Here is a 72089-nt window from a genome sequence, read left to right on the forward strand (position 1 = left end):
TTCAAAAATAAATCATATAAAAAAGATGAAGTCAGTTTAATGTTTATCTTTGATTTTAGTGATTTTTTTTTAGTATAGCATCACCTTTGGCTTGTTCAATAGGGTTTTAATAAGGTTTTTTCTTTGTAAAATTGCTTAAAACAAAATGTATTGTACAAACAAATACGTTGAATTAAGTGTGCAAACATTGAAATGTGCAAACATTTTTATTTGGCTACTGTCATTTCTATTAAATATGTCTAAAATATGAGAAAGGCTGAAAATATTGAACAAGAATGTGGAGTGGAGGAACAAGTTTTCCTTTGGGGACATTTTGCAAAAAGATAATATATTTAAATGCAATACCCATGTATGAAAGTGCAATAATATCGTATTGTGCAATAATATCGTATTGTTGCTTAAGAATCATGATAATATATTATTGTGGAGCTACTGGTGATTCCCAACCCTAATTTTAAATAATACAATTTTAATATAACTAAATTTAAATAATTTTAAGACTTTTTGATGTTTGATATTTATAGTAGGTTGCATTGTGACAACTTACCCCTGCATGCCCTAATGTTGGTCAACGTGTGTCAATAAAACTGCAAATGTCCAGAATATTACCTTACAGTGTGTGTCCCTTCTGTTCATATGTAGGTTTGATAGATTGACAGCTCTGAAGAACTAATAGTCGTCGCCTGTTCCCCAATGGCTGGTAGGACCTTGATCCCAGTCATTAATAACTCAGCGATACGCAAGTGTGTGTTCCATGGATGCTCTGCTTTATGTCTGTCCTGTAGAAAACAACTTCCCTCCTCTGCCTGGCTTCATTCCTCTACGGCCGTGTTTCCATCAGGACTTTGAGGATATCCCGGACCAGCACCGCACCATGTGCAAGAGACTGTACTACCTGTGGATCTGTGAGTCCGGACACACACACACACACACACACACACACACACATAGATGATATACAGTTCACAAACACTCTGTTGAGTTGAGTTAAGTGTTCAGATGAGCATGTCCAAAGTATCTAATCACTCGACAGACTTTAGTTGTTTTAATACTCTTGGTCCCCTAGTGGTGTGTGTGTGTGTGTGTGTGTGTGTGTGTGTGTGTGTGTGTGTGTGTGTGTGTGTGTGTGTGTGTGTGTGTGTGTAACTGCAGGAGGTCTGTAGAATCTTTGTAAAATATATATATATAAAATATAGGGTACACCAGAATTTTTTTTTCTCCTAGTGTATGATTGCAGAATATATATATATATGTGTGTATGTGTGTGTGTGTGTGTGTTTAATGTAACTTTCTCTGACTCTATAATTTTATTTAATTTTTAAATGCTGTTGACTTCAGAAGTGCAATGCACATAAAAAATACAATTAAAACTTAATTGCACAATTTTTGCAATTAGGATATATATATATATATATACACTCACCGGCCACTTTATTAGGTACCCCATGCTAGTAACGGGTTGGACCCCCTTTTGCCTTCAGAACTGCCTCAATTCTTCGTGGCATAGATTCAACAAAGTGCTGGAAGCATTCCTCAGGGACTTTGGTCCATATTGACATGATGGCATCACACAGTTGCCGCAGATTTGTCGGCTGCACATCCATGATGCGAATCTCCCGTTCCACCACATCCCAAAGATGCTCTATTGGGTTGAGATCTAGTGACTGTGGAGGCCATTTTAGTACAGTGAACTCATTGTCATGTTCAAGAAACCAATTTGAAATGATTAGAGCTTTGTGACATGGTGGAAGTAGCCATCAGAGGATGGGTACATGGTGGCCATAAAGGGATGGACATGGTCAGAAACAATGCTCAGGTAGGTCGTGGCATTTAAACGATGCCCAATTGGCACTAAGGGGCCTAAAGTGTGCCAAGAAAACATCCCCCACACCATTACACCACCACCACCAGCCTGCACAGTGGTAACAAGGCATGATGGATCCATGATCTCATTCTGTTTACGCCAAATTCTGACTCTAACATCTGAATGTCTCAACAGAAATCGAGACTCATCAGACCAGGCAACATTTTTCCAGTCTTCAACTGTTCAATTTTGGTGAGCTCTTGCAAATTGTAGCCTCTTTTTCCTATTTGTAGTGGAGATGAGTGGTACCCGGTGGGGTCTTCTGCTGTTGTAGCCCATCCGCCTCAAGGTTGTGCGTGTTGTGGCTTCACAAATGCTTTGCTGCATACCTCGGTTGTAACGAGTGGTTATTTCAGTCACTGTTGCCCTTCTATCAGCTCGAACCAGTCTGGCCATTCTCCTCTGACCTCTGGCATCAACAAGGCATTTCCGCCCACAGAACTGCCGCTCACTGGATGTTTTTTCTTTTTCGGACCATTCTCTGTAAACCCTAGAGATGGTTGTGCGTGAAAATCCCAGTAGATTAGCAGTTTCTGAAATACTCAGACCAGCCCTTCTGGCACCAACAATCATGCCACGTTCAAAGTCACTCAAATCACCTTTCTTCCCCATACTGATGCTCGGTTTGAACTGCAGGAGATTGTCTTGACCATGTCTACATGCCTAAATGCACTGAGTTGCCGCCATGTGATTGGCTGCTTAGAAATTAAGTGTTAACGAGCAGTTGGACAGGTGTACCTAATAAAGTGGCCGGTGAGTGTATATATCATATGACATTGCTCAGTAAAAAAATAAAATAAAATAAAATTATAAAAAATAAAAAAAATTAATTGAGAATTGATGGAGCAACATATTTAGTGTGAAAATAAATCATAAAAGCGTTTTGTTTTGTTTAAAACTCATATAAATGTATGAGGTGGCAATAAAATAATAGATTGTTCAATAAATATACTGTTATTAATATGTGTTCATCTTAAAAATAACATAAAATTATTTTAAAAAGTAAAGATTCTGAAAGCACTGAATGATCATCATCATAATTTAATAAAGCTTTACAGTATACGCATACATGATATGAATAATATCATATTTTTAAATATGCTGGTTTCGTTATAAATATGGTGATTATCTCTAAGATGGACAACAAAATTTGAGTTATGATATTTAATCTAACATGTCATGTCAATAAATGTAAAAGTCAGCTGTTTATTATCATGTTAATTATTATGCATTTCTCCCCGACAGCTGGTGCGCATTAAATACCATATTTTACTTATTCTTCCATTATTAAAAATCTGTTAATTACCTTGAACAAAACTGAAAATCCTTAAAGGGATACTCCACTTTTTTGGGAAATAGGCTCATTTTACAACTCCCCCAGAGTTAAACTGTTGAGTTTTACCGTTTTTGAATCCATTCAGCCGATCTCCGGTTCTGGCGGTACCACTTTTAGCATAGCTTAGCATACATCATTGAAGTGGACAAGACCATTAGCATTTCTCAAAAAAAAATGACCAAAGAGTTTCGATATTTTTCCTATTTAAAACTTGACTCTTCTGTAGTTACATCGTGCACTAAGACCGACGGAAAATGTAAAGTTGCGATTTTCTAGGCTGGTATGGCTAGGAACTATACTCTCATTCCTGCGTAATAATGCAGAAACTTCACTGCCGTACATGAGTGCAGCAGGCGTAATGATATGACGCAGCGCCTGAAAATAGGCTACTCATGTACGGCAGTGACGTTTCTTGATTACTACGCAGGAATGAGAGTATAGTTCCTAGCCATATCAGCCTAGAAAATCGCAACTTTACATTTTCCGTCGGTCTTAGTGCACGATGTAACTACAGAAGAGTCAAGTTTTAAATAGGAAAAATATCGAAACTCTTTGGTCATTTTTTTTTGAGAAATGCTAATGGTCTTGTCCACTTCAATGATGTATGCTAAGCTATGCTAAAAGTGGTCCGCCAGAACCGGAGATCGGCTGAATGGATTCAAAAACGGTAAAACTCAACAGTTTAACTCTGGGGGACTTGTAAAATGAGCCTATTTCCCAAAAAAGTGGAGTATCCCTTTAAGACGACATTTGTCTCAAAATAACGCCAATAAATAAGCTTTATTTTTATTTTAATAACATTATTGGTGATTCACACTTGATTGCATTTCTTCACTGTAAATATATATAGTAATTATGGTCATCTGTTGCTGTAGAGACAGTGCTGTAGCGGATCCCTCCTCAGGTATTCTTAATGTGTGGCTTTTGAGTGGAATTGCATGCTTTCTTTATTTAGAATATTGCATCATCATTCTTTTTTTTTCTTTTTTTTTGTAAGAATTTTTAAATATTAAGAATATATTAATATTAAGAAATATTTTTCATGGCATGGAACAAAGCATTATTTTGTTAGTTGTGTGATGTCATCGAGTCGACTGCATGTCACAGATGTGTGTGTGTGTGTGTGTAGTGTCTGTCAGCCTCATTTAGTGATTAACCTGCTATGGCTTTAGTTTGCTCAGTAAGTGCATCATAACCTTTGTGCATTTTGCAGCATTTACTCTATTTGGTGACAGCTGCATTTTCTTGCTCTCTCTCTCTCTCTCTCTCTCACACACACACACACACTCTCTCTCACACACACTCTCTCTCTCTCTCTCTCTTTCAGACACACACACACACACACTCTCTCTCTCTCCCACACACACTCTCTCTCTCTGAAGTGGTGTGTAACATCATATAGAGCATTATTCTCTTGTACACTCTTGGGCAATGAAGGGTTTCTGCTATCTTTCACTCTCTCTCTCTCTCTCTCTCAGACACACACACACACCTGTGCAAATAACCCGGTCAGTAGAGTGAGCGATCTGCTGTGTTCCTCAGTGTACGGCTCCACGCTGCTGGTGAACTTCTTCGGCTGTATGGCGTGGATGTTCGGGGGAGGAGGAGTGACGAACTTCGGCATGTCCATCATCTGGGTCGTCCTCTTCACGCCCTGCTCATACGTGTGCTGGTTCAGGTCCATTTACAACGCCTTCAAGTAAGCGTCCCCGGCACACTACTTCATTAGCAAATTATTGAATTGTTCAGATTTTATAAAGTGATTATATTTCTATTTATCTTTTTTTTTTTTTTTTATATAATTTGTGTTTTATGACATTGATTAATATTTGATGATAATCATCATCATATGTACAATAAATCCAATTATTATTATACATTTATATTTATTAATGTATTAATATTAATTTGTATTTAAATATTTTAATAATAATGGTTATTATCATCATATTGTAAATGTATAATGAATCCATTATTTATTTATTTAATAAAATATGAATTATATATTAATTTATTTATATTAATTTAATACATAACAATAATAATAATAACATTCATTACACATTTAGCATTAAGGTTTAGATAACTATGTATTTCCTTCAAGAGGACCTAAAGCACAGACTCTCAAAACTCCGTCGAGCAGAAAGCCTACGGATGCGCCGGAACAAGAAGGAAAAAGCCAGAACCGATTTCTACAAAGACCCTTTTAAATTTGTGAAAGGCATATTCATAAAGGAGAAGAGTGGATCCCTGAAAACGTCAAAAGACCAGGTTGAAGAGCATCTGAGAATCATCTATACTGATGAGAAAAAAGATGAACCTATCGTTGTCCCCACTGACATCCCTCCAATATCACCACCACAACATCAGTTTGATATCAGCCCTCCCAAGCTGAGTGAGGTGAAGCAGGCAGTGAAAAAGGCAAGATCGGCATCTGCACCAGGCCCTAACGGCGTACCGTATAGTGTCTACAAGAACGCTCCAGATGTTTTAAAAATCCTGTGGAAAAACATGAAAGTGGCGTGGGAAAAGCAAATCATCCCGAAAGCCTGGCGAAGAGCGGGAGGGGTGTTCATCCCAAAAGAAAAGAACTCAACGACCATTGAACAGTTCCGCCAGATAAACCTTCTGAACATTGAAGGCAAGATCTTTTTCAGTGTGTTGGCACAGCGACTGACACAGTATTTAAAACAAAACCACTTTATTGACACATCAATTCAAAAGGCTGGCATTTCAGGCTTTTCGGGATGCCTGGAACATAACAGCATCATATGGCATCAAATTCAGACTGCAAAGAAAGAAGGGAAAGATCTCCATGTCTTGTTCCTTGATCTGGCCAATGCCTATGGGTCAGTCCCTCATTCAATTCTGTGGGCTGCCTTTGAGTTCTTCCAGGTGCCGACTATAATCACAAATTTAGTGAAACACTACTTCCAGGATCTACAGTTTTGCATTACAACGTCAGGCTTCACCACAAGTTGGCAACCACTGGAAGTAGGCATCATGGCGGGCTGTACCATCTCCCCATTGGCCTTCACGATGGCAATGGAGATCATTATTAGAGCCTCGAAATGGGTCGTGGGAGGAGAACGGCTACAATTTAATCAGAGGTTACCACCAATTCGAGCCTATATGGACGATCTAACAACACTCACAACAACTGTCCCCTGCACCAAGAGGTTGCTGGAAAAACTTCATCAAAATATAACATGGGCGAGGATGAAGTTAAAGCCCAATAAGTGCAGAAGCATCTCCATAGTGAAAGGCCAAGTTACAGACCAGAGATTTCACGTCGGCGGAACACCTGTCCCAACTGTCTCAGAAATGCCAGTAAAGAGCTTGGGGAGATGGTATGATGCGAAGCTCAAAGACACCGAGCAGTTTGAACAACTAAAAAATGATACCAGCATGTATATGGAGCGCATCAACAAGACCTTGTTGCCAGGAAAACTCAAGTTATGGTGCTTTCAGTTTGGCATACTCCCAAGACTCTTGTGGCCGTTAACTGTGTATGAGATCCCCATCTCTAAGGTTGAAAAGTTGGAACGGCTGATAAGCACACAGCTAAAGCAGTGGCTTGGAATTCCACGTTGTTTAAGTTCCGTCGGACTTTATGGACATGGCAAGTTGGAATTACCAATCACAGGGCTCGTGGAAGAGTTCAAATGCACCAAAGCAAGGCTCGTCATGACCCTAACTGAATCTGAGGATGCAGTCATTCGAACAGCGGCCCCCCGGGTGGTAGCTGGAAGGAAGTGGACTCCATTAGAAGCTGTTCAGAGTGCAAAGTCTGCGCTTCAGTTCAGAGATGTGGTTGGACAAGTACAGCATGGTTCTGACTTATCCCAAAAACTGTTCTGTGGCATAAAGCAACATCAGTGCAGAAGAGACAGCTAGTGGTAGAAGAAGTCAGGAGACAAGAGGAGGGAGAGCGACATGCAAAAGCCGTCTCAATGACCAAGCAAGGGAGATGGACCAATTGGGAGGGTCTGGAGAAGAAAAAGCTCAGCTGGCGTGACATCTGGCAGATGGAGGGAGCGCGGCTGAGTTTTGTCATCAGAGCCACATACGACCTGCTACCCTCCCCCCAAAATCTGAAAGAGTGGTATGGAGAAGATCCCGCCTGTTCCCTGTGTCAAGTACCTGCATCCCTAAGGCACATTCTATCAGGGTGCACTACAAGTCTCACCCAAGGGCGCTATACTTGGCGGCATAACCAAGTACTCAGAGAGCTGGCATCAATACTGGAACAAAAGCGAACCACCACAAACAATCTCCCACAAACATCGGCAAGACAGGTCAACTTCACAAATTTCGTACCAGCTGGCCAATATCAAGAGCATAGTATAACACCTAAGGATGCAAGCATCCTGCAGTCAGCGCAGGATTGGAAATTGGAAGTGGACCTTGATAAGAAGCTTGTGTTTCCCCCAGAAATAGTGGCTACAACACTCCGGCCAGACATGGTCCTGTGGTCTCCATCAACAAAGCTGGTATATGTTGTGGAATTAACAGTACCATGGGAAGATGGGGTTGAAGAGGCTTATGAGAGAAAACAAAACAAATATTCCGACCTGGCAGCTGAAGCATCCCAGAACGGCTGGAAGACCAGTATCTTCCCAGTAGAGGTGGGATGCAGGGGATTTGTTGCCACATCTACCACCAGGTTGCTGAGAAAAATAGGGGTGAAGGGTCGCTCTCTCCAACAGGCCATCAAGTCCATGTCAGGTGCTGCCGAAAAAAGCAGTAACTGGCTTTGGATCAAGCGCAAGGACCCCAACTGGGCAGCAAGGTAGAGACAGATGGTATGCGGTCAGGCTTAAGCCCAACTCAGGGAGACGGACGCCCCTGCCATGCAGAGCCCATCAGGAATATGGAGGGTATGGCATGGAGGGGGGTGTACCTGGGACGCTGGGTACACCGTTGAGCCTTCTGGAGACGTTGTGGGCTTCAATCAACGAAACGTCGATGAAGCAGGGTGCCCACCTGATGACCCCAATGACATACCTTACCCTCCTTTTTCACCACTCCACACCGACTGCTACTGTCAAGAGTTTCCTACTTAAGGGATTGAAACATATAGTTCTATTAGCTTTACTAATTATCTGTAATATGGTAAATGTATAATAAATTAATTCTATATTTGATTACATATAAATTATATGTTAATATTATTTAAACAATAATAATAATAATAATAATGGTTATCATCATTATAATATGGTAAATGAATAATGCATGTATTTAATTATTTATTAATTTATATTAATTTAATAACATCAACAACTGATCCATCACACATGTATCATTAAGGTTTAGATAACTATAGTTATGTATTTGTACATCTGTGTTGTTGTCTTGCAGGACTGACAGCTCGTTCTACTTCATGGCTTTCTTCTTTGTCTTCATGGCACAACTTTTTATTTCTATAATTCAGGCCATTGGTATTCCCGGGTGGGGTGTTTGGTAAGACAAATGCATCCACATATTATGCATATTATTCCCAAATATGAGGATTCTGAACGCTAACACAAACCTCACACTGGAATACTGCATCTATTACTGTATGCGATGCACATGTAATAAACGTGACGCGTGATGTGTGTGTGTGTGTGTGTGTGTGGTGCTTCAGTGGCTGGCTGGGCACCATCTCCTTCTTCGGCACGAGTATCTTCGCCTCCATCATCATGCTGATCCCCACGCTCATGTTCACCGCCGTCGCCGCGCTCTGCTTCATCGCGCTCACTAAGGTACGGATGCGCACAGACACATGTATCTCAGCGGGACGGGTGTGTGTACGGCTCATCGCCTGTGCACTCGCCGGTGTGCCAGGATCAGCTCGTTTAGCTGACGTGTGTGTAGAAGTCTTGGGCTGGGTGTCTGTCGTGTGATGTGTGTGTAGAAGTCTTGGGCTGGGTGTCTGTCGTGTGATGTGTGTGTAGAAGTCTTGGGCTGGGTGTCTGTCGTGTGACATGTGTGTAGAAGTCTTGGGCTGGGTGTCTGTCGTGTGATGTGTGTGTAGAAGTCTTGGGCTGGGTGTCTGTCGTGTGATGTGTGTGTAGAAGTCTTGGGCTGGGTGTCTGTCGTGTGATGTGTGTGTAGAAGTCTTGGGCTGAGTGTCTGTCGTGTGATGTGTGTGTAGAAGTCTTGGGCTGGGTGTCTGTCGTGTGATGTGTGTGTAGAAGTCTTGGGCTGGGTGTCTGTCGTGTGATGTGTGTGTAGAAGTCTTGGGCTGTGTGTCTGTCGTGTGATGTGTGTGTAGAAGTCTTGGGCTGGGTGTCTGTCGTGTGATGTGTGTGTAGAAGTCTTGGGCTGTGTGTCTGTCGTGTGATGTGTGTGTAGAAGTCTTGGGCTGGGTGTCTGTCGTGTGATGTGTGTGTAGAAGTCTTGGGCTGGGTGTCTGTCGTGTGATGTGTGTGTAGAAGTCTTGGGCTGGGTGTCTGTCGTGTGATGTGTGTGTAGAAGTCTTGGGCTGGGTGTCTGTCGTGTGATGTGTGTGTAGAAGTCTTGGGCTGGGTGTCTGTCGTGTGATGTGTGTGTAGAAGTCTTGGGCTGGGTGTCTGTCGTGTGATGTGTGTGTAGAAGTCTTGGGCTGGGTGTCTGTCGTGTGATGTGTGTAGAAGTCTTGGGCTGGGTGTCTGTCGTGTGATGTGTGTGTAGAAGTCTTGGGCTGGGTGTCTGTCGTGTGATGTGTGTGTAGAAGTCTTGGGCTGGGTGTCTGTCGTGTGATGTGTGTGTAGAAGTCTTGGGCTGGGTGTCTGTCGTGTGATGTGTGTGTGAAGTCTTGGGCTGGGTGTCTGTCGTGTGATGTGTGTGTAGAAGTCTTGGGCTGGGTGTCTGTCGTGTGATGTGTGTGTAGAAGTCTTGGGCTGGGTGTCTGTCGTGTGATGTGTGTGTAGAAGTCTTGGGCTGGGTGTCTGTCGTGTGATGTGTGTAGAAGTCTTGGGCTGGGTGTCTGTCGTGTGATGTGTGTGTGAAGTCTTGGGCTGGGTGTCTGTCGTGTGATGTGTGTGTAGAAGTCTTGGGCTGGGTGTCTGTCGTGTGATGTGTGTGTAGAAGTCTTGGGCTGGGTGTCTGTCGTGTGATGTGTGTGTAGAAGTCTTGGGCTGGGTGTCTGTCGTGTGATGTGTGTGTAGAAGTCTTGGGCTGAGTGTCTGTCGTGTGATGTGTGTAGAAGTCTTGGGCTGGGTGTCTGTCGTGTGATGTGTGTGTAGAAGTCTTGGGCTGGGTGTCTGTCGTGTGATGTGTGTGTAGAAGTCTTGGGCTGAGTGTCTGTCGTGTGACATGTGTGTAGAAGTCTTGGGCTGGGTGTCTGTCGTGTGATGTGTGTGTAGAAGTCTTGGGCTGGGTGTCTGTCGTGTGATGTGTGTGTAGAAGTCTTGGGCTGGGTGTCTGTCGTGTGACGTGTGTGTAGAAGTCTTGGGCTGGGTGTCTGTCGTGTGATGTGTGTGTGAAGTCTTGGGCTGAGTGTCTGTCGTGTGATGTGTGTGTAGAAGTCTTGGGCTGGGTGTCTGTCGTGTGATGTGTGTGTAGAAGTCTTGGGCTGGGTGTCTGTCGTGTGATGTGTGTGTAGAAGTCTTGGGCTGGGTGTCTGTCGTGTGATGTGTGTGTAGAAGTCTTGGGCTGAGTGTCTGTCGTGTGATGTGTGTGTAGAAGTCTTGGGCTGGGTGTCTGTCGTGTGATGTGTGTGTAGAAGTCTTGGGCTGGGTGTCTGTCGTGTGATGTGTGTGTAGAAGTCTTGGGCTGGGTGTCTGTCGTGTGATGTGTGTGTAGAAGTCTTGGGCTGGGTGTCTGTCGTGTGACGTGTGTGTAGAAGTCTTGGGCTGGGTGTCTGTCGTGTGATGTGTGTGTAGAAGTCTTGGGCTGGGTGTCTGTCGTGTGATGTGTGTGTAGAAGTCTTGGGCTGGGTGTCTGTCGTGTGAAGTGTGTGTAGAAGTCTTGGGCTGGGTGTCTGTCGTGTGACGTGTGTGTAGAAGTCTTGGGCTGGGTGTCTGTCGTGTGATGTGTGTGTAGAAGTCTTGGGCTGGGTGTCTGTCGTGTGATGTGTGTGTAGAAGTCTTGGGCTGGGTGTCTGTTGTGTGATGTGTGTGTAGAAGTCTTGGGCTGGGTGTCTGTCGTGTGATGTGTGTGTAGAAGTCTTGGGCTGGGTGTCTGTCGTGTGATGTGTGTGTAGAAGTCTTGGGCTGGGTGTCTGTCGTGTGATGTGTGTGTAGAAGTCTTGGGCTGGGTGTCTGTCGTGTGATGTGTGTGTAGAAGTCTTGGGCTGGGTGTCTGTCGTGTGACGTGTGTGTAGAAGTCTTGGGCTGGGTGTCTGTCGTGTGACGTGTGTGTAGAAGTCTTGGGCTGGGTGTCTGTCGTGTGATGTGTGTGTTGAAGTCTTGGGCTGGGTGTCTGTCGTGTGATGTGTGTGTGAAGTCTTGGGCTGAGTGTCTGTCGTGTGACGTGTGTGTAGAAGTCTTGGGCTGGGTGTCTGTCGTGTGATGTGTGTGTGAAGTCTTGGGCTGAGTGTCTGTCGTGTGATGTGTGTGTAGAAGTCTTGGGCTGGGTGTCTGTCGTGTGATGTGTGTGTAGAAGTCTTGGGCTGGGTGTCTGTCGTGTGATGTGTGTGTAGAAGTCTTGGGCTGGGTGTCTGTCGTGTGATGTGTGTGTAGAAGTCTTGGGCTGAGTGTCTGTCGTGTGATGTGTGTGTAGAAGTCTTGGGCTGGGTGTCTGTCGTGTGATGTGTGTGTAGAAGTCTTGGGCTGGGTGTCTGTCGTGTGATGTGTGTGTAGAAGTCTTGGGCTGGGTGTCTGTCGTGTGATGTGTGTGTAGAAGTCTTGGGCTGGGTGTCTGTCGTGTGACGTGTGTGTAGAAGTCTTGGGCTGGGTGTCTGTCGTGTGATGTGTGTGTAGAAGTCTTGGGCTGGGTGTCTGTCGTGTGATGTGTGTGTAGAAGTCTTGGGCTGGGTGTCTGTCGTGTGAAGTGTGTGTAGAAGTCTTGGGCTGGGTGTCTGTCGTGTGACGTGTGTGTAGAAGTCTTGGGCTGGGTGTCTGTCGTGTGATGTGTGTGTAGAAGTCTTGGGCTGGGTGTCTGTCGTGTGATGTGTGTGTAGAAGTCTTGGGCTGGGTGTCTGTTGTGTGATGTGTGTGTAGAAGTCTTGGGCTGGGTGTCTGTCGTGTGATGTGTGTGTAGAAGTCTTGGGCTGGGTGTCTGTCGTGTGATGTGTGTGTAGAAGTCTTGGGCTGGGTGTCTGTCGTGTGATGTGTGTGTAGAAGTCTTGGGCTGGGTGTCTGTCGTGTGATGTGTGTGTAGAAGTCTTGGGCTGGGTGTCTGTCGTGTGACGTGTGTGTAGAAGTCTTGGGCTGGGTGTCTGTCGTGTGACGTGTGTGTAGAAGTCTTGGGCTGGGTGTCTGTCGTGTGATGTGTGTGTTGAAGTCTTGGGCTGGGTGTCTGTCGTGTGATGTGTGTGTAGAAGTCTTGGGCTGGGTGTCTGTCGTGTGATGTGTGTGTAGAAGTCTTGGGCTGGGTGTCTGTCGTGTGATGTGTGTGTAGAAGTCTTGGGCTGGGTGTCTGTCGTGTGATGTGTGTGTAGAAGTCTTGGGCTGGGTGTCTGTCGTGTGACGTGTGTGTAGAAGTCTTGGGCTGGGTGTCTGTCGTGTGACGTGTGTGTAGAAGTCTTGGGCTGAGTGTCTGTCGTGTGATGTGTGTGTGAAGTCTTGGGCTGGGTGTCTGTCGTGTGATGTGTGTGTAGAAGTCTTGGGCTGAGTGTCTGTCGTGTAATGTGTGTGTAGAAGTCTTGGGCTGGGTGTCTGTCGTGTGATGTGTGTGTAGAAGTCTTGGGCTGGGTGTCTGTCGTGTGATGTGTGTGTAGAAGTCTTGGGCTGGGTGTCTGTCGTGTGATGTGTGTGTAGAAGTCTTGGGCTGGGTGTCTGTCGTGTGATGTGTGTGTAGAAGTCTTGGGCTGTGTGTCTGTCTTGTGATGTGTGTGTAGAAGTCTTGGGCTGGGTGTCTGTCGTGTGATGTGTGTGTGAAGTCTTGGGCTGGGTGTCTGTCGTGTGATGTGTGTGTAGAAGTCTTGGGCTGGGTGTCTGTCGTGTGATGTGTGTGTAGAAGTCTTGGGCTGTGTGTCTGTCGTGTGATGTGTGTGTAGAAGTCTTGGGCTGTGTGTCTGTCGTGTGATGTGTGTGTAGAATTCTTGGGCTGGGTGTCTGTCGTGTGATGTGTGTGGAGAAGTCTTGGGCTGTGTGTGTTGTGTGATGTGTGTGTAGAAGTCTTGGGCTGGGTGTCTGTCATGTGATGTGTGTGTAGAAGTCTTGGGCAGAGTGTCTGTCGTGTGATGTGTGTGTAGAAGTCTTGGGCTGAGTGTCTGTCGTGTGATGTGTGTGTGAAGTCTTGGGCTGGGTGTCTGTCGTGTGATGTGTGTGTAGAAGTCTTGGGCTGGGTGTCTGTCGTGTGATGTGTGTGTAGAAGTCTTGGGCTGGGTGTCTGTCGTGTGATGTGTGTGTAGAAGTCTTGGGCTGGGTGTCTGTCGTGTGATGTGTGTGTAGAAGTCTTGGGTTGAGTGTCTGTCGTGTGACGTGTGTGTAGAAGTCTTGGGCTGTGTGTCTGTCGTGTGATGTGTGTGTAGAAGTCTTGGGCTGGGTGTCTGTCGTGTGATGTGTGTGTAGAAGTCTTGGGCTGGGTGTCTGTCGTGTGATGTGTGTGTAGAAGTCTTAGGGTGGGTGTCTGTCGTGTGATGTGTGTGTAGAAGTCTTGGGCTGAGTGTCTGTCGTGTGATGTGTGTGTAGAAGTCTTGGGCTGGGTGTCTGTCGTGTGATGTGTGTGTAGAAGTCTTGGGCTGTGTGTCTGTCGTGTGATGTGTGTGTAGAAGTCTTGGGCTGGGTGTCTGTTGTGTGATGTGTGTGTGAAGTCTTGGGCTGGGTGTCTGTCGTGTGATGTGTGTGTAGAAGTCTTGGGCTGAGTGTCTGTCGTGTGATGTGTGTGTAGAAGTCTTGGGCTGGGTGTCTGTCGTGTGATGTGTGTGTAGAAGTCTTGGGCTGGGTGTCTGTCGTGTGATGTGTGTGTAGAAGTCTTGGGCTGGGTGTCTGTCGTGTGATGTGTGTGTAGAAGTCTTGGGCTGGGTGTCTGTCGTGTGATGTGTGTGTAGAAGTCTTGGGCTGAGTGTCTGTCGTGTGATGTGTGTGTAGAAGTCTTGGGCTGGGTGTCTGTCGTGTGATGTGTGTGTAGAAGTCTTGGGCTGAGTGTCTGTCGTGTGACGTGTGTGTAGAAGTCTTGGGCTGGGTGTCTGTCGTGTGATGTGTGTGTAGAAGTCTTGGGCTGGGTGTCTGTCGTGTGATGTGTGTGTAGAAGTCTTGGGCTGAGTGTCTGTCGTGTGATGTGTGTGTAGAAGTCTTGGGCTGGGTGTCTGTCGTGTGATGTGTGTGTAGAAGTCTTGGGCTGGGTGTTTGTCGTGTGATGTGTGTGTAGAAGTCTTGGGCTGGGTGTCTGTCGTGTGATGTGTGTGTAGAAGTCTTGGGCTGGGTGTCTGTCGTGTGATGTGTGTGTGAAGTCTTGGGCTGGGTGTCTGTCGTGTGATGTGTGTGTAGAAGTCTTGGGCTGAGTGTCTGTCGTGTAATGTGTGTGTAGAAGTCTTGGGCTGGGTGTCTGTCGTGTGATGTGTGTGTAGAAGTCTTGGGCTGGGTGTCTGTCGTGTGATGTGTGTGTAGAAGTCTTGGGCTGGGTGTCTGTCGTGTGATGTGTGTGTAGAAGTCTTGGGCTGAGTGTCTGTCGTGTGACGTGTGTGTGAAGTCTTGGGCTGAGTGTCTGTCGTGTGATGTGTGTGTAGAAGTCTTGGGCTGAGTGTCTGTCGTGTGATGTGTGTGTAGAAGTTTTGGGCTGGGTGTCTGTCGTGTGACGTGTGTGTAGAAGTCTTGGGCTGAGTGTCTGTCGTGTGATGTGTGTGTTGAAGTCTTGGGCTGGGTGTCTGTCGTGTGATGTGTGTGTAGAAGTCTTGGGCTGGGTGTCTGTCGTGTGATGTGTGTGTAGAAGTCTTGGGCTGGGTGTCTGTCGTGTGATGTGTGTGTTGAAGTCTTGGGCTGGGTGTCTGTCGTGTGATGTGTGTGTAGAAGTCTTGGGCTGAGTGTCTGTCGTGTGATGTGTGTGTAGAAGTCTTGGGCTGGGTGTCTGTCGTGTGATGTGTGTGTTGAAGTCTTGGGCTGGGTGTCTGTCGTGTGATGTGTGTGTAGAAGTCTTGGGCTGAGTGTCTGTCGTGTGATGTGTGTGTAGAAGTCTTGGGCTGAGTGTCTGTCGTGTGATGTGTGTGTAGAAGTCTTGGGCTGAGTGTCTGTCGTGTGACGTGTGTGTAGAAGTCTTGGGCTGAGTGTCTGTCGTGTGACGTGTGTGTAGAAGTCTTGGGCTGGGTGTCTGTCGTGTGATGTGTGTGTAGAAGTCTTGGGCTGAGTGTCTGTCGTGTGACGTGTGTGTAGAAGTCTTGGGCTGAGTGTCTGTCGTGTGACGTGTGTGTAGAAGTCTTGGGCTGGGTGTCTGTCGTGTGATGTGTGTGTAGAAGTCTTGGGCTGAGTGTCTGTCGTGTGATGTGTGTGTAGAAGTCTTGGGCTGGGTGTCTGTCGTGTGATGTGTGTGTAGAAGTCTTGGGCTGGGTGTCTGTCGTGTGATGTGTGTGTAGAAGTCTTGGGCTGGGTGTCTGTCGTGTGACGTGTGTGTAGAAGTCTTGGGCTGGGTGTCTGTCGTGTGACATGTGTGTGGAAGTCTTGGGCTGGGTGTCTGTCGTGTGATGTGTGTGTAGAAGTCTTGGGCTGGGTGTCTGTCGTGTGATGTGTGTGTAGAAGTCTTGGGCTGGGTGTCTGTCGTGTGATGTGTGTGTAGAAGTCTTGGGCTGGGTGTCTGTCGTGTGATGTGTGTGTAGAAGTCTTGGGCTGGGTGTCTGTCGTGTGATGTGTGTGTAGAAGTCTTGGGCTGAGTGTCTGTCGTGTGATGTGTGTGTAGAAGTCTTGGGCTGGGTGTCTGTCGTGTGATGTGTGTGTAGAAGTCTTGGGCTGGGTGTCTGTCGTGTGATGTGTGTGTAGAAGTCTTGGGCTGGGTGTCTGTCGTGTGATGTGTGTGTAGAAGTCTTGGGCTGGGTGTCTGTTGTGTGATGTGTGTAGAAGTCTTGGGCTGGGTGTCTGTCGTGTGACATGTGTGTAGAAGTCTTGGGCTGGGTGTCTGTCGTGTGATGTGTGTGTAGAAGTCTTGGGCTGGGTGTCTGTCGTGTGATGTGTGTGTAGAAGTCTTGGGCTGGGTGTCTGTCGTGTGATGTGTGTGTAGAAGTCTTGGGCTGGGTGTCTGTCGTGTGACGTGTGTGTGAAGTCTTGGGCTGAGTGTCTGTCGTGTGATGTGTGTGTGAAGTCTTGGGCTGGGTGTCTGTCGTGTGACATGTGTGTAGAAGTCTTGGGCTGGGTGTCTGTCGTGTGATGTGTGTGTAGAAGTCTTGGGCTGGGTGTCTGTCGTGTGATGTGTGTGTAGAAGTCTTGGGCTGGGTGTCTGTCGTGTGATGTGTGTGTAGAAGTCTTGGGCTGAGTGTCTGTCGTGTGATGTGTGTGTAGAAGTCTTGGGCTGGGTGTCTGTCGTGTGATGTGTGTGTAGAAGTCTTGGGCTGTGTGTCTGTCGTGTGATGTGTATGTAGAAGTCTTGGGCTGGGTGTCTGTCGTGTGATGTGTGTGTAGAAGTCTTGGGCTGGGTGTCTGTCGTGTGACGTGTGTGTAGAAGTCTTGGGCTGGGTGTCTGTCGTGTGACGTGTGTGTAGAAGTCTTGGGCTGGGTGTCTGTCGTGTGATGTGTGTGTAGAAGTCTTGGGCTGGGTGTCTGTCGTGTGATGTGTGTGTAGAAGTCTTGGGCTGGGTGTCTGTCGTGTGATGTGTGTGTAGAAGTCTTGGGCTGAGTGTCTGTCGTGTGATGTGTGTGTAGAAGTCTTGGGCTGAGTGTCTGTCGTGTGACGTGTGTGTAGAAGTCTTGGGCTGAGTGTCTGTCGTGTGATGTGTGTGTTGAAGTCTTGGGCTGGGTGTCTGTCGTGTGACGTGTGTGTAGAAGTCTTGGGCTGGGTGTCTGTCGTGTGATGTGTGTGTAGAAGTCTTGGGCTGGGTGTCTGTCGTGTGACGTGTGTGTAGAAGTCTTGGGCTGGGTGTCTGTCGTGTGATGTGTGTGTAGAAGTCTTGGGCTGGGTGTCTGTCGTGTGATGTGTGTGTAGAAGTCTTGGGCTGAGTGTCTGTCGTGTGATGTGTGTGTAGAAGTCTTGGGCTGGGTGTCTGTCGTGTGATGTGTGTGTAGAAGTCTTGGGCTGGGTGTCTGTCGTGTGATGTGTGTGTTGAAGTCTTGGGCTGAGTGTCTGTCGTGTGATGTGTGTGTAGAAGTCTTGGGCTGGGTGTCTGTCGTGTGATGTGTGTGTAGAAGTCTTGGGCTGGGTGTCTGTCGTGTGATGTGTGTGTAGAAGTCTTGGGCTGAGTGTCTGTCGTGTGATGTGTGTGTAGAAGTCTTGGGCTGGGTGTCTGTCGTGTGATGTGTGTGTAGAAGTCTTGGGCTGGGTGTCTGTCGTGTGATGTGTGTGTAGAAGTCTTGGGCTGGGTGTCTGTCGTGTGATGTGTGTGTAGAAGTCTTGGGCTGGGTGTCTGTCGTGTGATGTGTGTGTAGAAGTCTTGGGCTGAGTGTCTGTCGTGTGACGTGTGTGTAGAAGTCTTGGGCTGAGTGTCTGTCGTGTGACGTGTGTGTAGAAGTCTTGGGCTGAGTGTCTGTCGTGTGATGTGTGTTGAAGTCTTGGGCTGGGTGTCTGTCGTGTGATGTGTGTGTAGAAGTCTTGGGCTGAGTGTCTGTCGTGTGACGTGTGTGTAGAAGTCTTGGGCTGGGTGTCTGTAGTGTGACGTGTGTGTAGAAGTCTTGGGCTGGGTGTCTGTCGTGTGATGTGTGTGTAGAAGTCTTGGGCTGGGTGTCTGTCGTGTGATGTGTGTGTAGAAGTCTTGGGCTGGGTGTCTGTCGTGTGATGTGTGTGTAGAAGTCTTGGGCTGTGTGTCTGTCGTGTGATGTGTGTAGAAGTCTTGGGCTGGGTGTCTGTCGTGTGATGTGTGTGTAGAAGTCTTGGGCTGGGTGTCTGTCGTGTGACGTGTGTGTAGAAGTCTTGGGCTGGGTGTCTGTCGTGTGATGTGTGTGTAGAAGTCTTGGGCTGGGTGTCTGTCGTGTGACGTGTGTGTAGAAGTCTTGGGCTGGGTGTCTGTCGTGTGATGTGTGTGTAGAAGTCTTGGGCTGGGTGTCTGTCGTGTGATGTGTGTGTAGAAGTCTTGGGCTGAGTGTCTGTCGTGTGACGTGTGTGTAGAAGTCTTGGGCTGGGTGTCTGTCGTGTGATGTGTGTGTAGAAGTCTTGGGCTGAGTGTCTGTCGTGTGATGTGTGTGTAGAAGTCTTGGGCTGGGTGTCTGTCGTGTGATGTGTGTGTAGAAGTCTTGGGCTGGGTGTCTGTCGTGTGATGTGTGTGTAGAAGTCTTGGGCTGGGTGTCTGTCGTGTGATGTGTGTGTAGAAGTCTTGGGCTGGGTGTCTGTCGTGTGATGTGTGTGTAGAAGTTTTGGGCTGGGTGTCTGTCGTGTGATGTGTGTGTAGAAGTCTTGGGCTGTGTGTCTGTCGTGTGATGTGTGTGTAGAAGTCTTGGGCTGGGTGTCTGTCGTGTGACGTGTGTGTAGAAGTCTTGGGCTGGGTGTCTGTCGTGTGATGTGTGTGTAGAAGTCTTGGGCTGGGTGTCTGTCGTGTGATGTGTGTGTAGAAGTCTTGGGCTGGGTGTCTGTCGTGTGACGTGTGTGTAGAAGTCTTGGGCTGGGTGTCTGTCGTGTGACGTGTGTGTAGAAGTCTTGGGCTGGGTGTCTGTCGTGTGATGTGTGTGTAGAAGTCTTGGGCTGGGTGTCTGTCGTGTGATGTGTGTGTAGAAGTCTTGGGCTGAGTGTCTGTCGTGTGATGTGTGTGTAGAAGTCTTGGGCTGGGTGTCTGTCGTGTGACGTGTGTGTAGAAGTCTTGGGCTGGGTGTCTGTCGTGTAATGTGTGTGTAGAAGTCTTGGGCTGTGTGTCTGTCGTGTGATGTGTGTGTAGAAGTCTTGGGCTGGGTGTCTGTCGTGTGATGTGTGTGTAGAAGTCTTGGGCTGGGTGTCTGTCGTGTGATGTGTGTGTAGAAGTCTTGGGCTGGGTGTCTGTCGTGTGATGTGTGTGTAGAAGTCTTGGGCTGGGTGTCTGTCGTGTGATGTGTGTGTAGAAGTCTTGGGCTGAGTGTCTGTCGTGTGATGTGTGTGTAGAAGTCTTGGGCTGGGTGTCTGTCGTGTGACGTGTGTGTAGAAGTCTTGGGCTGGGTGTCTGTCGTGTAATGTGTGTGTAGAAGTCTTGGGCTGTGTGTCTGTCGTGTGATGTGTGTGTAGAAGTCTTGGGCTGGGTGTCTGTCGTGTGATGTGTGTGTAGAAGTCTTGGGCTGGGTGTCTGTCGTGTGATGTGTGTGTAGAAGTCTTGGGCTGGGTGTCTGTCGTGTGACGTGTGTGTAGAAGTCTTGGGCTGGGTGTCTGTCGTGTAATGTGTGTGTAGAAGTCTTGGGCTGTGTGTCTGTCGTGTGATGTGTGTGTAGAAGTCTTGGGCTGGGTGTCTGTCGTGTGATGTGTGTGTAGAAGTCTTGGGCTGGGTGTCTGTCGTGTGACGTGTGTGTAGAAGTCTTGGGCTGGGTGTCTGTCGTGTAATGTGTGTGTAGAAGTCTTGGGCTGTGTGTCTGTCGTGTGATGTGTGTGTAGAAGTCTTGGGCTGGGTGTCTGTCGTGTGACGTGTGTGTAGAAGTCTTGGGCTGGGTGTCTGTCGTGTGATGTGTGTGTAGAAGTCTTGGGCTGGGTGTCTGTCGTGTGATGTGTGTGTAGAAGTCTTGGGCTGGGTGTCTGTCGTGTGATGTGTGTGTAGAAGTCTTGGGCTGGGTGTCTGTCGTGTGATGTGTGTGTAGAAGTCTTGGGCTGAGTGTCTGTCGTGTGATGTGTGTGTAGAAGTCTTGGGCTGGGTGTCTGTCGTGTGACGTGTGTGTAGAAGTCTTGGGCTGGGTGTCTGTCGTGTAATGTGTGTGTAGAAGTCTTGGGCTGTGTGTCTGTCGTGTGATGTGTGTGTAGAAGTCTTGGGCTGGGTGTCTGTCGTGTGATGTGTGTGTAGAAGTCTTGGGCTGGGTGTCTGTCGTGTGATGTGTGTGTAGAAGTCTTGGGCTGGGTGTCTGTCGTGTGACGTGTGTGTAGAAGTCTTGGGCTGGGTGTCTGTCGTGTAATGTGTGTGTAGAAGTCTTGGGCTGTGTGTCTGTCGTGTGATGTGTGTGTAGAAGTCTTGGGCTGGGTGTCTGTCGTGTGATGTGTGTGTAGAAGTCTTGGGCTGGGTGTCTGTCGTGTGACGTGTGTGTAGAAGTCTTGGGCTGGGTGTCTGTCGTGTAATGTGTGTGTAGAAGTCTTGGGCTGTGTGTCTGTCGTGTGATGTGTGTGTAGAAGTCTTGGGCTGGGTGTCTGTCGTGTGACGTGTGTGTGAAGTCTTGGGCTGGGTGTCTGTCGTGTGATGTGTGTGTAGAAGTCTTGGGTTGAGTGTCTGTCGTGTGATGTGTGTGTAGAAGTCTTGGGCTGGGTGTTTGTCGTGTGACGTGTGTGTGAAGTCTTGGGCTGAGTGTCTGTCGTGTGATGTGTGTGTAGAAGTCTTGGGCTGGGTGTCTGTCGTGTGACGTGTGTGTGAAGTCTTGGGCTGAGTGTCTGTCGTGTGATGTGTGTGTGAAGTCTTGGGCTGGGTGTCTGTCGTGTGATGTGTGTGTAGAAGTCTTGGGCTGGGTGTCTGTCGTGTGATGTGTGTGTAGAAGTCTTGGGCTGGGTGTTTGTCGTGTGATGTGTGTGTAGAAGTCTTGGGCTGAGTGTCTGTCGTGTGATGTGTGTGTAGAAGTCTTGGGCTGAGTGTCTGTCGTGTGATGTGTGTGTAGAAGTCTTGGGCTGAGTGTCTGTCGTGTGATGTGTGTGTAGAAGTCTTGGGCTGAGTGTCTGTCGTGTGATGTGTGTGTAGAAGTCTTGGGCTGTGTGTCTGTCGTGTGATGTGTGTGTAGAAGTCTTGGGCTGGGTGTCTGTCGTGTGATGTGTGTGTAGAAGTCTTGGGCTGTGTGTCTGTCGTGTGATGTGTGTGTAGAAGTCTTGGGCTGAGTGTCTGTCGTGTGATGTGTGTGTAGAAGTCTTGGGCTGGGTGTCTGTCGTGTGATGTGTGTGTAGAAGTCTTGGGCTGAGTGTCTTTCGTGTGATGTGTGTTTTTAATATCTCGCAATCCTTTGTTTTTCTCTACATTTTTTTACACCTCACAATTCTGACTTTTTTTTCTTCTTTCTTGTACATCCCTCAATTCTGACTTTTTTCCTCAAAATATTTTACAATTCTGACTTTTTTCCCTTAATTTTCTTATACCTCACAATTCAGAAATGTTCCACCCTCTAAACTCTGACTTTTTTCTCTGAATTCTGAGTTTACACCTCACAATACTGACTTTTTCTCATATTTTCTTTACATCTCACATTTTTTTTGTGTCCATCACGAAATGAAAAAGTAAAAATGATCATTTCATCTTTTTAATCGCACAATTCAGACTTTTCTTCTCAGAATTACAAGGTTTTTTTTTTATCTCGCAATTGCAAGTTTATATAGCGAAAAAAAAATAAAAGTATGAAATGTGAGATAAAAAAGTCACAGTAACCTTTTTAATTGTTTTTTTTTATAAAACTGACACTGATGAACATGATTGTGCTGCTCATCACTGAGACGTCCTGTGTTCGGCAGGTTCATAACTTCTACCGCGGCAGTGGCGGGAGCATGAGTAAAGCGCAGGAGGAGTGGGTCTCCGGCGCCTGGAAAAACCCTCACGTTCAGCAGGCAGCGACGCAGGCAGCCCTGGGGTCCTTACAGGGCCCTCAGACCCCGCAGACCCCACAGTACTCCACGCCCTCCTACGACAACACCATGTGAAGCACCAACACAACCAGTCATCAGTAGAGCAGGGGTGTGTTTCCCCAAAGCTTCGTTAAAGGTGCTGAATATGTAACGTTTTCACTCTACTAAAGCAATATGTTTCCAGATTTTAGGAAACATGCTGAGTTCACATACTCGTTTCTCTAAAAAACACTTCTACAGCCAGTTATTTTACTCATTATTTTACACGTTTCGTGATGTCAGTCGGTTTTTGTTTTGGTCTGTGTGACTCCGCCCACTGCCAGCTCAGCCAATAGTATTTCGACACCCCGGGTTGCCAGTTGGTGGGAAACACAGCGTATTGCAGCCAGCAAATAAACTGGGTCAGAGATCGCAGATTCTTCACAACCTAAAAGCCTCTGTATCATAAAATCTCTATGAATGAGCGCATATTAAAACACGAATAAATCAACTCATCAATTTACAGTGTGTAAGTCTCCTCGGCTTTCATTGTCAATTGAGCTCGTTCCTGTTCCGTGTTCTCAATCTGGCAACCCACGTGAGCGTCGAGTCTGAGGAGGCGGGGAGACAACGGTCTCCGATATTTTTAATTTGGACTGCAGTACCAATTTCGACCACTAGCTGTCAATCTTACAGACTGCACCTTTAAAACAACTATGGTCGCAAGTTCTGTTGTTATCATCATAGTTCAGCGAGTCGGTGTTTCCCGAAACCATTGTTCCAGCAAACATTCGCAAACAGCATCGCAGAGTTGTGTGTGTGAGCGACAGATCTTGAGCTGTGATTAGAAGCAGAGTCTCTAGTTTGCATGACATGTGGACTCAATAAATCCTGATCTTGAGCAAAATAAGCAAACTGACATTCAGTGCAACCTGTGTCTTTTATTCAGAATACATACAAATGTCATTATTTACGACTTTTAGTTTGTCAAGAGATTTAAAGTGTTGTTTTTGAAGAGTGCGCATGTGTGAACGAGAAAATTTTGAAAAACGTATAGCAAAACATCTAGCATTAATTCGATCTCATACAGATTCATTAAAAGTAGTTATTACTCCACCACGTGCGTGACATCATTAACCAATGTGGTTGAACGACCAATTTGCAACAAAATGGTTTCGGGAAACTAGCCAACGCTATCTCACGACCAATTTATACGAATTCGTACGAGTGATTAAAAGGTGGCTAATTCCCTACGAATTCATACAACGTCATTTGTTCGAATTCGTACGATTTGTCTAAACCCAGGTGATGGGTAAGTTTAGGGGCGGGGTCACGGGTATGTTTAGGGGCGGGGTCACCCGGGTAGGTTTAGGGGCGGGGTCACGGGTAGGTTTAGGGGCGGGGTCACGGGTAGGTCATTCGTACGAATTAGCCACCTCGTAAAATTAATACGAATTGCCGTGAGATCGGGTTGGACTAGTTGATTTCTTCAACGACGCACCGCTCTATGATAGTGAATCGGTGAGTTACGCCGCTGTACGGGAAACACACACCAGGCCTTCGCTGATCGTGACGTGATGTGGCTGAAATACGAGGTGGAACGAATTTTTCGTGTTTTAATTTAAATGTGCGTGTGTCTGAGTTTTGTGTAGCCTATATTTTAGCCTATTTTTGCTGTTATGTGTCTGTATTAAATTAGAAATGAATGTATGTAGATTTGATGAGATTTGCAATCAGGGAAACACTGGAAATATCAGGACATTTTTAAAGTGTGTATAATTGTAATACAATATACAAGGGAATTTTAGTGAAATATATATAACATCCTGGAAATGAAGTATATTATTAATATTTCTAAAATATTAATTCAGATACATTTTTTTTTTTGTGAGCACAGTCTATGAAATTATTTTTAAACATTTAAATTTTTGTAGTGAATATACATTTTTCTAGTTATTCTAAATGAGTTAATCTGCTAGAAACTGCTCAAGTGAGTGTAATATGAAATCATAAATGACTAGTAGAGAGGTTGCTCTATCAATTAATTACATTTTACTTATTTTGTTTTATTTTCAGATATACTGTGTGTATAATGTGTAGGAAATATTGAGTTAAACTGAGGGGTGTGTTTGTTTTGTCACTTTGTGAGTATAAATGTATTATATTTATTGAAGAACGCAGAGCCGCAGATTCCTTTAATATCTTCATGAAAAGGGAATTGTATAAATCTTTAATATTTTCAAAGAAATTTTAGACGGGGTTTCCATGTGATATACAACTAGAGTAACACTTTACATAAGGTTCATTAGTTAACATGAACTATGAACAATACTTCTTCAGCATTTATTAATCTTAGTTAATATTAATTTCAACATTTACTAATACGTTATTCAAATCAAAGGTTGCATTTGTTAACATTATTTAATACACCGTGAACTAACATGAGCAAACATTGAAACAGTATTTTTATTAACTAACATTAAGAAAGATTAATAAATACGGTAACAAATGTATTGCTCATTGTTAGTTCATACATTAATGTTAACTAATGAACCTGATTGTAAAGTGTTACCGAAACCAGTGTTAGCGATTCTTGACTGTAATGAGTTAGCATCTAAATGAACCATTAAACACAAGCACTTCGGGCTTCATGAATGGCGTGTGAAGTGTTTCGTCCAGCAGGGCGCAGTGTTGTTCTGGGATGAGAGATTCCCAGACTGGGATTTTGCACTGACTTGCAGATCACAATCGGACAACAACACCACTTTGTCAGGCTAATAACTTGATTCCCAGTTAGGCGGACGTTTAAGCAGACGCATTTTCCTCGGCCTGATCCCAGATTAGATTCCCGAAGAAGACAATAAACGCTCTCTTTCTTTCTCAGACCATTGGTAGAGTAATGATGGGATCCTTCACATTTGAGAGTCTCCTGTTATAAACATCACTGACGTCCTCTGCTTTAGACACTCAATTTGCACTAACACAGAGGCGACGTATAATAAAACACCTAGTATGAATTATGAAGATGAGCATATTTTCCAGCTTCCAGCTTAAATCAAATTGTTTTATGGAGTATAACCAATAAAGCCAGCACCATCACAGTGAAGCATATGTTCTTTATATCACTGACTGTCTATGATATCGTATCAAACCTCAGGCGGGCTTGTGAAGAAGGTCCAGTGTGTTACTGATGTTTGCCGGTAAAGGACTTTAGCAAGGTCAAGGTCATGGATTGGATTGCTCATGATGATAAAACATATCGCTTGATGGTTACCGCTGTAAATGACAGTATTGTTTTGCGTTTTATAATACAGCTCTTGGTACACTTGCCTGACAGCAGACAGTTACAGTGAAATCAAATATTGTACATATATTTTTTGTTTTAAAGCACATTTCAATACAACCAAGTTTGCCCAAAGTGCTGTACATCGATAATAATAAAACAAACATACAACAAGGAAACGCACACACATAAGAATTAATAACCCGGGTTATTGAAAGCCGTCGTTAATAAATGAGATCTAAGTCAAGTCATCTTCATTTATATAGCGCTTTTAACATTGTAGATTTTTCCAAAGCTGCTTTACAGTGATAATAGGAAATTACAGTAACAGAGATTGTTTTGGCTTTATGACAGCTCTAGAATAAAGTTATTTTCCAGCTAAAGTTAGTTTTAATTGATTCACTTCCGTCCCAACGATCATTAGTTATTAACTTAGGGGCCGCTAACACGACACCGTTTTAACAGAAAACTCTACGCAAACTTTTAAAAACGCGAACCTTTTAGCAAAGATTTAAAACTGTAAATGTCTGAGCAGATCTAATACAAAAAGCCACTGAATTCCAAAGTTTGGGGGCAGAAACTGCAAACGCACGATCCCCTTTGAGTTTTAATCTGTAATCTGGAAACCAGTAAGAGGAACTGGTCAGAGGATCTCAGGGGCCTCACAGAGGAGGGCCAGTTCGCTAATGTCTCCAGGTGTTGTGGTGCCAACCCGTTCAAAGACTTAAAGACAAACAATACATGTTTAAATTCATATGCACTGTATCAGTATTGCGGTGTGTGTCCTGTGCAAACACATCTCTGATCATGAGGTGGACATTCCTGATGTGCAGATGGAAAATTACAGTATGATCTGCCTTCGGGTCTCTCTCTGAATCTCCTTTACTCGGCGATTCTCACTGCGCAACATCTGTTCTTCTGCAGCGCTCGGATTATACGGAAATGAAGTCATTCTGAACAGGGTTCAAGTGAAGTTGCTGTATGCACAGCTAACAGGAACGCTCTTCTGGGAAAACTTATTCCAGCAACGTTAATAGAGCGTTGATTCAAAGTTATCTGGTCCTTAATAAAGTTCTCAAACCATTAGCACAAACACATTATGTATACATCTATCATGGAAGCTTTTCTCTGAAACGTTATAGTTGGACGTTCTTCTACATTTTGTTTAAATGTTCTACTTGTTTCAGAACTTTCAGAGAACATTAAAAAGCAACGTTCTCATTATGTTTCCTTCATGTCTGCATAACCAAAAAAAATAAATGGAGAACATACAAAAATAACCTTTTCATGACTTAAAGGGAATGTTGGCTAAATGGTTTTAGGGCATATTTTTGGTTAGCTGTGTTGATGTCACCGTATAAATGGCTTCCGCTCTTTTACTGTAAATGACAGCGCTGATTTGTGTTTTATAATACAGCACTTTGTGCACTTATAACTGTTTGTGTTTGTCTGGCAGAATTACTACAGTTTCTACAGTATTTACTATTTATTACAAATGATTTATCTGTGCACATCATCTCTTCTCTTCTCTGATGACGAGGGCGGGGCTATAACCTGTCACTCACATGAGATCAGCCAATAGCAAACCACAACCATCCAACCAGCCAATCAATTCCCCACTGACACAATCAAGCCCCACCCACATTTGATCTTGTTCCAGAAGCGTTTCACTCGGATATACGGCACAATAGAGAAGAAAATACTATGGCATACTAAAGTATAGTATATAAGTGTACATAAAGTGTGTTAAGAAACAGTTATAAAAGTCTATTCTCTCTTTAAGTTTAAGCTTTACTTTTTTTTTATATCCTGGTAACACTTTATTTTACAGTGTCCTTGTTATACATTTTGCACATATATGTTATATATATATACACACACGTATACAATATAAATTATGCATAATTACATGCATTTAACCCTAAACCAAAGCCCAATCCTAACCCTGATGCATAATTACACAGTAACAAGGACACCTTAAAAAGTGTAACCAATTTTCCTTTGAATATTGTGTAACCAAGATTTGAAGTACACATTCAACACAGTGCACTTCTTTTTCACAAGGGAAGATTCTGAGTCTCAGTTCATCCCTGGCCAGGTATTCATCTGTGGCCAAACATCCATAATGAATGAGCACAAGGGCGTATGGGTCTCATTCATTGTGGGATGCAGTGCAGCAGTGTATACTACAGTATAAACTTAAAAAAAAGACACAACCAGTTCCTTGGGTTTCTTGGCCCTTGAGAAGGTCTGTAGGCACTCTGTTCAGGATTCTTGGCCTGCATGAAGGCATGAGAAAGTAATGGTGGCTGGGACGTGACTTCATCCGTCTGGTTTGGGATTCGGGTCCCCATGGTAAGTGTGAGAGACTACAGCTGCTTTACCAGCTAACACAAATATGTAATAAAAATGTTTGGCTAATGTAAGTTATGAAAACTGTTTTCCCTTGTCATCTGTAATGCTGTCAGACAACTAAAAGAAGTGCACGGATACACCAAGAGCTGTATTATAAAACACAAAACTAATCATCAATCATCAAGCTATATGTTTTATTATCATGAGGAATCCAATTCATGACCTTGACCTTGCTAAAGTGTATTCACAGACTGATCTATTGGAGTATGTTCTCTGAAAATTCAAAATGTCCATTTTCTTTCTTTTAAAACGTTTTTTTTTTTTTTTTTCTGGTTATACGGACATCAAGGGAACATTCCATTTTATCATCTTCAAACATTATGGGAACGTTACATTTGAATGTTCTCTGAACATTCTAAAACAAGTAGAAACACTTAAAAAAATGTTTCAACAAATACGTTAAAAAAATGTTCAATGAATGATGCATAAATGTTTTTGAGAACATTATTAAAGTCCAGAAATTTTAACGAACGTTCTAGTAACATTACTGGAAGAACGTTAATAACGTCTGAGAACGTTCCCTGTTTGTTGCGTTTCCACCCCAAAATCAACAGCCAGAAGCAGCCCAGCGGCCCTCTAACCTTATCAAGATTGTAATAAACACTATCACAAGAAACATAATGGGGCATTCAAACCTGGTAAATTTGTTTTAGGTGGTGGCCGGAGTGTGAAGGGTCAGTAGTTGTGAAGGGGAACACAGGAGTCACTTCTCCAGTGAACAGAGGAGCTTTATGTTCTCCCAGTCGAGGGTGAAAGAGCTGTATCCTCGTGTTTTACAAACTCTCTCTATCACACCCATACGACTGTGTGCTGACACATTTCTCTAATGCCCTCTGTCTCTTCACTTTATGACCAACACACTCTTGACTGACAGTGCTGGTAGCTGAAAGTCAAAGAGGAACTCTGTGACACAAACATCTTGTGAGGTTATTATTTGTTTTGCGATGGAATAAAGTGAACCTAAGCAATGCTTCACTGCAAATTCTGGGTCATGAACTGCTTTATTTGTGCACATGAATATAAACAGAGGCCCCAAAACACTTAGTGGACACTTATTCCACTCCTAAACTTTCATTACAATATATATATATATATATATAAATAATGCAACCAAAAACTTGGTTTGATTTTTGCATGTGCTCCAACACTACATGGTTCTGCATTGTGTTTTGTTCACAGTCATTGAATAAAGACATCTGGTAGATCCATGTTTGGAGGACAAACAAGCTGTTCGCCCTTTGTAATCTTACATTACATCAACTGTTGTTTGTCTCATGTTGTCTACTTGTGTACAGCATTCATCACGCCCTTGCAAACACATAATGTAATCCAAACTTTATTTAAAATCTTAACCGAAGCCTCTGGCTAACTTTTAGACTTCTTTGTTTTTTCTTTAATGATGGGACTCATTGTTTATGAATTATAATCATGCCTGTAAGATACTGACACACTACAACGCAGGACTACTATTTCACAACACAATGTGCTATTAAGCAACACACTATAGTTCTCTTGACCCTTATGATTGACTTTACTATCTTTACTGTCCCAGAGACCCCAATGTTCGTTCAATCATTCAATCAATTGATCAATCACTCAATCAGTAAATAAGTCAATCAATCCTATCTTTATGTTTGAGTCCTAGATCCCCCAATGTTCGATCAATCAATCAATCAATCAATCAATCAATCAATCAATCAATCAATCAATCAATCAATCAATCAATCAATCCTATCTTTATATTTGAGTCCCAGAGCCCCCAATGTTCTTTCGTTCGATCGATCATCAATCAATCAATCAATCAATCAATCAATCAATCAATCAATCAATCAATCAATCAATCAATCAATCAATCAACCAACCAACCAACCAACCAACCAACCAATGCTATCTTTATGTTTGAGTCCCAGAGACCCCAATGTTCGTTTGTTCAATCAATCAATCCCTCAATCAATCAATCAATCAATCAATCAATCAATCAATCAATCAATCAATCACTCAATCCATCCATCAATCTTTGGGTTCCATTGATTTTATTTATTCATTTTGAGATACTTCTGGCTTTTTTGGACATTCAAGTATTTGTCATTGTCAAGTTAAGTCACATTTATTTATAGAGCGCTTTATACAACATATATTGTGTCAAAGCAGCTTCACAGAAATAAACAGGAAAATAACAGTGTTAATGTTGCAGAATTCATCAATTATGAAACCAATTCCATTTCAGCTGTATAGAGCAGCGCAACAGAAAGCTAATAGTGTAATTCTTCAACCCAGTTCAATAACAGTGTCAATGTTGCAGTCTGAACATTCACATATAAGATCGCCTGCTATGCCAGTTGAATTAAAAAAGCAAATGGCCTTGGTAAAAATCCTACAGACATTTGGACTGGCTCTCTGGAAACCAAAGTCCCAAAGTCATCAATGTTTTAAACCCTTGCGCCACATCAGCATCTGTGTATTGAAAGCCTCATCAGGACTAAGAAGCTACTGATGAAGAACCTGTAAAATAAGCAAATCAGTAAACTCCCGTTCCCAGTCATTTGTTCCAATTGTCCGTGAGTCTATAAACTAGTATCCCTGCAACAATTCTGCCCTGTCTTAGCAGCACTTCTGTAATGAGGATTTATTCCCACACTGTTCCCTCCATACGGCCTCCGACGGGCCATTTGCGAGGAACTGAGAATTGAGGTTGGAAAGCAAAGGAGGACAGAGGACAGGAACGATGTGGCGTTTACTGCCAAGCAGCGCTGCGAGCCAAGACAACTCACCTTCTTTATTCCAAGACCTTCAGATGTAATGGCACACATAAATAGAGATGATGAGGAGTTCATTAGCTCAGCCGAATGGCCTCCGCGTTTGCAACCAGCCCTCATTATTAAAGCAAACAAGCCGGTCGCTGAGGCTGGAGTGAAATATCGTCACGCTTGTGTTTCTCCCCGTAAGTGATAGTTGAATTATTTACCGTGCCGCTCGCTCTCCCTCTGCACAGTTCAAGATAATCTCCCACTGAGTCCGAGTTGTTAATCATTTGATTTAATGGTGGAGAACGGCTCTAGTCTGGAGATAAATCACGGCGACACCGAGACCTCCGCGTCGTGACGTCTTGTTGTCGTGTCTCAGGCAAACTTGTGTTTCCACACTACACAAACATCTCATGCTGACTGAGTCATGCTCGATTAAATATTGAACAGCAGACCAAGCGCTCCATTGGATTTGGCTTCGCATGCACCAAAACAGTGCGTTTATTATCGTGTTGACAGTCTGAAAAGCCTTCATGTAAACAGCTGAATGAAGGAATCTTGATCAGAATGGTCGTGTAAAGATATTCCAATCAACAGGAAAAATATAAGCATGTAAGCATATAAGCAAAATACCTTGAGGACATGTGCAGAGCAATGATGCGTATGTTTACATTTATGTTTTACATTATTAGCCTACAACATGGTCAATGTACTAAATATCTGCTAAAATGTAGAATATCTGCTAAAATGCTTTCTTTTTAGATGTGACATCAAGGCAGAAATGGCAATCATGCTTGCGGAATATAGATATATATATATATAGATATAACATGTCCCTGGATCAACATTCCAATCAACCAATCAGATTTGAGGAACAGGTTTACAGTTTATGTCAAGTTTAGACTTAAAACCAGGGTTATTCACCTCTCATTTCCCTCTGATTATAGGGCTAAGCTATGGGTGAGGTTGGGTTTAGGGGTTGGGATAGGGTTAAGAATAAATATCAGACAGGATTGATCCAGGAACATGTTGCATTTGGCAAAGTCCCAGCGACTGCACATGTGCTGAAGATTTGTTCAGAACGCATGTAATGCACATGAAAACGAATATGTGAATCAGATTGTAAAATGTGTGGTACATATAAACAGAATGGAAACACTATTTTACAATGTCCTTGTTTCTTATGTTAGATGTACTCACTATAGTATTAACAGTAAGCATAATTACAAGCAACTAATCATCATAACCTCTAAAAACATAACACAATGTTAATTAAAAACACTTTCACAAAAATCTGAAACACTTAGAAATTGCTGGTAAATTTCATATAATCTTGTTGGACAAGTAACACATGAAAATAAACTTTTGAAGTAGAATGTCTGAAATATGTAGGCCCATTTTCTGCTCAAATTTACTTCAGTAATCTTTATAACTGAGAAATATATTTTTTTTTACAGTGCAGAACATATTTGTGTAATTTCACTGTAGCAGGGGCACCTTAAAATAAAGTGCAACCAACAGACCTCAGAATCTGATATCAGATTGGGTTCATGCCAATTGACGAAAGTTACTGAGTCATAATGAGCTCCATAATGGGAATAACTAAGTGGAAGACCCGTTACATGCTGTTGCATCAGTGTTTGAATCCATCTGCCCTCCAACACGAAATATGACTGTATTTTCCATTATCTTGAAATGTTCTACGTATTCCTATCGAAAGAGACCACCTTGCTAGTTTAAGCTGGTTTATCTATTCGTTCTTCCAGCCGGTCTGGGATGCGTTTCCCAAAGCCAACTATGGTCGCAAGTTCCGTCGTTACCAATAGAGTTCAATGGAAATTGTGATCATAGTTGGATAACGATGCTTTCGGGAAACGCACTCCTGAGCTAGTTCAGATGGTCAACCAATTGGTCTTCAAGCCTGAGCTGATAAGGTCAAAAACTCTCGAAAAAACACCAAACTAGACCAGCCTGAGTTTCAACCAGTCTGTTGGTCATAATTACAGAAAACAAGGAGTTTGTGCTGGTTTAGAAATGCTAGATTATTATGTGCATCCTGCATTTATATTTCTCTCTCTCTCTCTCTTCTCGCCGAGGTCTTGCAGACCTCGTGATTGTTCTCTGAAAGAAAGCTATGCAGTCATGTCGCGCACGTGTTTACTCTAAAACTGAAGCACACGTATTCCTCGGAGCGCTGCTGGAAATGGCTCCTGGCTCTGTTTTTAATCTGATGTCATGATAATGGAATTCACTAATAGGTCTCTGACTCGGTCTTACCTCTCTTATTTGGCGACACTTGCTCACAGAAAACACACACGCATGTCTACAAACTGCAGAGTTCACACTCCGTGAAACCATTTTAAACATCTCAAAATAAAAACATGATTTATGCTAAGGCAGTAAAGCAGTACAATCACTGTTTAAGAAAAAAAAAAAAAAAAAGAATAAAATATACATTAAAAATTTGCATTTTTAAATATAGAAGTAAATCAATGTACTACTTTTCTGTTTTTTAATTTTATGTATTCATATATGTACAGTAGTGGCCAAACGTGATGTGCCGCATAGGAAAATTGAGATCTTCACTCTTTATTTAAATGTTATTAAAAATGTGTTAAAGATTTTGTATAAGCATTTTGCGTAGTTGAGCTTGGAGTAAAATGTTTTATTTGTGATAATATCGCAATGAAATATGCCAAATTGTGGCAACATCAATTTTAATCAGTCTGTTATACAAAGAAATTATGAACACACAAAATATTAATAACTGATTATGTATTTTTTCCTTTTACCTTTATTTTTCTATGCATTTTTTGCATAGAAACATAAAACCTAGCTGTTGTTTGCTTTTTTTTATTTTTTATAATTTTTTGTATGTTTTGATGGTTCAATTGAACTGAGTACAGCCACAAGACATGAACAATGTATGTTGTATGAATGTTTTAGATATTTGTACTGGAAAAGAAGAAAAAATAAATCAATTACAATTTATTTTGGAGTACTAATATGATTTTTGTGCGAAAAATTCACTTTCTTTTTTTTTGTATGTATAAAGTGATATCCAACTTCCTTGACATGACAACACAATGTGTTAAACCCTAAAATAACTATAAAAACATTTATTTGAAACTTAAAAAGGGTAACACAACTGGTGAACAAATCTAATAAAACAAAGTGAAAAATCTTGTGTTGCTCAGCCAACATCACATACAACTATTCTAGCGCTCTCCAGTTTACCACAAGCTTAACAAAGGCTCATTGTGTTCTGGTCTGTCCCTCTTGTAAACTTTGGTATCACTATCTTTTCTCTCAGACATGACATGTTTATTGGTTTCTATATTATATAACAAAGCAGGCTGATACAAATCAACAATACTTGATCAATTTCTGATGGAAAAATCATGTGCCAAACCCTTTACTACCCCCTGTAGTCGCTTGTTTGCATGTGTGTGTATTTTGAGGTTTGAAGTGTTCTTAATTGTTTCTTCCTTGTTACCTGCACTGAATTTAGATTAATCTTTAATCTTCTAATCTTTAAAGTCCCCCTTAAAACTCCCTTAAAAATGTTTGATCACCAAAATGACATAAGCGTTTTTTTCTTGAAAAAAATATCGTCATTGAAATATCTCGAATGTAACTCGACACCCTTGCCTCATTTAGTGTGCGCGGTTCTATGAATATGCAAATGAGCCCCGCCTCCACTCACTCCCTCAGCTCAGAGATCCACTGGTTGACGATCACACGTTGATCTGATTGGTTACAAGGTCGTTTGTGACGTCAGAAACACCAGCGATTTCAAACCGTGTTTTTGAGACTGTCTTTGGTTCACTGCAGTTTTAAGGAGGAAATACTCAGCAATGCTGTCGACTTATGAACTTACACATGGTGTGTCTTAAAGCATATCAATAACACCACACACACATATAAACAACATTAAAAGCTGGATTTTCACCACAGGGGGACTTTAAAACAAACGCTGAGATGCAGTGGATGTTCTCAAACTCTTATGAATCTTTGTTCCACTTCTGAGGTTACAGAGCTCTTATTTCAGGCCTAATTCTTAATCAAAATGTTGCTTCGGTACACCAAAACCGCTGGCATTCAGTACAGTACATGTTCTGTTCAAACACAGATGGCACATGGGAAACTTTCCCTAAAACTGTGCCACACTTTGATGAGTGTGTGGTGAAATAGTTTTCCCCCCAACCATTTTAATTGACTTTTAATTGTCTGAACTCAAAAAGACTTTCTACTTCTACTAGAAAATCTGGTATACACTTCAGTCTTTATTTAAAGATCCAGTATGAACTAAGACAGATGATTCGGAGCACAAACGATAAAAGTGAGAACCACAACAATGATAACAACAGCTCAAAGAGATGGATGGATGTGTGGTCGGATGTCCTGGATGTCCTGTCCTGGACCACAAAACCAGAACACAGGTTTACGGTCTACACTATAAACAATGTTATAATAATCATTTATACAGGGTATAAAGAGATAGGATAAAACAAAGTCTGTTCTGCATTTGATCTGGATCTTGATAACGGACAGCACTTTTCCCAGACTGTCTTCAGAAAGCCGGCGAGTGAACGAAAGATCTGCTCCCTGCAGAAAGGAATTCATTTAGCTTTGGTTGAAGGGTTTGATGCGCCAAAACACATCGAGCGTATACGATGACCCTCACAGAAAGCTTCTTAGAAGTTTCGTATGCATTTAACTGGATCTATTAGCTGATGATAGCATATACTGCAGAATACACGCAGATGGATGTTTGTCATTTAAAGGGATAGTTCACCCAAAAATTGGGTCAGTAATTACTCTCCCTCATGTTGTTCAACCCCGTAAGACTGTCGTTCATCTTCGGGACACAAATGAAGATATTTGTGATTAAATCTGAGAGCTGGATCACTCCTCCATAGGCTTCTACGGGATTGAAACTGGCCGGCCCAGAAAAGTTAAAGACATCTTTAAAAAAGTCCGAGTGACTACAGTGGCTCAACTTTAAGTTTATCAAGCGACGAGAAAACTTTCTGTGCGCAACAAACAAACAAAAATAACGACTTTATTCAACTATTAATTTCCTTCTCTGTGGGCCTCGAGTGAGTTCACGTAGTGTAACAGCGCAGCGCTTCTGGTGTACGTCACACGCATCACACACATGACCAGCGTCGGCCAATAGTGAGCCTACGTGTGACGTACAAGAAGCGCGCGGAGTCTCTATCGTCATCACCGGCGGCCATCTTGTCACAGGCAAGCTTTCTGGCGGGCGCCTGATGTAAGATGAGTGATCAGCACGAACACAAATACTCTTATCTCGGTGAAATCTTGACGGATTTACAAACGGTTTGGTTTCTTACAAACGTTATTAACGTGGCTATAATTCTGGATGATTAATTATTGATACACTTATTATTCATAAGTGTGCAGTGTCATAACTACTTCTCTGACGTTTATAACAAACCAAACCGTTTGAAAATCGGTAGAAAATTGAGCAAGTTATGGTTATTTAAAGAGTACATGCACCATTAAAACACAATGTTACGAGTGAGCGAGCTGCCTGTGACAAGATGGCCGCCAGTGCGGACGTCGACCTCCATTGGCCAGCAGCGCGGACGAGTCATCTAGCCTTTATTATGGATATCTATGGTTGGAACAACATGAGGGAGAGTAATTACTGACAGAGTTTACATTTTTGGGTGAACTATCCCTTTAAGGCTCTTCAAGTGTAGCATAATAATGAGCTCTTTTTAACTGCAAATACTGTTTCTCTTTCCGAGGTAGGTACGGATGGTATTAAGATCGTCAGTAACATCAAGTTATGCAATGTTAGCTTTGCAACAGTAGTATCATCCAAGTCTGTGTTCGATCTCAATTTCAGATACAAAGAAATATGAATTCCTGGAGTGTAACACAGCAAGTACACAGTACATAAGAACAGTGAGTACAATATGATAAAATAAGTTCATGTCTTACCTATAGCTAATGGCATGCATGAGTGGGTTAACTGTATCATATGAAGCATACGGTGACCTGTGTCGTTGGCAGTTAAAGAAACTATAGATATGTTCCAACATGGATGTCAGTATTAACACAGCACAAGTGAATCTCACAACGAAAGGTTTGCAAACTTGCAACTTAAGGAATATTACTGGGTTCAGTTCAAGACAATACAATGTTATGTTCCTGTAGCTCAAACAGGAGATGATGGCGCCAGCTACGCCAAGGTCATGGGTTTGATTCCCAGGGAATGTAAAAATGTAGACCTTTTTGGGATTTATGCATTTACAGGGAATGTAAATGCATACATTTAAATATTGTTGATTACCATACACACACACAAAACCCCCCGCCATGAAATACAGTGAGGCACTTAATGGAAGTGAATGGGAAAATTCTCACCGTTTCAATAGTTCAGCCACAAGACATGATGTGTGTGTTCACTGCAAAAACTCTCAGTATTTGTGCTTTTCTCTACTAATATCTAAACATTTACTTGAGAGGTGAAATTACTTAAATGGTCTATAAGTATAATTCAGAAGCCCTTGTTATTAGCGCCCCCGGTGGCCGTTCAGTGAACTGCAGCAGCACTTCATACTCGAACTCGTGAACACGTGACGCTCAAGAGACTGAACGTGATTCAATACTCTGATACACTCACGGCGAAGGTCTTGTTCGTTCTTCGCTTAGAAGTAACAAACATCCCGACGCCGTCCACTGCTGCGAGTGATGGATAGATGAATATGTAAATATGTGCTGCACTTTCCTCTCAATAACAGACTAAACAGAAAACAGCTGTTCAGAAAGCATCTGATCATAATGATGTGTTGATTCACCGGTATCATGTCGACATTAAAATCACATTGTTATGATTATAAATTTGAGAGACAATACAGATCTGGTTCTGTCGGAATAGTTTGAATTAATCTCTTTTCTTTGCATGACACATTGACATTACAATACTGAAGGGATCTTTCGGCATTTTCCTGAACATTGTATAAGCATCCGTTCATTGAACAGAAGAGATGCTCTCGGGAGCGATCCTTTTGATTCTCCCAGCCAAAACATCACATAAAAATCAGTCTACAAGCTAGGAAGCCTTGGAAGGTCTTGTTACATTTACTTCCATTGTAAGCGCCTCACCGTAACCCGGATTTAGAAATGATTTGTTCCGGTAATCAACATTATGCTGGTAATTCTTGTATTGAACCAGGAATATTCATTTGATCACTAAACATTATTTATCCCTACTGGCACAGCTTCATTTTTCTTGTAGCGGGACTTCGCAAGTATAGCATAGTTCGCGTTATAACAATCAGTGGACTGACATACAAGGCAACATAACCTGCTGCAATTTACATTAAATTAGCTTGTAAAGTAAAAGACTATGATAAGCCTCCAAGGTAAAAACAGCTTGATAACTGCTTCCAGCTTTTGCATTCAAGGCTTTTACTCAAAGTGTTTTAATCCCAAAGCCATTTAATTTAAAAAAAAAATTTTTCAGAGCCTTCATTCAAACTAAAACCACTTTTGACTTAATTGGTTAGCTGGAGGAGGACTGACGGGCTGGCGATCTCTCTCATACATCGTTCTCAGTATTGCACCTTCGCTAAAGTGGCACAGACAAAGAGAGAGGCTTGGAAAATAGAAGGATTGTTTCCAGTTGCTGATTTTCCTGATCTAAATTACGGAATTGCAGTTCAATAATCTCACTTTGCATTCCAGCATTGTAACACACTTTAAAACGGTGAAGGAATTAGACTTAATTGGGGGGCAGCGAGTGTGTGTTTTTATGAAAAGCCAGGGATAACGGGGTGTCTGGAAAGAAAACAGACGTGTGTGTGAGGATGACCGTGTGTGTGTGTGTGTGTGTGTGTGTGTGTGCTCGTTCCTCTCGCCGTGAGCTGAATCCAGGTTCACGAGAGCCAAGACAAATACAATAAACAATCACAGCGACACCATTCACATTGCAATGGATCAGCGCTTTCATGGAGATTCCTGCAGATCTGACAGATCATGACCTATAGAAGCAGAAAAGAGAGGGATGAAAACGGTTGAAGGAACATTGAAACATGTATGATATACTTTATTTGAAGGTGCCTTAGATACATTGAACTTGCTTAACTAAGTAGTATTAATTAAAGGAGAACTCCGGCGCAAAATGAACCTTTGGTCTAATAAAACATTGGTACCTAGTCAACCGTTCTCTGAGATTTGTTTTCATGATAATCGAATGTAAAGAGTTTTATATCTAAAAACTGTTTAGCGTATAACGCTAGTAATGGGGGCATATAATAAGTAAAAATAAATCGCTAGTTTATACCACTAACAAGGCTCAAAATAGCCCCACACGAACACAGTAACATAATGAGGGTCCCTACATGCAAAACGAAGCATTGAGAACTTTGTAAGTGTACAGACCGTTTAATAAGAAGATAAAGATAAAGACAGTCCACTTCGTGTATACAGACAGGAGCCATCTTTGGAAAACAGTCTCGACTAATCAAACCACGAACGACGTGCTAAGTGAGCTGAACTGTATGAATGGTGTTCGTGGTTTGATTAGTCGAGACTGTTTTCCAAAGATGGCTCCTGCCATAAACTAGCGATTTCTTTTTACTTATTATATGCCCCCATTACTAGCGTTATACGCTAAACAGTTTTTAGAGATAAAACTCTTTACATTCAATTATCATGAAAACAAATCTCAGAGAACGGTTGACTAGGTACCAATGTTTTATTAGACCAAAGGTTCATTTTGCGCCGGAGTTCTCCTTTAACTACATGTACTTACTATATAGCTACGGGTTAGGGATTGGTTTAGGGTTCGTTACTCGTAATTATGCATACTTTACTGTTATTAATATAGTGAATACACGTAGTAATATGTAACTTAAAATAAAGTGTTACCCAAAATGATACTGCACATTATAGACATATCGATCTGTTAACACACTCCTTCATGATTGATATTTGTCAATGGTGTAGAAAAAGCGATCTGTACTTACTGGGAGATTTTGCAGTTTGTTGTTTTGACAAAGCGGCCCGTGTATTGGATATTGCACCGGACAACATTGTTGGTGAAGTCCGACTCAAGCACCAAGTATTTTGGGTTAACCTGGAGCTAGAGACAGAATTTAGACCTTCAGTGCTGGGAAAAAGTAAGTGCACCCCATGAAATTTATATATGAGGTCATACTATAAGCTTTTACGTAACATTTGAATTTAGTGTCACCGACCCACCGGTGGGCCCAAAGCCATTACATTTTTAAAACAGTAATATCCTATACTAAACCTAAACTAATCTTGACAAACTATATATCATTTGAAAGCTTACAATCTCTTGATTCCATATTTCTCTAGTGACTGATGTTCAAAATAAATTACAGGAGCCGTAATTGCGTAATTGCGACAAGAATATTTTCATACTCCTAAGGCGTGTTCAGACCTTTATTTTGAAATAGCAATGAACATGAAAAATCATGAACGAATGGTAGAAACCTCAGTTTGTTTTTAATGCCAAGAGTTCAAAAGATAACATCCATTCAATTATTTTAGAAAAAATTGTCTGAAAATTACGGAGCCCCCCTAGTCCCACTTTGTCAAAAAAAAATTATTAGAACTATCTCGTGGCCTCAAGATAGTGTCTCGTGGCCTTAAGATAGTATCTCTATCTCGTGGCCTCAAGATAGTATCTCTATCTTGAGGCCACGAGATAGTATCTTGAGGCCACGAGTTACTTATCTTGAGGCCACGAGTTACTTATCTTGAGGCCACGAGTTACTTATCTTGAGGCCACGAGATAGTTATAATACATTTTTTTGACAAAGTGGGACTAGGGGGGCTCCGTAGAAAATGTTTTAAATATAAAGAAAACAATAATAGATTCACCATTTGTGAGGTGGCAGCGAGCTATAACGCACATGCGTGTTCTTTGTATGTGTTTCTTAGAGGTTGAATTCATATCAAAATCTGCCAAACTTCCCTTACTACTTCTGAATAGGATGTCTACTTCATAAATTGTATGAGAATTGTGGAAATAATGGTTCAGATCACTCAAAACACATATGGAAATGGCGGCGCCTGATATGGGCAGTGATGGAGTCTGGCTGTACCCTAGTGGAAGCGTTCGGTACTGCAGACACACACACTCACTGAAAGCTCATTTACTGAGATATCAACCGAAAATGTGTCTTTGGCTTTGATTTTTTTTTTAAATGTGATTTCATTTTAAGCGGCAAAGTTTTTTTATGGTTGATTTTTTAGTTAACGATAACAACCCTAGACAAGGAGTTTTTTATTCCTCCACTTTCTGCAGGGAAATCACGCTTCTCGCTCAATCCTCCATTGCTATAAGCATATCACAGTTGAGCCTCAGAAAAGAAGGCTAAACATCATTGCATTGCTGTTGTTTTCCTGAAGGTCAAACCGCTTGAAGAGACAGTGGAGCATGTCTACATCTGTGTTATTTATGAGCACACAGTGTATCGTACGCATACCGAACTCATCATGATATCATACAGAAGAGTTGGACGATGCCGCTGCGCACATCAAAAGACAAACTTTAAGCGAGACGTGTCATATTCTGTTTGGATGTGTTAGATGTAATATATTCTCTCTTTAAAGGTTATGAAAATGTCTTTGCAAGAGCTCAGTGTGAAACGGGAGACGGAGTGTAAATGTTTGAGAATGTTACCTTGAGTATATAGTTTCCTGGCTGAACATCAGTGATGTCAATCCATTGGCAATCAATATCTGCATTGTATGTGTCGTAGCAGCCTGGACTCAAACCCTGGGGAATTAAACATTTCCTTTAATCAAACAACAAAGTCCCGCTTGATATCAAGTGTCTTTAATTACTATGCACTAACATTTAAATGTAAATATATGTGTAACGGCTCAGAAACAGAAACTGCGCTGTACCGTACCTGTGTGTGTGAAGTACAAGCGAAACGTTTCAGATGACCGAAGTCACAGGTCGTGTCCTCCAGACAGAAACTGGCCTTGTGTCCCTCGGCCACCTTCCGGCCAGAGCTCACCTCCAACAGGTCGTAGTGACTGAACTCATCCATACTGTGGTAATGCCTGAGAGAGAGAGAGAGAGAGAGAGAGAGAGAGAGAGAGAGAGAGAGAGAGAGAGAGAGAGAGAGAGAGAGAGAGAGAGAGAGAGAGAGAGAGAGAGAGAGAGAGAGAGAGAGAGAGAGAGAGAGAGAGAGAGAGAGAGAGAGAGAGAGAGAGAGTACATAGAACATAGACTGTAAAAAGAAATATGGTGTTTCTTCATGTTTTCAAAACTTCAGACACTCTTCGATGTTTCACTTCCCTCATATACATTAAAACAAATAAATAAAAACAATTTATATTTGAATTACACTTTACTTGAAGGTGTCCTTTTTACAGAATAACTATACATTAAAGTACTGAGTCATTTTAACTAATGCACTAGGGTTAGGTTTAGTTGTATAGTATGCATAATAAACTGTTATTATACAGCAAGTACATGTAACATGTAACAAGTGACACTGCAAAATAAAGTGTTTCCCAATACTCTATAGGATTTACACTTAATTACTTCTTTCTTCATGGTAAAGTCTTTGAGAAGGCATTAATAATTGAGCCGGAGCTTCCCGACTGAAGGAACCGGACTGTACATGTCACGCCGCTGGTTCTCTTCTTGGAAAGCTGTGGTAATACCTGAGGACTGCGGCAGGGAAAACACAGGTACTTTCCTCTGACACGGACAGAGTTCATATTTTCCACAGGGATACGATATTTCCCATAAACCATGTATGTTACTGCCAAGCATATTAAATCTTATTTGATGAGGGGATGACAGACATTTCAGGAGCCTGTAGCCAAAATCCCTGAGCAAACTACATATGAATCACAGACACACACAGACACACACGTACCAGACACACGCACACGCAGACACACACGCACACCTACATACCAGACACATGCATACGCAACCACACACACACGCACACACACACACACACGCAAGCACACACACACACACACACACACACACCTACGGACACACACACACACACACACACACACACACACGCATGTGCTCCCGCACCCTCACACACCCACACACGCACGCAAGCGCGTGCACACACACACACACACACACACACACCCTCACACACGCATACACAAGCACACACACCTACGGACACACACACACACACACCCTCACACCCAGGCATACGCAAGCACACACACACACACACACACACACACACACACACACACACACACGGACACGGACACACACACACACACACGTTGGGTTTCCATGTTTTATGGGGACTTTCCATATACATTATATTTGTACAAGCTGTATATTCCCCACACTAACCCTAAACCATCACACAAACCTTTCTGTATTTTTACATTTTCAAAAAATTCATAAATATTTGGGTAACAATTTATTCACTTTATATATTATACTAACTAACTATAACTAACTCTCAGAGTAATAGTAGTTTTTCTGATTATTATCGGCTGCCACTTTATTCTGATGCTCGTCAATAGATATTCTACTTACTATAATAACTTTGCAACTACATGTCAGCTACTAACCTGAACCCTAACAGTCTACTGACACTCTAATGAGAGCTAGTTGACAATGTGATGTTGTCTTTTTATTTACTGATTTATGAAACCACAATAATAAATACATATACTACAAAATATTGACATATTTCACCGTTTTAAAAGAAATAACTGTGATTCAAATTCAAGTGGTAATTAATCAACATTTTGTCAGAAGTGTTCATCCTGTTTGTGACAGTTTTTCGCAGAATGGAAACAATGTGGAGACAAACGGATCAGGATGCGAAATGACAAGCCGGGTTCTGGTTATATATAGTAAATATATGTTTTTCTTCACGGTTTGTGTTGTATCATGGGGTCATCAAAGTCGAGGTCCTCCACCTCATTAAAAAATCCTCAACTCTTAGATCACAGATGAAGGGTCGAAGTCAGTCCCACCCTGACTCAATCAAATACTGGATATATATATATATACACTACAGTCAAGTCTGACGGTCTACACTTCGCCTGGCTGTCGTCTTTGTGCATGTGAGTAATAAAAGCACTGGAAAACTCCATATAAACCTGATATGCAGTTTTCGTTTCGGCTATTAATACATAAACACTGTTAATCTCCACACAATATCAAACATGTCAAAGCAGAGAAGTGCAAGCTATTATAGATTACCTTCTGCTCTCTGCAGTTCTTCTGAATGATATTTTTTTTGTCAAAGAGAGTCAGGTGATTGTACACATGATATCAAATTGAGGTTGCATGAAAGACGTCATCACACATCAGCTTAGCTGTCTAATTGCATTAGAAATGAGTTAAAGTGCTGAATGCTTCATGTGCTGACATTTTCAGGTTACATTAATAATCTGTTTATGAGCAAAACTGACTGCTAGCACTCTGATCCCAAGCCAAAAGGGAATGTTGATAGTAATGTACAACCGAAGTCAAGTTTATGTCAGTGCAATAGCAAAACAAAATACTTCCATATTCATCTCCGCTAATTATCTGACATTCAAACACAGGATTTTTTCAGTCGACCAACTAAACTTTCATCGTCACTAATGTTTTTATTTAATGCAGAATTAAACCGTGCTATATTTCACTTCCAAAGTAAGGCTGTCAATCGATTAAAAATGTAATTGTATTAATTGCATGATATGCTAATTAACATTATTTAAAAATGTATAAAATTTAATCTCAATTAATGACATGCATCAATATTTGCTGTGAAAATTAATATAAAGATAATTTGAATTGTCTGCTTTTTAGAAAGATTTTTCTCTCTCTCTTGTTCTGCATTTATTTGATCAAAGATGCAGTAATATTGTGAAATATTATTACAATTTCAAATAACGGTTTTCTATGTGAATATATTGTAAGATGTAATATATTCCTGTGATCAAAGCTGAATTTTCAGCATCATTACTCCAGTCTTCAGTGTCACATGATTTCTCTATCATTGGGCAGCTGATATGAGTGACAGCTGTCACTCACAGATGATGTGATGTGGGCGTGTCCAGCGATGCAGCAAAGCTGAGCATCCGAGTTTAACTTGAAGCGAAAGAACAACTCTTGCCAATTCACCGTCTCGCTTGCAAATGTAGACACGCTGTAATGAACAGCTACAGGCGAACAAACACAGTACTGACGAGTACTGACAGACATTAATTTTCACTTGTCACGAGGCCCAGCTGATTGTACATGGCAATGATATGGAAATCCCCTCTGAGGATAACAGCCCTTCGCCAAGTGAAACAAAATACATAAATCGATGCCAAAATTCATTCAGATTCTGATGTAAGATAAGGAATTTAAACTCACTTCCACAATCTGGGACTATTATAATTCCATCATTCTGGGACTTTTAATCATATTAGGGCTGGAATTGTATTGATTTGTAGCTACAGGCTTGTAAAAAGGTACGTGTGTGTACAATGCTGATCTTTCCTATACTTGTCTGATGCAACAATGGAGCTTTAATGGTGAATTAAAGGATTAGTTCACTTCAGAATTAAATTTTCCTGATAATTTACTCAACCCAACGTCATCGAAGATATTCATATCTTTCTTTCTTCAGTCGAAAAGAAATTAAGATTTTTGAGGAAAACAACGGGTAAAAGGTCCAGATGTGAGTTTCAGTGCAGCTTCAAAGTCTCGACACGATCCAGCCAAGGAATAAGAGTCTGATCTAGACAAATGATCGGCCATTTATAATTTTTTTATTTTTTTTTTTATATATATTGACATTTGGACCTTCGACCCGTTGGACCCCATTGGAGTCACTATATGGAGAAAAATCCTGGAATGCTTTCCACAAAAACTTTAATTTCTTTTCGACTGAAGAAAGAAAGACATGAATATCTTGAAAGACGTGGGGGAGAGTAAATTCATAATTAATAAGGAAATTTTAATTCTGATGTGAACTACTCCTTTATGAATCGTGGCTTTGTGGTTAGTGCGAGTGAACTGCATTGCTCACTCACTACATTAATCCGAATACATTTTAAAACTGTGTTTTCGTTTCAAAACACTCTCTATCCACACTAGCATCTGCAAGCGTTTTCCAAACGTTTCTCATCCACACCGAAACATGTGAAAACGGCATGTATTCATGATCTTTTGTTGGGTCTCCACATGTACAGATATACAGGTATAGAGGGAGAGACTGTTGGATCTGAACTTACTGGTGACAGCTGTGCCACTCCCAGGTGTGGCGAGGTCTGTTGGGCATGAAATCAGCCGTCCCTTGGTTCTTCACTCTCTGAGGGAAGCGCAGAAGAACCCTGACGCTATAGTCTGTGGCGTCAGCACTGTAAGCAGAGCTGAGGAGGGAACACATTAATGAGCTTCTGCAGCACTGAGTAATGAAAGCTTGTATATACGAGAGCAGGCTGGGATTTATATGATGTGACACCACCCATATTTCTGCATGAAGAACTCCACAAATGTGATCTCACATCCTTCTCATTGGTTATTACTGGCTGGTGTGGTGTAAACAGTTGTAAAGGAGTTTGGGAGGGGTTATTGTGTAAACACATCCTGCCCAGATTTGAATGGCCATTTCATAAATAGAAGTATAAAGAGTCGAGAGTTGAGAGTCCTCACCTGGCCAGACACTTCTCCTCCGCCGCACAGCGTAAGGAGTACATATGGGCTCTCTGAACGTACGTGGAGGCTTGGACGTAGTTGGGGTCAGGAACCAGGTCAGGCAAACCTAAAAACAGGACACATCATAAGAGAAGAAACAGATGCTGAAGCACACATACTGATATTACACTGAAGGAAAATATATAACCGAACCGACCCAGTCTGACCACCCGAAAAATGTCCAAATCCCTCTAAAACTACCAAACCGACCAAGTCTGACCACCCGGAAAATGTCCAAATCAATCTAAAAATACCAAACCGACCAAGTCTGACCACCCGAAAAATGTCCAAATCACTCTAAAACTACCAAACCGACCCAGTCTGACCACCCGGAAAATTTCCAAATCACTCTAAAACTACCAAACCGACCAAGTCTGACCACCCGAAAAATGTCCAAATCACTCTAAAAATACCAAACCGACCAAGTCTGACCACCCGGAAAATGTCCAAATCACTCTAAAACTACCAAACCGACCAAGTCTGACCACCCGAAAAATGTCCAAATCACTCTAAAACTACCAAACCGACCAAGTCTGACCATCCGAAAAATGTCCAAATCACTCTAAAACTACCAAACCGACCAAGTCTGACCACCCGAAAAATGTCCAAATCACTCTAAAACTACCAAACCGACCCAGACTGACCACCCGAAAAATGTCCAAATCACTCTAAAAATACCAACCGACCAAGTCTGACCACCCGAAAAATGTCCAAATCACTCTATAACTACCAAACCGACCAAGTCTGACCACCCGAAAAATGTCCAAATCACTCTAAAACTACCAAACCGACCAAGTCTGACCACCCGTAAAATGTCCAAATCTCTCTAAAAATACCAAACCGACCCAGTCTGACCACCCGAAAAATGTCCAAATCACTCTAAAAATACCAAACCGACCCAGTCTGACCACCCGAAAAATGTCCAAATCACTCTAAAACTACCAAACCGACCCAGTCTGACCACCCGAAAAATGTCCAAATCACTCTAAAACTACCAAACCGACCAAGTCTGACCACCCGAAAAATTTCCAAATCACTCTAAAACTACCAAACCGACCAAGTCTGACCACCCGAAAAATGTCCAAATCACTCTAAAAATACCAAACCGACCCAGTCTGACCACCCGAAAAATGTCCAAATCACTCTAAAACTACCAAACCGACCAAGTCTGACCACCTGAAAAATGTCCAAATCTCTATAAAACTACCAAACCGACCAAGTCTGACCACCCGTAAAATGTCCAAATCACTCTAAAAATACCAAACCGACCCAGTCTGACCACCCGAAAAATGTCCAAATCACTCTAAAACTACCAAACCGACTAAGTCTGACCACCCGAAAAATGTCCAAATCACTTTAAAACTACCAAACCGACCCAGTCTGACCACCCGAAAAATGTCCAAATCACTCTAAAAATACCAAACCGACCAAGTCTGACCACCCGAAAAATGTCCAAATCACTCTAAAACTACCAAACCGACCAAGTCTGACCACCCGAAAAATGTCCAAATCACTCTAAAAATACCAAACCGACCAAGTCTGACCACCCGAAAAATGTCCAAATCACTCTAAAACTACCAAACCGACCAAGTCTGACCACCCGGAAAATGTCCAAATCACTCTAAAACTACCAAACCGACCCAGTCTGACCACCCGAAAAATGTCCAAATCACTCTAAAACTACCAAACCGACTAAGTCTGACCACCCGAAAAATGTCCAAATCACTTTAAAACTACCAAACCGACCCAGTCTGACCACCCGGAAAATGTCCAAATCACTCTAAAACTACCAAACCGACCCAGTCTGACCACCCGAAAAATGTCCAAATCACTCTAAAACTACCAAACCGACTAAGTCTGACCACCCGAAAAATGTCCAAATCACTTTAAAACTACCAAACCGACCCAGTCTGACCACCCGGAAAATGTCCAAATCACTCTAAAACTACCAAACCGACCAAGTCTGACCACCCGAAAAATGTCCAAATCACTCTAAAACTACCAAACCGACCAAGTCTGACCACCCGAAAAATGTCCAAATCACTCTAAAAATACCAAACCGACCAAGTCTGACCACCTGAAAAATGTCCAAATCTCTATAAAACTACCAAACCGACCAAGTCTGACCACCCGTAAAATGTCCAAATCACTCTAAAAATACCAAACCGACCCAGTCTGACCACCCGAAAAATGTCCAAATCACTCTAAAACTACCAAACCGACTAAGTCTGACCACCCGAAAAATGTCCAAATCACTTTAAAACTACCAAACCGACCCAGTCTGACCACCCGAAAAATGTCCAAATCACTCTAAAAATACCAAACCGACCAAGTCTGACCACCCGAAAAATGTCCAAATCACTCTAAAACTACCAAACCGACCAAGTCTGACCACCCGAAAAATGTCCAAATCACTCTAAAAATACCAAACCGACCAAGTCTGACCACCCGAAAAATGTCCAAATCACTCTAAAACTACCAAACCGACCAAGTCTGACCACCCGGAAAATGTCCAAATCACTCTAAAAATACCAAACCGACCAAGTCTGACCACCCGAAAAATGTCCAAATCACTCTAAAACTACCAAACCGACCCAGTCTGACCACCCGGAAAATTTCCAAATCACTCTAAAACTACCAAACCGACCAAGTCTGACCACCCGAAAAATGTCCAAATCACTCTAAAAATACCAAACCGACCAAGTCTGACCACCCGGAAAATGTCCAAATCACTCTAAAACTACCAAACCGACCAAGTCTGACCATCCGAAAAATGTCCAAATCACTCTAAAACTACCAAACCGACCAAGTCTGACCACCCGAAAAATGCCCAAATCACTCTAAAACTACCAAACCGACCCAGACTGACCACCCGAAAAATGTCCAAATCACTCTAAAAATACCAACCGACCAAGTCTGACCACCCGAAAAATGTCCAAATCACTCTATAACTACCAAACCGACCAAGTCTGACCACCCGAAAAATGTCCAAATCACTCTAAAACTACCAAACCGACCAAGTCTGACCACCCGTAAAATGTCCAAATCTCTCTAAAAATACCAGACCGACCCAGTCTGACCACCCGAAAAATGTCCAAATCACTCTAAAACTACCAAACTGACCCAGTCTGACCACCCGAAAAATGTCCAAATCACTCTAAAACTACCAAACCGACCCAGTCTGACCACCCGAAAAATGTACAAATCACTCTAAAACTACCAAACCGACCAAGTCTGACCACCCGAAAAATGTCCAAATCACTCTAAAACTACCAAACCGACCTAGTCTGACCACCCGAAAAATGTCCAAATCACTCTAAAAATACCAAACCGACCCAGTCTGACCACCCGAAAAATGTCCAAATCACTCTAAAACTACCAAACCGACCAAGTCTGACCACCTGAAAAATGTCCAAATCTCTATAAAACTACCAAACCGACCAAGTCTGACCACCCGTAAAATGTCCAAATCACTCTAAAAATACCAAACCGACCCAGTCTGACCACCCGAAAAATGTCCAAATCACTCTAAAACTACCAAACCGACTAAGTCTGACCACCCGAAAAATGTCCAAATCACTCTAAAACTACCAAACCGACCCAGTCTGACCACCCGAAAAATGTCCAAATCACTCTAAAAATACCAAACGACCAAGTCTGACCACCCGAAAAATGTCCAAATCACTCTAAAACTACCAAACCGACCAAGTCTGACCACCCGAAAAATGTCCAAATCACTCTAAAAATACCAAACCGACCAAGTCTGACCACCCGAAAAATGTCCAAATCACTCTAAAACTACCAAACCGACCAAGTCTGACCACCTGAAAAATGTCCAAATCTCTATAAAACTACCAAACCGACCAAGTCTGACCACCCGTAAAATGTCCAAATCACTCTAAAAATACCAAACCGACCCAGTCTGACCACCCGAAAAATGTCCAAATCACTCTAAAACTACCAAACCGACCCAGCCTGACCACCAGAAAACAGACCAACCTGTCCTAGTGAAAAATAAATATACCAACATGTTTTTGAAATACATTTATTTTTTGCTAAGTGTACTACAAATACATTCACATATTTATGTACTTAATAATACCCTGCATTTGTACTGTTGGTATACTAAATTGGTATACTTAAAGGTTGCTAAATTGGAACAACTAATTTTGTACTTAATGCACTTTAGTTATCTGGAGATAGTGCTGAGGTCTAACTAAAGATATTCTTAATTATATTTGATTGTGCTAAAGTTGAACTAAGTATACTTAAGGTACACTTTAAATATGTTGCATTTAAAGACTGATATTACACAGATGTCATACTATCCTTACTAATAGAGATATTAAAACACATTTTAGGCTTAATATTAAGAAATGTGCATGGTGCAATAAAGAAGTTCTCCAAATAAACCTTAATAATAACATTTATATCAGTCTCAAGCGATATGTCAGTGTATATGTTAATGGATTTTTAGTATACTTATTATGAAATAAATGTATTTTATATACATTTTGGTATATGTTGTTTCACTAGGGTGGCCACCTAAAAAGTATCCAAAACCAGTTTAAAACCACCATCTAACCAGGGGTGTGTTTCCCGAAAGAACGACAGAACATAGTTGGCTTCGGGAAACACACCCCAGTAAAAGTGCTCAAAACCACTCTCAAACCACCAAACTGACTATTCTGACAACATGAAGTGTCCCAAAACCACTATAAAACCACCAAACCGACATATATGAACACATAAAAAGGCCTCAAAACCACTCTAAAACCACAGTACCGACAATTCTGACCAATTGATGTGTCACAAAACCACCAAACCGGCCAGTGTGACCACCTGACATGTGTCCAAACCCCTTTACAACAAGCAAACGGACCTGCTTAGCCAACCGGAAAGAGCATGAAACCCTTCTGAAACCAGCTTTGGAGATCATCTTTGAAACCAGCAGTTTTCCCCCCGGCAATGTCAGGATTCATAACACACGGTCCTGGGGACAAATGTGCTGCTTTAATGTTCTGAGCTGTTCTGATGTTACATACCTTTAAATGTAAAAGAAAGTAAAATATTTGAAAAATGGCAGTATCCAAATAAGCATACCTTTGAAAAATACACAAGAGATGAAGAGGTTTTTGATGAGGTAATGCTGAAGCCTCACAGTATAATGCATCAAACACTATTTCTCATCTGGTTTCAAGGTCACGCACAAATAAGAAAAAAAGAACAAAGTGTTGCACGTAGAGGAAGAGAGAGAGATAGAGTACAAAAGATGAGGGAGCGGTGACAGCCAAACGAAAATGAGATCACTTCCCTGCTGGATCCAAATTGGGCCTGTGACCAAATCTGTTTAAAAAAAAACCCCCCAGAAAAATCGAAAAACAGAGCTAGCTGTGACAGCTAATGTCTTAAGACTCTCAGCCAAGCGGTACAGGCCCAGTACAGAAACTAATTATCACCTTTATTTACACTTAAAACGCAAGCTGGCTGTGTTCACCTCATGTCGAAAGAATCTTATGAATATATTAACAGTGCAGTCTAAGTCCTTACGTGGACATTAACATTTCTTCAAAAGGAAGGTGACAGCATATCTGCTTTCCTGCTTTTGCATGTCATGGATTTCAGAGAAAAGAACCCCGTTGAGAACAGCAACACTGATGGACTCAAGCATATGATACTATCAGGCTCCTTAATCACCTTCTTAGATGTTCATTTAGCTGCAGAACCAGCATTTTTTGCCAGTGGTCCATCAGATTTCTTCAAAGAAAGGTTGAGTGCAGATCAAAATCTCACTTCTGCTGCAGGCATATTTAGAGCAACTTTCACTTATATATAAAACATGATGGCATTGGTCAGTCTCCTTATTTCAGGCATATTAGCGCCGCCCTTCTACTCCAGTGAATGCTTTGCCATCTCCATCTCTGTGTACACATCCGATTTGCCAGCTTGGTCTGAGACAGACTTAAAGGCCTCAGGAAACGTTCTTGGTCAGCTCTTGTAAACAGTGTTAAGTGAGTGTGAAAGACTGTGGTTCACCAGCAAAAGGATTTTACACACAGTCTGCACTTTTCACCACAAAGCTCTGTTCTCTGGATGCCTGCACTACACCAACATTCATTATAAACAGCAAGCTACAATGCACACAATGCTACGGTTTTTGCGCAAAATGTTCTAAATGAGATGAGGGAGAAAGACCCAAACCTTCTTACAAAATCGTCCTTCATATTTAACCCCCCACCAAATTAGAAACATAAAGTGTCTTCCCTGATGAAGGAAGACTAGGCTTGTAAGTAAAATTATTGAATGACTTCTAGTCAGATACAGGCCAGATTAAAATATCCAAAAGAGTTCTTAAAGGAGTAGTTCACTTTTGAAAAAACTTTTGCTGATAATTTACTCACCCCCATGTCATCCAAGAAGCCTATGTCTTTCTTTCCTCAGTCGACAAGAAATTACGTTTTTTGATGAAAACATTCCAGGATTTTTCTCCATATAATGGACTTAAATGGGAACCATACGGTCCAAGGTCCAAAATACAGTTATTAACAGTTTCAGATGCAGCTTAAAATGTCTTTAAACGACACCAGACGATGAATAAGGGTCTTATCATGCGAAACGATCGCTCATTTAAAAAATAAATAACAACGTTTAAGTTTTATAAGCTCACATGCTCGCCTTTCTCTGTTCTGTGTGACTCTCCTGTTCGAACTCGTTCATCAAAATGAACAAATCTTTTTTCGAGTCATTTGATTCATTTAACGACCGAAATGACCAAATTAGAGACATAAAGTGTCTTCCCTGATGAAGGAAGACTAGGCTTGTAAATAAAATTATTGAATGACTTCTAGTCAGATACAGGCCAGATCTAAATATCCAAAAGAGTTCTTAAGACTCTCAGCCAAGCGGTACAGGCCCAGTACTGAAACTACTTATCACCTTTATTTACACTTAAAACGCAAGCTGGCTGTGTTCACCTCATGTCGAAAGAATCTTATGAATATATTAACAGTGCAGTCTAAGTCCTTACGTGGACATTAACATTTCTTCAAAGGGAAGGTGACATCATATCTGCTTTCCTGCTTTTGCATGTCATGGATTTCAGTGAAAAGAACCCCGTTGAGAATATCCAAAAGAGGTTTTATGCTGCAATCATGTAAATGTGTCCCAACTGATGTTATTTCAATTTTCCAAATTCACAGATAGTGTATGTTTCTACAGGCTGGAGCTCTGACTGATTTCACCTTATTTGTTTGCGATTGCATCATTCAAGTAATGCGTATTTTCTTTTCCACATGTGTACCTTCCAGTTTATTTAGTTTACACCCATTTCCCTTATGACCAGATTTTGTAAACTGAGGTGGTCAGTCGTGCGTGAAGTGACTCAAGCAAGAGACAAAGACCATTTCACATAACAAAATGAGCCTGCACACTTGGCAGTGGCCAGCAATGTCCCAGAGGCCTTACACACGCCCACCTCCTCACACACATATATGCACACGCACACTTTTATTTAGGGGCTAGCAAAACAATTTCTGTTTGCTGAGGCAATGGACCCCATGTGTGCTGGGTACTTTCCATCTCCCCACTCCAAAAACGTATATACTAACAGCCCAGAATCCGCCTCACACTCACCCCACAACAACCAAGCCACTTTACCCCTTACCCCACCCTCTAAAGCAAATACTGGGATCATTCACCCTTAGCCCTCGCAGTGCAGTCATCACCACAACTAGAACCAAGTCTTCAAACAATGAGCACTCTTTGTGCAGAATGTGTATCCATAGGCACTACACACACACACACCAACTACCACATACTCATACACCCACGCACACATCCCACAACACCTGGTTCCAATAACCCAGGCTCTGAGACAAAGATGAACTTGGAACATCAATGGCAATGGGGGGGATGGAAATGAATGATGCTGGGGTGATGTTAGGATGGAGTAACTTTCACAGACTGCTCATGAGGAAACAAACAAAACAATCTGCTTATAAGTAATGCCCATTACCAGCTGCGTAAGCAAACAACTTTCCAATCAACTTTGTGCAGTTTGAGTCCCTTGGGTTACACGTTTGTCAAATATGCAAAGGGCTTGCGGCTGCCAGGAAACACAAAGAGATGGCAGAAGAACTACATTTTTTAGATGTCTTTCTGTTTCTCTCACTTCCTTTCCTTCAGAGAGAGAGAGAGAGAGCAAATCTGAAACGAGCTCCTCACGTGCATCCATTTCCCCAAATCTCCCACCGTGCAAGAGCTTAAGTACCAACTGTAGTTCCTCTGTGATTAACTTTACGTAGCATAGCAGCCTAGTAAATGAGCTGCAGCCTTGTTTGAGACGTGAAACATTACGTACAGTGGCATTCATTGCAATAGACACTTGGGCCTTAGGTCATAAGATGCAAAAGCAACCTTTCTGGAGAGCTGGTAAACTATTGAGTAACATTGGATGGAGATGGAACTGGATACATATTCTGAATGTTCCGATCCAATCTGACTTCTGACCTGTAATGCTGCCTGAATCATAATCATATACTGTTTGTTCGTTGGCCAGAGGAGACCTTGTCCCCCGACTGAGCCTGGCTTCTCCCAAGGTTTTTTTTTTTTTTTTTTCATTCTGTCACCTGAGTTTTGGTTCCTTGCCACTGTCGCCTTTGGCTTTTGGCTTGCTTAGTTGGGAACACTTAATATTCAACAATATTACTGCTCTTCCTGCATTGACACCATTATATGAGAACGGAACTGAGCTAGACGATGATATCACTGTTTTCCCCAGACCGGCTGTACAGATAAATTAACTAAATTAATGACAACAAAAATGAATCATCATTGAACTTACTTAAGCTGGACTATGACACTATTTTCTTCTAGATCTGCTGTACAGCCAAAACAAACTTTGTTGCATTATTTTCCTGTTGGCACTGTAAAGCTGCTTTGAAACAATCTGTTTTTTGAAAAATAAGTATAAATAAAGTTGACTTAACTTGACATTAGTTTGGGATGTGCAAAGAGACTGGATATTCTGGATACATCATACCTCTTTGCTGAGGACGATAAACACTCCCTGCATTCATGTTGGGGTTCTCTGCATTGTTAGAGACGAGAGGGTTGCGAGGAGCTGGTTGTATAAACGGAGGCTGTGGCCTTCCAAAGGGTGGAAATTGTTCATATTGGGGGCTTTGCACTGCAGGCTGGAACGATGAGCCTGTGTTGCTCGAAGCACCATTAGAGGCAGGTACTGCAGGATTACCGCTATCTCGAGAGTCCTCGTTGAACAGGCTGTGCGTGTATCTGTGGTCCAACCCATCAGAGATTTGTGGCTGCGCGGGTTGGGCAGGAGCAACAGGGGCAGCAGGGTAGGTTTGACCGTAAGGGGAATAGTAACGATACCTCTCATCGGTTGTAGGACCCCCTCCATTATAGCTACCTCCTCCAAAACTGCCGGCAGAGTAACCACCCCCTCCGTATCCGCCACTAGTGCCCGAAGAGTATCCCGTTCCACGGAAGGGAGGTTCATATGATCTGTCCGAAACCGAGTCATGAGGAGCAGCATAAGGTGGCTGTTGAGGGAACGGATACTGTGGATAAAAAGAAGAGGATGATGATGATGAGGAGGAGGAGGATGAGCCTGAGGATGGTCTAAAACGAGAGCCGGTAGATGACTGGAAGCGACTTGTTTCACCTGTCCCAGTTGCACCCTGACGCCAGTTGTCGGGCACTTGGCCGAATCCAAACGGGTGTCTGGCTTGACCTCTCACAGTCTCCGAGGTTCCTCTTGAAGGTGCTTGTCTCCGTACATTCCCACCCTGTGATCTACGGTTGGGAGCATCCGCTAGTAGCACTCGATGGTTCCTGTCACGCTCCTGAGCCCGAGCCGGCACGTATTCAGCCCCACTGTTGAGAAGACTGTACACACGTCCATTATTCTCCCATCGAATCATCTGTCTCCAGGGGTTTGAGTCCTCAGTCTGATGCTGAGATTGAGACTGTCCCCCTACGGTTCCAAGCAACACAACGACCCACCATGTCATGAAAACAACAGGCAGCATATTGACAAGACTTGCATGGAAATGGAAAACAACTTCCAAGACCTTCAAGAAACTTCAGAAAAGAGTGGACAATGAAACTCCGAATTGAATCCTTTGATCCAGCAGGTTAAAGATGGTAAGGCATAGAGGACTTATAGTGTCCATGAGCAAATCAGACTACATGCAGGGAATAAACTTTGTCCTTGGCTCAGTATGTGGTGCAGGCATAGCTGTGAGGAAGGCAGATGATTTCTGATGCCCCAGGGTAGGGTGAAGAATGAGAAACCTCCCTCTTCCTTACTGTCCAGATGTTGAGTTGTTGTCAGTGGACTGAGCATTGCTCTCAGGCTCTCACTGGAGACAACTGCCTGTTGCTCTCCTCTGCACTTCACTATTTGCCTCTCTGAATGCTTACAATAGTCTGTGAAAAAAGAAAAAAAAATCTGATCTCCCCCTCCCTCTCTCTCTCGTTCCCTCTCCCTCGCTCACTCAATCTAACATGTTCTTTTTTCTTTTCTTGAAGTGAGATCCCACATGGCCCTAGTGCTAGAGCTGTTTCCTAAACCACAGCAAAGCCAGGTCTTTGCACAGGCTTCCAGAGTCAACATCACCATCTGTGAAGGCACTTGAATATCTAGTGTGCCTGTGTTGACTTGCTTTGATCCCTCTGAACAAGCAGGGATGTCTGGTGCGTGGCCTAGGTTCACCCACCCAGGTGCGAGAGAGCTCTGCCCTTGTCTCATGTTTTTCCAAACACAATTTTTTAACACTCATCATCATCACAGCACATGAGAGGACATTAATTCCGGCAGGATGTTTAGAAATCCAAGTTATGTACTTGAGAGGAGGCCAAAGAAAGTCAGCAGAATTTGGAACAAGCAGTTCCATTTAAAAGAAAAATACCTTCCAGTAAACAAAGATAGATGATAGCGGGCAAATATGCATCACTTACATTGCAAAACCTAACATAATTCTACAAGCTTTATTTGAATATGCAGAGGGAGCCCAGACTCAGTAAACATAGTTTTTGTTTTGTACAGATATTAGCGTATTTAAAATAAACTATATAGAGTGAAAACCAATCCCAAGTGCATGATACAGTATTATTTTAATCTAGCCCTGCTTTTTAACATTTGTAGAAGAAGACACAATACATCTGAATACACAAACCAAATGTATATTCCTAATCTTCATGGCTATCACTGTTTTAATATTCCAGATACGTTTCTCACAAAATGCTACATTGCCATTTTTGTAATATTGTAATGGACATCTTTAGAGCAAACACATTCTCCTAAACATTCTGGGAAGACTGATTCGTATAGTGACTGTTGTTGAACTACTTTGAAACTATTGTTTGTCAAACTACAAGCTATCACAATTTAAAAGAACATGTGCAAAACCTTTGCTTCGGCATGTGGTTTGGCATCTCCAACTCTCAAAAGACTTGATATGATGCATTTAGCCTCACAAATCACTGGCTGTGATCTCACCTCCATCTTTGACATCTAAGTGTCTCGCATTCGACGCAAAGGTCTGAAAATACTCGGAGACTCTTAAAACCCTGCCGACTGCCTCTTATCACCCCTCCCCACAGGCAAGAGCCTCAAGGTGATTAAAATGAAAACCGCTCATTTTCACAGCCATGCTTACTGTTGAACTACTTAATTCCCCTCCAAATACACCTCAGCACATTGTGTTGATTGCTAAAGCACCATAATATTTCATTTGCAACAGTCATTTACTTTATTTATACAGTGATCTGTCCAATGAGCCCATTGTCTTTTAGACCAGAATGTGTACTCATTATGTGTGATTTATTAAAGTGATATTCAGCCAAATTTTGTCATCATTTTCTCACCCCCTTATGCTGTTCCAAACCTGCGTAACTTTCTTCTGCTGAACAAAAGGGGGATATTTTCCATAATACCGGCTCACTCTTTATGAGCGTTGATGTGAAAATGCACTACCCAAACTTAAACGGTTGTAATTCATGAAGCCTTTGTACTAAAGACTTACAGTTGGTCTCTTTTAAAAGAAGACTCTTGGCAGATTATTGCTGAAGTGGAATAAATTAATAGAATTAAATTATTTAAAAGTTATTGAAGTTTAAGTTAACTGTTATGAAAATACAATAAAATATATATTTTTCTTTTATTAAAAATATATATAAATTAATATAGGTTTCAGCCTAAAAATGACAGAAAGTCAAAGCCATATATCTAACCAAGTTGTGTTCCAAATTTGAAGTTGATATCACAAACATTGAAGTTCCCATGAGATTTTGTTTAGGCGTAATACCCAAAATACCCACCGGGTGCCATTGCATTCCATTGAATTTAATTGTATGCATTCTGCCATAACAAATTAATAAATTTCTATCCAAATATCACTTATGTCACAAAATATGGAACCTTGAGACTCTTTCTGACAAAACGTGTTTTGTCAAGATTAGAACATTTTTGATAATAAATTATGAAAGATGATGCCCAAAAGGGGAGGGGCCTAATAAAAAATACCGTTTCTATGGTAACGCAACGTACAATTTCAAAACGGTTTTCACAGGATTAATTCTGAGTTCGTAAGCTTTCAAATGATACCTAATTTATGATAACTACTAATATATGTGATATAATAATAATAAAAAATTATATATATATGATGTGTACTAACTTTAACATCGATCAACCTGCTCTCATACTGCGTCAAAATAAAGGATTTCAGTAGGTTTAGCATCATATCTTTTACGCTGATAATCAAACTTTGGTAAACGGTCGTTCTCTTAAAAAAAGACGACTTAAAAAGATATTTAATAAGACATAAGAATCTTTCAACACGACAATAAAGGAGACAAAGACAACAAATCACTCAGTACTATCTTGATAATTATACTCAAAATGATGATTGATTGTTGATTGATTCCAACTTCTTCAATAATATCTGGAGAAAAATAAAAAATCTACACAGATAGCATTCACAGTTATCTCAATTTGAAATTCGCCATCTGTGCTCATCAGTTCTAGGCACAGTTGTTTTTAAGCTATAAAAAAGTGCATTTGATCACTTTAGTCATTACATTTATTCAGAATAATATTTTAAGGGAGGCTCAGCATCCCAGGCCCCTGCTGATGGACGGCCGCTGTTGTCAAGCCAGAAAAACAAGATCAGAGAGCTAAAAGCGAATGACTTTGTCTTTCCCCTAGTCATATATCTTTGATTAGATTATACTTGATATGTGCTATACACACACCAAAAGTCTATTGTGTTATTGCTTGCGGTGTCCTACACTTTTACAGCAGATGATTTAAAAAGCCATGTTCTTTTCCAAATATGGGGAGGCAGAGGATTAGATTACAGCACGACATCGGAATGAATTTTGGGACAGTGAGTTCAAATTGTTCCCAATATCAGATTTCGCCGTCCGTTGTTATCAAAATCAACAGTTGCCAAGCTGTTTGCATTGGCCCGGCGCGGAGCGGGTAACGTCCAGAATGTACCAGAGATCAAGGCATGACAACATTCCTCACAGGATTATGTTTAAACTAACGAGCAAGCGCTTTGAGCCGGCTCGTGGAAACTGAACCTAACAAAACACGTAGACGGGATAACTGACCGGTTTAACGGCACATGCATGGCAACGTGCTTCAAAGTGAAGAGTTATATTGATGTTCTTGGGATGAAAGAAGAAGAGAAAGGTGAAGGGCGGCTGTGGTGATTAAACTAGCCGCACTAATCCATCATTATGTACACTCACCGGCCACTTTATTAGGTACACCTGTCCAACTGCTCGTTAACACTTAATTTCTAAGCAGCCAATCACATGGCGGCAACTCAGTGCATTTAGGCATGTAGACATGGTCAAGACAATCTCCTGCAGTTCAAACCGAGCATCAGTATGGGGAAGAAAGTTGATTTGAGTGACTTTGAACGTGGCATGATTGTTGGTGCCAGAAGGGCTGGTCTGAGTATTTCAGAAACTGCTAATCTACTGGGATTTTCACGCACAACCATCTCTAGGGTTTACAGAGAATGGTCCGAAAAAGAAAAAACATCCAGTGAGCGGCAGTTCTGTGGGCGGAAATGCCTTGTTGATGCCAGAGGTCAGAGGAGAATGGCCAGACTGGTTCGAGCTGATAGAAGGGCAACAGTGACTGAAATAACCACTCGTTACAACCGAGGTATGCAGCAAAGCATTTGTGAAGCCACAACACGCACAACCTTGAGGCGGATGGGCTACAACAGCAGAAGACTCCACCGGGTACCACTCATCTCCACTACAAATAGGAAAAAGAGGCTACAATTTGCAAGAGCTCACCAAAATTGAACAGTTGAAGACTGGAAAAATGTTGCCTGGTCTGATGAGTCTCGATTTCTGTTGAGACATTCAGATGTTAGAGTCAGAATTTGGCGTAAACAGAATGAGAACATGGAACCATCATGCCTTGTTACCACTGTGCAGGCTGGTGGTGGTGGTGTAATGGTGTGGGGGATGTTTTCCTGGCACACTTTAGGCCCCTTAGTGCCAATTGGGCATCGTTTAAATGCCACGGCCTACCTGAGCATTGTTTCTGACCATGTCCATCCCTTTATGGCCACCATGTCCCCATCCTCTGATGGCTACTTCCACCATGTCACAAAGCTCTAATCATTTCAAATTGGTTTCTTGAACATGACAATGAGTTCACTGTACTAAAATGGCCTCCACAGTCACCAGATCTCAACCCAATAGAGCATCTTTGGGATGTGGTGGAACGGGAGATTCGCATCATGGATGTGCAGCCGACAAATCTGCGGCAACTGTGTGATGCCATCATGTCAATATGGACCAAACTCCCTGAGGAATGCTTCCAGCACCTTGTTGAATCTATGCCACGAAGAATTGAGGCAGTTCTGAAGGCAAAAGGGGGTCCAACCCGTTACTAGCATGGGGTACCTAATAAAGTGGCCGGTGAGTGTATGTGGAGGACGTTTATTGTTAACTCCTTATTGAAACCTTTCGCAAAAATGCCATGAACACTGTAAAAAAAAAAAAAGATTGGTAACACTTTATTTTACAGTGTCCTTGTTACATTTGTTAGGCTACATGTACTTACCATAGTATTAAAGGAAAAAATGCATAATTACATGCAACTAACCCTCAACCAAACCCTAATCCTACCCTAACCCTATATAGTAAATACATGTAGTTGCTTATTATTACTCAGCACTTAAATATATAATTACACTGTAACAATGACACCTTAAAATAAAGTGCAACCAAAAGATTTTTCAAAGTTGCAACCTTTTTTATGATTTTTCGACTGTTTTTGTCACGGGTGGTTGCAGGAAGGCAGACGAAGATGAAGAATAAAGTTCCAATACGAACTTTAATGATGATAATAAAAAAATGTAAAATGTCAAGACAACAAAATAATAATAATAATTAGACAGGAAGGGCAACACACACTAAATGAATGAATGAATATGAGGGATCGACTTATAAAGCAAACACAAATGAGGATAATTAAAAGGACACAGCTGAAACCAATGAACATTAATGAGGAGCGGGAAAACTGAACAAAGGAAAACAAACGTAAAAAAGTTCATGATTACGACACTAACAGAACATAATGGTGACAGTTTTACAAGAAAATACTATTGCTAATTTTTTTTTTCGTCCATTGTACAAATCATTTCGGGTTTCCAAAAAGGATCTTTTCCTTATTTTTCTTAGTTTGGTGAACATTTTAATCTGTTCTGTAGAACCTTTTTCCACCATGAAGAACCTTTTGTGGAATGAAAAGGTTCCATGGATGTTGAAGATTCTTAATGGAACCACATAGCCTATGCCAATAAATAACCTTTATTAGTCATATTTCTCAGATCTGAGGGTTGAGATTTGTGAAAACTGAGGCCTTAATACACATAGACGCATATTTAGAGAAACAAATATCCCCCTCCCCCCTCCACCCCTACTCCATTTTCAATAATAACATCGTGCACACAACATCGTTTTCAAAAAAGTTGTCATTAACATCAACCCGCATAAATACGCCGTCGAGCGCCATCATAACTCTACCAAACCCATGGGCGGCAGTGTAGAAGGATAAAGCCATGCGAGCCAATCAGAATCCTCCGAATCAACCACAACGAATAACACGAGCGACTTTCTGTTCCTTTCAACGTATTCAAAGTCCTTTCAGTTGTATTTGCAGATGCAAACAGGCTAAAAGCGTTTACACAAAAGTAAAAATGAGTACCACCTTAACAGCATCCATGATCAGTAGCCAAACAAACTGTAAACACTGGGCGCTCACGTGACGCACTTTCTGGCGCATAATGTGACGTTTGAGAACCTAAAACCCCGTTTCTCCCAGTCGACACGCAACACACAACCGGCGTTATCAGAAATCTCCACTTTGGCCGGAGTTTTTAGAAATAATCGTTTTCTGTGATAAAAAAACGGGGTTTTCGTGTAAATGAGAGGCCAAACCGCAGGGAAATATCTGCGTCTTCCCTTCGTGTAAACGGGGCATGAATTGAGGGAAACAAGAGAGAGAGAGAATTAGGTGCAACGAAGGGGAAATGTGTGAATTTATTCACGTGGGAATTGTAAAATACGTCTTTGGCGCTCATGAGACAATAAAACGAGCATGTGAATGACTGTCCGAGACACACGGTGAGTGCTGTATCCTGCTGTTTTCAAACGTCCTGACATCCTGTTTTCCACGTGCGTCTATTGTAAGAATATCCATCAGCGATGTTCAGTTCTACATTTCCCGGGTCATGAAAACAAATCCTGGGTCAGGGATAACCCTCAACAGATCAACCTTCTTTCACAACACAAATAGTTACAGGGCTTTAACCTCCGCAGCAGGATTTCCGTATTCCCGTATCCCAGACTTTCCTGTCCCAAAAACACGTTTGATTAATGGACCAGACTTCTCTCCTCGGACTATTGTTGTCAATGCAAAGCTCATTATTTTCTGAGTAGGCCTGGCATGCTGTTAAAATGCCAACAGCCTTTCATTCACTTGCACAACCCATTACAAGCCCAAAGCAATTACCCTCAAATTTGCTTGTGTTAGTTAGCAGCTCGGCCACCGCTAGAACTGACAAAGGTGCTCATTTATAGCAGCTGCAAGCGCCTGGGTTTTATGTTTGCTCTTAAAAAGGCAATTCTTATTCCCCTTTAAGTCATTTATTGTGTTGAGTAAGGAGAGCCAGGTGTGAAGTCTGAACGAGCGCTCAGAAGCCATTACCACCGTATATTCTCTCAGAACGGGCTGTAATGGACCTGACGAGACCTGACACTCACGGTTGTGTGCAGCTTCTCCTTCACCTCGGTTTGTTATAAAAACAGCAAAAAAACAAACAAAAATAAAATATATATATATATATATATATATGCTATAATTTTTCTAAAAAAAAAAAAAAAAAAAAAAATTTTAAAAGCTGAGAATTTAGTCTAGTGTTATAGGATTAGATTTTAAATCCTGACTTTGGCACATCAGGATATAATTATGATTAGTATCTGGCAAAGTTATTATCATCATTTAAAACTATCAAAAGCATTTAAAAAATAAATCAAAAATAATTCAAATTAAAATAAAAACTAAATAAAATTAAAAATAAATATATTAAATAAAATAAAATAAATAAATAAATACATAAATAAATAAATACATTTAATTTAATTTAATTTAATAGCTGAAAACTTAAACTAAACGAACATTCAAAATGTTACCTTGGCAATAAACTGAAATAACTAAGTTGAAGCACTAAAATAATTAACTAGACATAAATAAAAACTTAAACTGAATTAAACGTAACCTAAATAGCAATATAAAAAACATATATAACAAAACCACATAACAAACTGATTAAGAATTAAACTGAAAATATAAAAATAAAAGCTAAAATAACACTGGTAATCTGGACACTGCAACGATTGTGCAGGAAATTTAATTAAATTACTAAAAATAACCATGTTTTGTAATTCTTAACTGACCCCAAAACTGCCTGCAGCTTAAAGGAGAACTCCGGTCAATTTTAACATTGAGCTCATTTCTTTGAACATTTGGAGTGCTGTCAGTACAGACAAAAACGACAAAAATCGGTGTTGCCTACACCGTGTTATCCTCTTTTTATAATTCGCACCCTGTTGACTTCAATGGGGCAAGCTCTAAACCTGCTTTTAGCCTCTTAACAATCTTAATGTGTCATTACAAGTGCACAGCCATGTGAGTGGTGTTATTAAGAGTGACCACGGTCAATCTGACTGCAGTAGATGTGCAAGATATTAATAAAAATGATGTTAATTCAGCCAGCTCACATACCTGTATTTACTTCCTGTTTTCGTTCGAAGTCCACAGTAGTCGATTGTCGAGTTCGCGCGCGCGATCATTGGTAACTAATATAAATCCTGTTAACTGGCACCCCCCTTTTTTTTGCATAGACATAAAAATCACTATCCAAACTTAAATGGTTGTAATTCAGGAATGCTTTGGAATATAGACTTATGGCTGGTCTTGTTTTAAAGAAGACATTTTCCAGATTATTGTAGAAGTCCAGAAATTGTAAAAAATGAAACAGAAAAAAAGTTATATAAGTTTGAGTTTATGAAATTGTGTAATGTAAAAATATAATGATTAATATTTTATATAAAATATATATATTACAAAATATATTTTACTCTAAAACTGCAAGAAAAATAAAGTCAAATATCTGAACAAGTTGTATTCCAAATTTTAGGTTGATATCTCAAAAAATGAGCTTTCAGTAAGATTTTATTCGGGCGCAGTACCCAACTTTTTCACTAGGTGAACACCAGACTCCATTACTGCCCATATAAGGGCGCCTCCATTTTCATATGTTTTGAGTGATCTGAACCATGTATTTCCATAATTTTCATACAATTTATGAAGTAGACATCCTATTCAGAAGTAGTAGGGGTGGTTTGGCAGTATTTGATTTGAATTAAACCTCTAATAAATGCATAAAGACTACGTTATAGCGTTATAGCTCGCAGCCGCATTACAAATCGAGAATCCATACATTTTTCTTTATATTTAAAACATTTTCAGACCTTTTTTCCTCATAAAATGGAATTGGTGTTATCTTTTGAACTCATGGCATGAAAACAAACTGAGGTTTCTACCAATCTTTCATGATTTTTCATGTTTATTGTTATTTCAAAATAAAGGCCTAAATACTCCTAATGAATATGAAATATTCTTGTTGCAAATTGATAAATTTCTGCTCCTCTGTAATATATTTTAGATAACAGCCACCAAATATGAAAACTAGAGATTTTAAGCTTTCAAATGATATATAGTTTGGCAATATTACTTTAGGTTTTTACTAAGATATTATTGTTTTAAACATGCAATGGCAAATGGGCCCGCCGGCGAAAATTGCCAACGTTAATCTTGCAGAGACGGGGAACTTGAGCAAAGAGTTCTTTGGCGTGAGTGAGCAGGAGTAAGTATCCCGTTGCTTTTATGAACTCATTATCTATGGGCTTCTCCCTTGACGGGACGTCCCCCCGATTGCCTGCGAGCTTCTCCTCCTGTCTGTACGGTAACTTCTGTACAGCGCGACAGAGAGTCGAGTGGTTATGACGCAATCGTTAGCCTATTTTTACTAAAACTGTTTCTACGGGGCCATAATGTAACATAGAAGGTAATGGAGCCCTTTATACATTGTCGTGTTTCTTTAGAAATAAATAATGGACAAATGGAGTCTTTAAACGCCTCAGATGTAAAGTTATTCGCTGTCAAAGTGACGCCAAAATGAATGGGAGTCAATGGAAATGCTAACGCAAGTGAAGTTCTGCTACAACATGGCGGCACCCGGCCGGCTTCAACTTCCGGTCGATGGATTACCCCCTTGGTAATAACACCACTCACATGGCTGTGCACTTGTAATGACACATTAAGATTGTTAAGAGGCTAAAAGCAGGTTTAGAGCTTGCCCCATTGAAGTCAACAGGGTGCGAATTATAAAAAGAGGATAACACGGTGTAGGCAACACCGATTTTTGTCGTTTTTGTCTGTACTGACAGCACTCCAAATGTTCAAAGAAATGAGCTCAATGTTAAAATTGACCGGAGTTCTCCTTTAAGCCATATCCGTGCAAGATTAGTTTGCATGTCTGTAAAGTATTTAATGTCTGTATGTCTCAGTGGATTCTACACATCTAATGCATTTACACATTGCAATCGTCTGTAATTGATGCAATTTAGCATTTGTGTACTTGCGAACCGCTAAATGGCAGCCAACAGAATGATTGTGGAAATATGACTGACGTCGCGTGTTAAAAATGAACAAAACGGTTCAAAATAACATTACCTGTACAACACACAAGCCCAGTCGAGGGTCTACCCTTCACTTCTGCACTCTTGATGACCTGTGAATACTAATCAACCTTTTCAACCTAATTACACAGCTAGTGTTCCTCGGGAGATTCCCTCACAGCAACACCATATGCCTTCATCTATAAACCCTGTTTATTCTCCGTCTCTATACAACATGCCAGACATCTCCCAAACCATTCTTACACAGCTTATATTACAATGTGGAGCATTTCCAATGAGACGTACATGACGCTTCCCCGTCAGATTAAACGATTTAAAAAGCTCAAAGTCTGCGTGTTATGAAAGCAAGGCTTCACAGACGGAATATATACTTTTTTGGAGACGTTTTAAGCCTGACTGTGTTTCGGGCGGGTGTTGAATGTTGTGGCTCATCTTAAAAACTCACACTCTGAACTTCAGTTCCTCCGAGGTCACGAAGGTCCGAGGATTCAGTCGAGATGCCTGGCGTTGTCGTCTATCAATTGCTAACATTGTCACTGAAGACCTCACTGTAGAGCTGTGTTGTTATTGCACATGTTTAAAGGATTGCTTCACCCAGAACTGAAGATTATATCATCATTTAGTCACTCTGATGTCGTTCCAAACCGGTATGACGTTCTTTCTTCCATGTAATATAAAGAGATGCATTTTAAATTGGTCATTTTCCCAACCATGCAATTACAATAAATGGGTAGGGAAGATTTCAAACTACAAAAAAGAATGAATAAACATTAGAATATCGTGCAAAAGTTCATTTATTTCAGTAATTCAACTTAAACGGTGAAACTAATAGACTCATTACATGCAAAGTGAGATATTTCAAGCCTTTATTTGTTATAATTGTGATGATTATGGCTTACAGCTTATGAAAACCCCAAATTAAAAATTGGAATATTGTGAAAAGGTTGTTTGTAAGCCATAATCATCACAATTCTAAGAAATAAAGGCTTGAAATATCTCACTTTGCATGTAATGAGTCTATATAATATATTAGTTTCACCTTTTAAGTTGAATTACTGAAATAAATGAACTTTTGCATGATATTCAACATTTTTGAGTTTGACCTGTACTATCATCACATTATAGTGAAAATAGTATTCTAAACAGGCAAACAAAAAGTCATAAAGGTTTGTAACAACAAGTGTGAATAGATTACAAATTTAGGAAGATTCAGTTCAAAATATCTGGCTGACAAAAAGGTCATATAATCATTATTGCATTAATATCCATCCATAAATACATTACAGTCATTGCAGTCGTTTCTGATGCGGCATTTATATCGGCACTCAAAGCAAATAGGTTTCCTTCTGAATTAGTCCAAAAGCCTCTTTAAAAATAAATGTTGAAAGTGTTTGTGCATCTCCTCTGGTATCTTATGTTGCCCAAAGCTAGTTTGTATTTTATGAGAGTGTTTTATGTTTGTGCGTGTAAAAGCGCCCTATTCTTGTCTTCTCTCCGGGCATGTAATGCATCCTGGCAAGAAAAATATTGCTCGCATTACTCGAAGCAAAATTTCACACAGATGAGTATCACACAGAGGGCTTACTCTTATCTTGAGTTGTTGGCCATGCACTCGCAGTTGGGCTTCAGACCAGTTCCTACTTTGAGCTGAATGGTAACCTCAGTTTCGTACTCTCTGAGGGGAACTAGGCATGGAGACACCGCAGTAAACAGCGCATTTGCTCACATAAACATCGTGAACGCCAAACAAACACAGAGCTACTTTGAAATATACCATGGTATTGAATATTTACCATGCATCATGAAATATACATTGTACTCCAGATGCTTCACTAAACATCTGCATTTGTGCAAATTCCAATGTTATACGAACCTACAAAAGAATACAGCGATAACCGGCTTTTTGGGCTTTTTTAGATGCTGGATATACTGTGTGCAACTTTCTGCCACCTAGTGTCAATTAACTTAAAGCGCATGCAGTAACTCATTTTTGCTGGTCTTGTAATCAATTATTTGTTTATCTTAGTTCAGCACCTACTGCATCTTCAGACCATTGCTTTTTTGAAACAGGAGCATCTTTGCACGCAGACAGAAGTGTCGAGCTTGCGGTTTCACCTCAGAAAATCAAAGTACAGATGATGGAGGAAGAGCAGCTCAGAAGTGCTTCAAAACGGGCTGATGTCGGCATGTTAATTCTCTCTGTTATGACTCTCATAGGAGCAGAGCTCTCTCTCTCTCTCTCTGTCTTTCTATCTCTGGACAACTAACTATCAAAGTGCTCCTCTGATGCGCTGCTTCATTAATTAAGCCCATATGTCGCTCCCTCCTCATAATGTAGGATTTTCTCCTGACTGAGCATTGCTGTGCTGGGACACAATTCATCACCTACTGGAGGCAATGTAAAGTCAACAGTTTACATTGCATGCAGTTTACCAGATCAACGAGGCACTAGCTGCATGTTTTTAACCCTTGTGCAATCTTATGGACATTTTTGTCTGTTTCTGATTTTTCTTTTTTTCATAATTTTGCCTGTGTTAATGCCAACTGGGTAAGACTTTACTTGAAGGGGTGTGCATAAGACTAACATGACACCTTCATAATCATGACATGACACATGTTATGAATATGAAGGAAGTTTTATGCATGTTTGTGACAACTGTCATTAAGTGTCATTCGCTCAATTATGACATTTTAATGCAAATATGACATTGTTTGAGATGTCTTTGTTATGACACCTTGACATAAACCAATACATCATAACCTGTCAGTGTCTTTGTCATGACAACTTGACATTACCAAGACAACACAAGCTGTCATAAACATGACATAGCAGATTAATTATCAAACTTAAGAAACCACTTAGCTTTATTGGTTAACATTACATCAAACTGTCATATGTCTGGTTTTGACATTGGCTGTCATGAAGCCATTATAACTGTTTAATGACAAATTCAATTTGCACCACTGTAGTTGAGGTCACGAAAAATATTCATGACATAGTTATAATGGCCTTATGACAGCTTAATGTCAAAACCAACCACATGACAGTTTAACTTAATTTTATGTCAAGGTGTCATAACAAAGACATCTTAAACAATGTCATATTTGCATTCAAAATGTCATTATTGAGCGAATGACACTTAATGACAGTTGTCATAAACATGAATAAACCCTACTTCATATTCATGAGATATGTCATGTCATGGTTATGAAGGTGTCATGTCAGTCTTATGCACACCCCTTCAAGTAAAGTGTTACCGCCAACTGCATACATTTTGGCACAGGTGTGTATTTTTGATTGGAATTTTACTATTTCACCCCAATAAATCTATTTTGCATTAGATACACAGAATAGTTCCTCTCAGGACCTTTCGGACAAAAATGTATCCCATTGAAACTGCAATTTTTAATCCCAGGGCCATTTAACTATAAAATGATGCAATCTTTGTTAATAGGCTTTCATTCTGTTGGCAAGGCTTCAAAATTTTAATTTTTACTATTTTTTTACCAGATGGTGCTATTTTCTCAGGTTCGGCCTATAAAGCAAAGACTCGCTTTATTCCTGTTTTCTGCTTATGCATATTATAGAGCCAATTGGATACATTATGCAGCTATAATTGTGTGGGTGCGTTGGGATGGATGTCAAAATGTGGTTTGAATGTGTATAATAAAAAAACTTGTATGCGTGTGTGCGTTTGTGTGCTTGTAATAAATTAACCCAATCAAAATCTTACTAAAAGCTCCTTTTTGGAGATATCAACTTCAAAGTTGGAACACGACTTGTTTAGATTTTTTTTTTTTTGAGTTTCAAGTTTCACACAATTTATATTGTATATACAACATTGTTCATAAATCAGTTTCATAAACTTAAACCTTTATAACTTTTTTGTTTCACTTTTTTTACTTCAACAATTTAGTAAATAACCAGTAAAATCTAATTAAAACTACATTTACATTGGACATTATTGAAAATACAGTTATTTAACATTCTAAGATATTTGACTGATTCTGTCAAAATACATGATAGCAGTGATAATTTCCACGTTAATCTTTATTGACAGCAATCGAGTTTACATTAATTTTTCAATGGATTCTTTTTCAGGATGACCATGACTCTGTCCATATCATGTTTCATGGGGTTTTACTGTAGAGTTTGGGGGGAAATTAAAGGCAGAATATTTCAAAATAAATTATAACAACGATCATTTCCTCTTAACGTAATTCCACAAATAGAAGAACATCAATATTCGGGTGTACCACAATGCATTGCTAGCCCTGCTACAAAGGGTTTTATAACCACAGGTACAAAATAAAAAAATAAAAAAGCAGTGCTAATGTCTCTTTTACATTACAAGTGTTTATCTGGGGTTAAAGCATGATTAAGATCGCAGACCCAGGGTATAGTGCAGTAAAAGCCCTTATGAGTGAGAAATTGAGTCATTCATTTAACAGATTCATTCAAAAAACATTTATTCGTAGCTAAGTTATGAGGGAATCATTGAATTATTCACTCAACTGATGTGTTAACCTCTGAGATGCCCAGTGGTTTGTTCAGCTCTTTCGTCTGGAATTATTTTAGTTGGAGGAGCAAAGATAGACTGGCAACTGAACTGTGTTACTCAATATTAAGGTCTTATTTAATGAACACGGATTTGATTAGGACAGATTCAAACACAGATCAGATAAAGATTGATTGTCAGCTGCTCCATGGAATAATTTCTCTTGCTCCTCTTAAAATATGAATATTGTATTGTTCTTGTGCAGTCACTCAAAATAGTGTCATACCAAGAAATAATTAAGAGCACACACATTTGCATCTGACTTTAGTCTTTACTGGATGAACAACATATGGAGAACTAACAACCAATCAGCATTCAGTATGCAAATCACCACTCGTGGGCTGATAACATTACAAATATGTATTTTATTTTTTCTTTTGTTGCATCACACTGGGGTGCGTTTCCCGAAAGCATCGTTAGCCAACTATGGTCGCAAGTTGTTACCAATAGAGTTCAATGGAAATTGCGATCATAGTTGGATAACGATGCTTTCGGGAAACGCACTCCAGAGCGGTTCCTTAACTGGTTCACCCAAAAAGGAAAATTATCCCAATACGTCATACATCGGGTCAGAGGTCACTCTTCCGACTCGACTCGCGTACAGTCGTCACCGGAAGCCAGTTGTTTTAGTTTATAAAGTTATAAATATGCATTTATTTCTTACAAAAACGCATTACTTTGCTTCAGAAGGCTTTTATTAACGTCCTGGAGTCGTATGGATTACTGTTATGATGGATGGATGCACTTTTTTTGGCCTTCAAAATCTAAGGTACCATTCACTCCCATTATAAAGCTTAGGAGGAGTCAGGATATTTTTTAATATAACTCCGATTGTGTTTGGCTGAAAGAAGAAAGTCACATACACCTAGGATGGCTTGAGGGTAAATCATGGGATCATTTTCATTTTTGGGTGAGATAACCCTTTAATCTCTAATGTAAATGAAAGAGATGAAAGTTAAGAAAGAAAAGCAAGTT

At 41.3% G+C, this 72089-nt stretch overlaps 2 protein-coding genes across 3 annotated transcripts in view; one reads left to right on the plus strand and one right to left on the minus strand.

Annotated features, from left to right (window-relative positions):
- Window positions 1-22292, plus strand: part of scamp5b (secretory carrier membrane protein 5b) — a 22975-nt gene extending 683 nt beyond the window's left edge. The window contains exons 2-7 of the mRNA XM_056240412.1: window positions 643-700; window positions 786-905; window positions 4743-4899; window positions 8565-8666; window positions 8833-8950; window positions 21990-22292. Coding sequence (XP_056096387.1) covers window positions 694-700; window positions 786-905; window positions 4743-4899; window positions 8565-8666; window positions 8833-8950; window positions 21990-22175 — 690 coding nt within the window. The 5' untranslated portion in view covers window positions 643-693 and the 3' untranslated portion in view covers window positions 22176-22292. The remainder of the gene's footprint in view (window positions 1-642; window positions 701-785; window positions 906-4742; window positions 4900-8564; window positions 8667-8832; window positions 8951-21989) is intronic.
- A 16087-nt stretch (window positions 22293-38379) lies between these two features.
- Window positions 38380-56691, minus strand: loxl1 (lysyl oxidase-like 1). Of its 2 annotated transcripts, XM_056240407.1 has the most exons (8): window positions 55688-56690; window positions 55268-55642; window positions 46186-46294; window positions 45765-45902; window positions 41450-41606; window positions 41218-41313; window positions 39530-39645; window positions 38380-38542 (listed from the first exon to the last, which is right to left on the minus strand). In XM_056240407.1, the coding sequence occupies exons 1-8, from the start codon at window positions 56277-56279 to the stop codon at window positions 38536-38538; spliced, it is 1590 nt and encodes a 529-aa protein (XP_056096382.1). In that variant the 5' UTR covers window positions 56280-56690; the 3' UTR covers window positions 38380-38535. The 2 variants fall into 2 exon arrangements, with proteins under 2 accessions (XP_056096382.1, XP_056096381.1); XM_056240406.1 differs by having other exon boundaries at window positions 55268-56691.
- Window positions 56692-72089: the final 15398 nt, after the last annotated feature.

Source organism: Rhinichthys klamathensis, unplaced genomic scaffold (assembly GCF_029890125.1).
Source record: "Rhinichthys klamathensis goyatoka isolate OS25496 unplaced genomic scaffold, OSU_Roscu_1.1 h1tg000596l_1, whole genome shotgun sequence".
Taxonomy (NCBI): Eukaryota; Metazoa; Chordata; class Actinopteri; order Cypriniformes; family Leuciscidae; genus Rhinichthys; species Rhinichthys klamathensis.

Coding starts and splice junctions, on each gene's coding strand:
- loxl1 (XM_056240406.1), bottom strand. CDS start 56,279: ATGCTGCCTGTTGTTTTCATGACATGGTGGGTCGTTGTGTTGCTTGGA. Junction 46,295..55,267: donor TTATCGTCCTCAGCAAAGAG/GTATGATGTATC, acceptor TCCTGTTTTTAG/GTTTGCCTGACCTGGTTCCT. Junction 45,903..46,185: donor GAGGAGAAGTGTCTGGCCAG/GTGAGGACTCTC, acceptor TTCCCTCCTCAG/CTCTGCTTACAGTGCTGACG.